Source organism: Pogona vitticeps, chromosome 1 (assembly GCF_051106095.1).
Source record: "Pogona vitticeps strain Pit_001003342236 chromosome 1, PviZW2.1, whole genome shotgun sequence".
Taxonomy (NCBI): domain Eukaryota; kingdom Metazoa; phylum Chordata; class Lepidosauria; order Squamata; family Agamidae; genus Pogona; species Pogona vitticeps.
The window spans coordinates 149,039,586-149,110,191 of record NC_135783.1 but is presented as its reverse complement, the minus strand read 5'-3'; the positions used below and the strand labels follow the sequence as shown (position 1 = coordinate 149,110,191).

At 42.5% G+C, this 70,606-nt stretch overlaps 3 protein-coding genes across 5 annotated transcripts in view; 1 reads left to right on the top strand and 2 right to left on the bottom strand.

The window, feature by feature from the left end:
• Positions 1–8,815, bottom strand: part of MCM8 (minichromosome maintenance 8 homologous recombination repair factor) — a 21,356-nt gene extending 12,541 nt beyond the window's left edge. Inside the window, exons 1-9 of one of the 2 annotated variants that reach the window (XM_020793665.3) lie at positions 8,677–8,815; positions 7,762–7,927; positions 7,004–7,078; positions 6,391–6,473; positions 5,425–5,574; positions 3,459–3,562; positions 2,420–2,618; positions 2,042–2,127; positions 418–569 (exon numbers count right to left, since the gene is read on the bottom strand). In XM_020793665.3, coding sequence (XP_020649324.3) covers positions 418–569; positions 2,042–2,127; positions 2,420–2,618; positions 3,459–3,562; positions 5,425–5,574; positions 6,391–6,473; positions 7,004–7,078; positions 7,762–7,906 — 994 coding nt within the window. In that variant the 5' untranslated portion in view covers positions 7,907–7,927; positions 8,677–8,815. Of the gene's footprint in view, positions 1–417; positions 570–2,041; positions 2,128–2,419; positions 2,619–3,458; positions 3,563–5,424; positions 5,575–6,390; positions 6,474–7,003; positions 7,079–7,761; positions 7,928–8,148; positions 8,346–8,676 lie in introns of those variants that run through there. The other variant, XM_078386611.1, reaches the window with a different exon arrangement.
• A 1,251-nt stretch (positions 8,816–10,066) lies between these two features.
• TRMT6 (tRNA methyltransferase 6 non-catalytic subunit) lies at positions 10,067–30,405 on the top strand. 2 transcript variants are annotated; one of them, XM_073003019.2, is made up of 11 exons: positions 10,067–10,274; positions 12,805–12,932; positions 13,755–13,864; positions 14,886–14,977; positions 15,063–15,146; positions 22,322–22,446; positions 23,738–24,058; positions 24,942–25,023; positions 26,814–26,916; positions 28,083–28,169; positions 29,549–30,405. In XM_073003019.2, exons 1-11 carry the CDS (start codon positions 10,156–10,158, stop codon positions 29,711–29,713), a joined length of 1,416 nt encoding a protein of 471 aa, XP_072859120.2. In that variant the 5' UTR covers positions 10,067–10,155; the 3' UTR covers positions 29,714–30,405. The 2 variants fall into 2 exon arrangements, with proteins under 2 accessions (XP_072859120.2, XP_072859115.2); XM_073003014.2 differs by having other exon boundaries at positions 10,071–10,274; positions 23,738–24,093; positions 24,938–25,023.
• Positions 30,406–34,406: 4,001 nt separating this feature from the next.
• On the bottom strand, positions 34,407–63,828 carry CHGB (chromogranin B). The gene is made up of 5 exons (XM_073002966.2): positions 63,686–63,828; positions 47,620–47,666; positions 44,112–44,205; positions 39,486–41,194; positions 34,407–34,822 (listed from the first exon to the last, which is right to left on the bottom strand). Exons 1-5 carry the CDS (start codon positions 63,735–63,737, stop codon positions 34,739–34,741), a joined length of 1,986 nt encoding a protein of 661 aa, XP_072859067.2. The 5' UTR covers positions 63,738–63,828; the 3' UTR covers positions 34,407–34,738.
• Positions 63,829–70,606: the final 6,778 nt, after the last annotated feature.

The window sequence follows — 70,606 nt, the reverse complement described above, 5'->3', positions numbered from 1 at the left end:
CCACTGAATCAATGGGGATTTGGTAAGTCAACTCTTCTGCAAGTTCCATTGATTTAAATGGGTCTACTCTAGCTGTGACATAGTAGCACAGAAAGTTGCAACTAGAGTAGGCCCATTTGATCAATGGAACGTACAGATGAGTTGACTCACCACATCTCCACTGATTCAGTAGCCCTACTCAAGTGCAACTTTCTTCAATCTAACTAACAGGATTTTAGCTACTGAATGACAATTACTGGATGCTTAAGATATAGCTTAGCAGCCCCACCAGTATTTCTCCAAAACCTGTTCTGGAGGACAGTATCTCCATGCAATGGCAAAGACTGTTGAGGGTTTGGGGAGGGAAGGAAATTCTTCAAGAAGACAAAGGCTTGCATAAATATGAACCCACAAAAACTCGAGATAGTCAATACATACCTTCCTCAGCATTTGACACCTTGATGATTCCGGCCACAGTAATCACATCTCCTGGAACACAGCTATCCACAAGGTCCTGAACCAGTTCACATTCAATTGTGCGAGGAATTCTACCAGCTTCTCGGTGATCATCTGACATGAGCTCTTGAATCCTAATATAATGGTATAATACTTCTGTATTCCACACACATACTAACTAAATGTAGTCAAAAACTATGTCCCCATCTTATCTCTTCCTCCCTTCCAAATCTTTTCCATGAGTCTCACGCCTTTTAGACTGAGCACTACTGAGGATTCCAATTAAAGAAGTGGTTTGGTTATCTCAGAGGGGGCCTTTTGCCTACTTCAGCACCACCAATGGGAAAAAAAGCACATTATGACTCACAAACATTTTTTTCAGTGGAAAATTTTGTAGCTTGCAATCCATTTCTCTGGACATGAATTTTCCTATTTGCTTTTTGTTTCCTTCATATTGTTGCTCGATGGATGATATGTGTATAGGATAAGCCATGGTGAGAGAAGGATAGTGAGAGCTATAGTCTAAAGTTATGTTTCTATTCTGTAAATCCTTGTGGGGGGATAAGAAGAGCATGAAAAATGACACCATGCAGAGGAAGAAGAGAAAGACAGAAAGGGGGGGGAGTAATGGATTTCTAACACCAGTTGAATTAGGACTAGGGTGGAGAAACCAATGTAACAGAAAGAATAGGGGGTCAGGGGGGAGGAACAGAAGGGAAGAGTGAAAGTTCTGGGGTGAGGAATGAAGGGCATGGGATTTTAATGCTAAACTGATATTTAAATTTGTAGTAAATAATACATTCTAAAGGTATTTCTACTACATGAAGAACATAGGCTGTTTAGCATACTGTAGGACTTTACTATGTAATTTAAAACTAGACTCCTGATCCATGTGTGCAAGAATCCATTTTGGTTCCTGGAGCACTGGCACAAGTTCTTGATAATTCATCTTCATTCCCTTTTGAAAAGCACACAATTGACTTTTCAAAGAACTGTTTACAATAATCTGTTCTTGTCACAAGGCTGAGTTGGATAATTTGCAATTCAAGGACCTGATAATAAAGCTTTCTTTATCAAAAGTAACATCATATTGCAAATACAAAGTTAGCTGAACAGCCAGACCTCCAGCTAAAGTCTCCACAATGGTAAATTGGACGATACAGTAGTATTTATCTTTGGATCAAGTTGACAAACAACGTACATGGAACTATAACATAGAACAGCATATTTACTATACAAATGGGGTTTCTTTCTTATTCATTGCATCTTGTGTTATTGTATTTTAAAAATTGCATTACAATTTAAGTCTGATATAGTAACAGGGTAGATATAAATCAATGATTTTTGAAAAATCAAATTATTTAAATCACAATTTAATAGCAATTAAAATTTTTAATTTGATTTTTTAATTTAAATCATGAATTTAATTTAAATCAAATCTATCCTGCATAGTATATTGTTAATCTTCCCAGCAAATTACATTCTGATTACAGTAAGGCTGTGATTATTTAAAGCTGAGCTTATTAAGACAAAAATCTCAATCAAGAAAAGGTTTCAATCAAAAATTAAATTCAATCAAAAAGGAACAGATATTAAAGCTGCTTACTTAATAGACTGCCAGTCCACTGTAACTGTATAAGGGGAACTTCTATCTGCAGTAAATGATCGTCCATGACATACAGGAAGTGGACACTAAAATACAGTGTGAAAAAGTTCAGTACAGAAAATAATCATAAAATTATTCCATTTGGGTTAACTGTCAGAAAATTTTGCATACATTCATTTTTCTTCCTTCTTGCATTAATAATACTAAGAAGTAATTATTACTTAGCATCATTTAACAAGCTCTGAAAAAATTCCAAAAAGTAAACAAGCCAAAAACAAGTTTTGCAAAGTTAACCTTTTTTTTTCCCAAATGTTCTATTTCCTCTTAAATCTGGTCACTATCTAATACTAAGGTGTGGTGATTTTTTTATAAAGTTACCTTTGTAGGGAGAGCATATTTTCCATCAGGTAGAGGAAAACTCTGAGTATTTCCACAGGCACTGCATATAAATGCCATCTTGGTGCAGATGGGTTTTATGTTACTGACACGCACAACTGTCCCACGTAAAGCAACAAATTTCCCATAGCAATTAGCTCGGATATTCTTAAGTTGAGTCAATGGATCATAGTTGTATACCCTATAAGTCATAATCATAAAGAAGAAAAATTAAATATTCTTGTATTAAACAGAGTAGCCCCCATTCAAAGACAGTTATGCTAAAGACCATAATACTGGCACACCAATTTATGTAACACTGAACACTGTGGGCTCTTTTTAAATCTGTAAAACCCAATTTTCTGAATTATGTGCATAGGACTGTGCTAGAACTATGGTTTATATACCACGGGTGAACAGCTGCTCCTTCATATGTTGCTAGACTACAGCCCTCTTGATGCCTCAGCCTTGTTATGCTAGCTATTGCTGACAGGAGCAAAGGCACACAGAAGGCAACATATTCTCCACTCCTGGTTCATACAAACCAGCTTCCTGTATGAAGACAAAATAAAAAGCTGTAGTTTGTTCCAAACCACAATTGAAAGCTTTACACATTCTCATCAGGCATATGAAAAATAGAGACATGTGTGAGCTTACAGCTCCCCATGTTGTTTTCTAACAAAATAATTTGGATTGCTGCTACGTCTGCGTGAGACCAGGGTGATCAAGATAGTGGCGACTATTACTGGTGTTGCTATCTCCATTCTCTATATATGCTAGGAATTTATTATCCTAATATTATCATTTTTTCATTGTTAAAATTGTACAAGTAAAGAAAAATCATCGTTGTAGACTTTTTAATACTCCTATATTCATGGATTAATAATATCTGCATATATTAGAGGGTTTTCTTGTATAGATAGATATTGTCCATCTCGAGTATCTACTAGTTTTTGGAAATCCAGGCAATTTATCTGGCCTTGAACATTAAAAACCACCACAACAACAAAAACATAGAGCAATTCTCAAAAACAATAGGCACCTTGCATTAATATATGGCACATTTATTATGGGCTCTTCATCAACAAGCAGTCCTTCTTGCATCTGCAGTTCCGCAGCATGTTTTTCAAGATCTTTGCTTAACACCTATAAGAGAAAAGAGGCAAAAATATGGCCATGAAACCAGGCATAGCATCAGTCTTCACCATTAAGACTTGGGTCCAAAGGAGGCTTTCGCCAAGCAACAGGTGCTTATGGAAGTGCAAGGGGCCTTTGGCTTGTTCTCCTTCTCCATGGTAGTCCTCCCTTACAACACCCTAGGGTGTTCCCAACCCCAGGGGCAGCTTTTTAGCAGGCAGTCTGTCTGAAGAACTCCTCTCAAGGTATTCAGGAACCAATTCATCCAGTATTTTAAAGAAGCACATCTGCGTATGTTTGAGACATAAAATCTATACAGCCCTTTGTATGCACTCAGATTTTCCCATATTGGAGTTTGCAATCGAGAGGGAGAAAAATCTTTATGCATATCATCCCAGTGGTTCTTAACCTTTGTTACTCAGGTGTTTTTGAACTGCAACTCCCAGAAACCCCAGCCAGCAGAGCTGATGGTGAAGGCTTCTGGGAGTTGCAGTCCAAAAACATCTGAGTAACAAAGGTTAAGAACCAGTGATCTAATCAAATCAGCCTACGGTTATATTCAGTTTTGAATACAATTTGACTCCAATTCATTTTTTAAAAGTTCCTCAGAATAAAAGAAACAGCACAAACAAGGTAATTACTTTGCTGCCCAGAGTAGACCATTGGTCTAGATGGGCGGGGTATAAATCTAAGAAAATAAAATAATTTTGATTCATACATTTTCTAATCCTTACGTTTTGCATTCTGCTAGCATGAACATTTACAGCTTTCTGAGAAGCTTTGGTCAAACCACATCAGATTATTCGCAAAGGCTTTCACAGCCGGGATCTAATGGTTGTTGTGGGTTTTTCGGGCTCTTTGGCCGTGTTCTGAAGTTGTTCTTCCTTACATTTTGCCAGTCTCTGTGGCTGGCATCTTCAGAGGACAGCACTCACCAGAGGACTCACCAGAGCACAGAGTGCTGTCCTCTGAAGATGCCGGCCACAGAGACTGGCGAAACGGTAGGAAGAACAACCTTTAGAACACGGCCAAAGAGCCGGAAAAACCCACAACAACCACATCGGATTAGTTGGGTTACTGGCTTTCACTGTCAAATTTGCATAAAATTCAAGTTACAGTACAAACGTTTATTTGAAGTCACAACAAGTTTTTCCTCATAATTTACTAATGTCCATATTTGGCTGATCCTGTGGCAAAGTTAGAAGCTTTTTAGCAACTCGTTTCTCTGAAAAAATACTCAGGCGTTCAAACCTGAGCCTCAGTTAATTCAGTAGGATTTACTTCTGAGTAGAGATACATAGGATGACATTTTCTACCAAGAAATGCATATACTTCTTCTACCTTATAGTTTTCCAGCTTTCAAAATTAAAGCAGCCATGCAAAGTCTCCGGTCAATTTTATTGCATCTCTGTGTGACTTCTTTTTTCTTTTCTAAGACATACGAAACTGTTTACATTGCAATCCTCTACAAATTACTTGGAAGAAAGTCCTGCTGAACTCAGCAGAACTTTTTTTTGAAGTGCTATTAGACTTTTAATAGTAGGAATAACATCTTCACCTCACATTTATATTTGTGAAAAGGCTGCTCACTTACAACAGGCTAAATCCAGTAGGGGACATACACTTGTGAGCTATTTTTATCAGCGGAACTTAAAGGTGGGGGATTTTCTCACAATACTGCAGTTTGTTGTATACCCCCCCCCCAAAAAAAAAACATGGTGCCAAAAGCTGCATCAGAATGGGAAGAGAAGAGGAACAAAATTCTGCTACTGGATTTAAACCTTTGTTCCTTCAGTATCAGCTAACACCCAACATGAAGTAACAGTTTTACTCTCAAAAGTCTACCATTCATTCTTGTTTAGCATATTTACCTGATGTATGGCCAGGCCCATACAGTCCAGTATCTTCTGTGGCATATCCCTCAATTCTGTAGCAATATCAGGTATTAACTCCAATAATTCTTTATCATGAACCAGCTCTTTATAATCCACGAGAATACTTCCTTGTCTTTCTATTTCATCCTGTAAAATGGAATGGCATGAAAGTGAATTTATATTGGTATTTTGGAAGATCACATCCAACTTTCCTATTATACTGGGCAGACACCTGTTCAGAAGAGCCTGCACCCTGTGTTTTTCCCTTCCTACAGGCAGCTCTTAGGAGATCCACTGCACGCTTGATTTTGTAACCAGCACACAACTGGTTGCATGACGCTGAGGCCACTGAAGGAGAGAATCCTTGTGGGATTACGCTTCCACACCCATGCAAACCAGTATGATTCTGGACATTATGTACCCATTTAAACATAACTGCATTCTATCTTAGTATCTGCAAGGATGAAGCAGGGTATTTAAATGTCTTAGTAAACAATAGTTACGTGTTTTAGGAATATTGCCAATATTGTCTCATAGCAAACTAACCCTTTATTAAACTGCCTCACTATTCCAAAATATAAATGGTCAGGCACACAGTTGAGCCAAATGAACAGGTTAAACTTGTAAACAGCCAAGAACTCGGACCTCAGCAAAATTATTTTGCCTTTTTGAGGTAGTATATTCAGGATGAGATCAGTTCAGCTGAATGAACACAAATACAAGCATGAAGGTACTGTACTCCCTTCTACTTCCAATCTTATAAAGGTTCCTAAAAGTCACTAAATGAGATTGTGTTGCTAGCCAGGCACAACCATGGGAAAGGCCCTGCTATTTGTCATCAATCTAGCCTCAGCAGGCAAAGGTATCCAAGGCAGAATGTCTGTTTTAAAAATGATAACTGGGGACAAGGTAACGAACACAGGAAATGGGGAGATAAGGTCACATACTGTAATAAAGTCTTACCTTGTCATAAAGTTCTATTCGTGACATAAAGAACTTTTCAAAGGCTTCAGTCTTCTGAACAAAAGGTGAGTTGCCATCATATGCTGAATTGGACAAGCATCCAAGAATTAATATTTATATTTATACCTTTTGGAAGTCCTGATCCTATATTCTGAAAGTGTACATATTATGGTAGAGTGCAATCCGGACTCAAGGAACATTTCTGCCAGTAGAAGAGAATTTTTGTGGCAAAGGAGTCTTGTATCTACCCTTGTAACTGGCACGTGATTAAGTTAGAGCCAAGGGCCAGCTTAAGCTGTGCTGAGTCCAAACCACTTCTAGCCTAGATATGTTGGAAATTGCTTAGGACTACCCTTGCCCTGTCACAAAATTACATAGGGCTACCTTCCCTCTAGCCTAACTTTATGCTGGCACAGTGGCTGTACCCATGGGCTGGAGGAGATACTTCCAACTACATTCATTACATAGTCATGTATTTCACAACATATTAAGTATTTGGCTTCATCATGTCTTGAGATAAAGATCAGAATTGTGTACAAGCCAAAAATGTTATTTGTTTCTTCATCCCTCAAATCAGTTCTTCAGCACTGGGTCTAACAGAAAAAAGATTTACCTTCAGAGAAGTACAGTTTCCAGCCTCTGTAAGGAGTAGCTTGATCTAGTGTTGTCTGAATGAGCCGAGGCTGAGCTGAAAAGTAGCCCCCCCCCAAATTAAATTAGAAGTTTTAAGAAAAAATACAGTAGGTGCATACTATTTATACTGAAAGCAACAATAAAAATAACTCTGACATGGGATTAAGTTTTACAAACATCACCTTTCCAAATTCTGATTGGCTAGATTCTCTTGTACAGTTCTGCCGGTACAATGAGAATGACATCGGCAGGAGTTCCTTTCCAATTTTGGGGTGTGTATGATGTAGTGGATAAGGTGACAGACTACGACTCCAGGAGAACAGGGTTCAAATCCCCACTCAGGCATGGAAACTGACTGGGGAGTGGAACTGGTAAAACTACTCCTTAAATATCTCACTTACATTGAAAGCCCTATTAGGGTCGCTATTAGTTGGTTCCAGCTTCACAGCACAAAAGAACACGGCTCTTGCACAATATAACAAAGTTACACACAGCCCAAAAATTGTAAAAGGAAGCCTTTAGTCAACAAGAATCAACCACTGCCAATTACATAATTTCTGTTACAGAGGTGTGCCTCACCTAGTAGGTGAGGATATATGTTTTATACTATTCCCTAGTAACCTTAGACTCCAGGCATTACATTGCACTATTACAGAACACATTTTCTTCTCACCAACCTTCCTAAGGGCTTCCTTATTAAGGAAACAAAAAGGAAGTCATACTGTAGAATGAGCGTACCCGACATGGACTTGCCGGCTGCATTTTTCCCGTCTTCTCTCTGCCCATGTCCTTTTCCTCTACCTTGCCATCTTCCTCTTCCCCTCCATCGGTGAAAGGCACTTCCTCTCCCACCAGCACTTTTCCCACCAGGTCCACTGCTCATCTTGGCAACACCTGAATTAGACTGAAGGACAACATTTTCAATCTCCACGCCTGACAAGGGAACACCATGTCAGTAACAACATTGATTAACATGAAACAAAATTGACGAGCTATAAAAATATATGCATAAAATGCCTGTGACTATCCTCTTTTTTAAGAGATGGGCAATAAATTCCAAATTGCTAGTTGAAGAAGAGCTTGAAACCGGCACACATGCTTCAGCTGTCCATCTAAGAAGCTTACCTGGCCTCTACACCATCAGCCATGCGGCTTTGGGACATTAAGTGACAGCACATCAGTTCGGAACTGGATCCACAAGAACTGGATCCACAGCCTTGAGGAAGGTGATTTTATCATCGAAAACTCGCTATTTGCTTCTTGCTCCTTGTTTTTTTCTTTTATATTCTTAATGGTCGATTAAACCAGTGGTTCTTAACCTTTGTTACTCGGATGCTTTTAAACTGCAACTCCCAGAAACCCAAGTCAGGACAGCTGGTGATGAAGGCTTCTGGGAGCTGCAGTCCAAAACTCCTGAGTAACCCAAGGTTAAGAACCAGTGGATTAAACAGTGGTTCTTAACCTTGGGTTACTCAGGTGTTTTTGGACTGCAACTCCCAGAAGCCTTCACCACCAGCTGTCCTGACTGGGGTTTCTGGGAGTTGCAGTTCAAAAACACCTGAGTAACAAAGGTTAAGAACCACTGGATTAAGATATGTATTGTCTCCACCACCATACGGCCTATTTCTCTGTATAAAAGGGGGTAGCGCTCACCTAGAAAAAAACGAGAGTTGAGCATTCGCCTCACCAAGGTCCGCTTCTGTCGCCCTTTTGGCGCGCTAGAATCCGGATTGCTTTCGCGGCCGGAGCGCGGAGCCAATAAGAAGTGCCGCGTCCTCCGTTGCCATGGTTTCGTGAGGGCGCCTCGCGTGACGCAATAAAAGCGAGCGAGGGGCCTGGAGATGACGTCACCGGTTTTCCCTCGGCTGTCTGCGCGCGCCGCTTTCTTTTTAACTTTCATTCGGCGGAAGGGAAGGCGGCGACTCTCTTCACCTGTTCCGTGTGTTTTTGATTTCTGGCCGAATAAATTTCGCCAAAAACGGAAAACAAAACCCGATAGCATAATACTTACCCCCCCCAAAAAAAAAATCTTGAAAGCAACTAGAATTATCGCGGGACGGATGCAAAACCCTTTCTAGTGTTTTGTGTTTTTTTTCGTTTTATACTTGGGATCGTACAAAGGCCTTTCACATCCCTGTACACGTCAGAATCATCGGGAAGGGTGTGGTTTAATGCCTGCTTGCTAAGAGTAATAAATAAGGTTTGCACTTGTTGTATTTTTATTCCTGTTTTACAAATCCCTGCCTCCCCAGCCAGACACACGAATTCTTGTATCTGTTTTGATCTATAGATGCTTTGTTCATCCAGAAGTATGTAGGTATTTTATAAAATGTATCTATACGTTGTAAAGTTATATAGCATAATTGTATATCATATTTCCATCGTGTATTACTGTGTGATAGGCTGCATGGACGCTTTTTTTAACTCGGCGGTTTGGTCTCTTCCTTGAAAGGGGTGGACTCCATGATCCATGGGCCCCTTCCAAGGAGCAGTAGATTTGCAACGATGCTGCCTGGGAAGTTATGGGATTTGTCGTCCAAAAACACAAATTTGGACATCTCCCCTTATTTATACATATTAAAAATCCGCCCGTTAATATTTATACATATTAAAAATCCGCCTTTGGAGAAGTAAGACTGCAATCCGAAAATGTTTCTACGAAATAAAACCTGCTGCTCCTTAGGTAGCCCGAAATCATCTAGGTTTTGCCACTTTCACTTTCTCTCCGCAGTTCACGCTCTCTTTTCCGACTTTAGGTTTCCGGACTCTGATGTTTGTGCTTGGGGGGGGGGGAGTCGCTCTACTCTTCCTTACTCTATGGTTAAGCGTCTCCTCTTTCTCCTCCCCCCCCCCCCCGATAAAGGAAGCGTTTCTCATCCCAACGCGAGCCGCGGTGTGGCTTCCGTTCCGACGGGGTCGGTGGGGGGGGGGGGAGGACCTGCTGCTCATCAGCGCCTCCTTCCGGGTGGGAGGGGGAAGAGGCGAGATGCGTGGGGGGGGGGGTCCGCCCGGCTGGCGCATGCGCCCCAGAGTCACTTCCTCCTCGAGAGTGGCCGGCTGCGGAGAGCGGTGTGAGCGGCCGGGGGAGTGGAGGCGGGGGGAGTGGGCTTGGCAGCGGGCTGTGCGAGCGGCATGGAAGGGAGTCCGAGCCCGGCGGCGGCGGCCGCTTCCTCCCATGTGATCCGCGAAGGGGACTGGGCTGTTCTGAAGCGGAACGAGGTCTTTAAGGCGGTCGCCGTGGTGAAACGAAGGTAGGTCCCCGTTCGGGGTGTATTCGCTGCCGGGGAATCGCATCTAGCACGTGCTCGGCCGCATCCTGACCCTCGCCCGTATCCTAAACTTTTCCCTCCCTCCGTCCCGCCCCCCCTCACCCCACCCCCGTTTCTTTCGGCCTCCCCTTGGAGAAGAAGAGGGAGGCGGGCAGGCTTGCTTTCTCCCCCCCCCCCCCGCCTGCTCGGGCTAGACGAGGCAGCCCCTCCCCTTCCCTCCTCTGGACCCGTTGCCGTCACGGACTAGAGCCTTGCCAAGCATCTTCCTGGGACTGACTGAGCGGCTCTCTTTTGAGACACCGATCTGTCATCCAACATCTCATCCTGTCCCCTTGCGTCCGACGAAGTGGGCGGTTGCACACAAGCTCGCGTTAAAATTGAATAGCTCCTCTTTAAGGTGCCTCTTGGTTTGGTCTGGTTTCCTTGGATTTTGCCTGATATGCTTGCTCTGAGTAAGCCACCTGAAGGCTTAAGTGCCTCCGGACGTCCAGATGCGTAGGATGCTGCTGCTGTGCAGGTCATCGTATCTGGCCAGCTGCCTCTGCTGGAATTGTGCAGGGCATTTGGACAGAAAGTGGATGAGGGCAGTAGTTTCTGCCCCCAGTAACTTACACTCTGCAGATTCAGCAAAGGCTATATAAACAAGGGGTAGAGGAAACTCAACTCTTCCTCCTGCCCCTTAAAAAAGATAACAACAGCATTCCAGTTGAAGAACGTGGGATATTCAAGATACAGTAGTCTTCTCTACAGGATACCCTCTTCTGCTTCTTTCCATTCACAAAGTGACATAAGGCAAGGGAAGGTCCCAGCACGTGATGCCTTTTTGCACCACTTAGCCACTTCTCACCCAAACATAAAACAATTGTCAGGATTGTTTTTCAGCAAGTGTGAATGGTAGCGAGCAGAAGAGGGTATCCTCTAGAGACCAGTGGTCCTCAACCTTGGGCCTCCAGATGTTCTTGGACTTCAACTCCCAGAAATCCTGGCCAGGATGAGGTGGTGGTGAAGGCTTCTGGGAGTTGTAGTCCAAGAACATCTGGGAGGCCCAAGGTTGGGGACCACTGCTCTACACCAGTGGTCCTTAACCTTTTTGACACCAGGGACCGGTTTAGTTGAAGACCATGCCCCCAAGGACCGGGGGGGGGAGAGTACATGTTATGCAATAGGTTGTTGGAGGATAGCTTTGAATCAAGATCATAAAGGAAATGGCGAGCAGGAGGTGAGCTGCAATTGAAGCTCCACTGCCTCTTGGATCAGCAGCGGCTTAGAACCTAGGAGGAGGGCTGGCTTCTCTTAGATTCCAGTGCTACAGGCACAGTTGATCGAGCAGCAGGAGGAAGGGAGCAGGGAGTGAAGCTCCGCCTCCTGTCAGATCAGTATTAGAACCTAAGAGGAGTGTGCTGACAGGAGGCAGAGTTTTGCTCATCCCTCACCTCCTGCTCGCCACTCATCTGTCCTGGTGGCCTGGTCCTTCCAAGGCTACAGACTGGGACGGGTCCACGGACCAGGCTTGGGGACCCCTTGCTGTAGACCATCTTGACTGCTGCCATTGTTGTTATTAACATTCAGGCTGCTCTTTGCTACATAAAGCTTTGGCAACTTTTTCCTGCTGGCTACGTGGCCATGATATTGTACATTTTTGTTGTTGTTGTTTAATCATTAAGTCGTGTCTGACTCTTCGTGACCTCATAGACCAGAGCACGCCAGGCCCTCCTGGCTTCCACTGCCTCCCGGAGTTTGGTCAAATTCATGTTGGTTGCTTCAATGACATTGTCCAACCATCTCGTCCTCTGTTGTCCCCTTCTCCTCTTGCCTTCACACTTTCCCAACATCAGGGTCTTTTCCAGGGAGTCTTCTCTTCTCATGAGATGGCCAAAGTATTGGAGCCTCAGCTTCAGCATCTGTCCTTCCAGTGAGCACTCAGGGTTGATTTCCTTCAGAATGGATAGGTTTGTTCTCCTTGCAGTCCACGGGACTCTCAAGAGCCTCCTCCAGCACCACAATTCAAAAGCGTCAATTCTTCAGTGGTCAGCCTTCTTTATGGTCCAGCTCTCACTTCCATACATTAATACTGGAAAAGCCATAGCTTTGACTATGTGGACCTTTGTCGGCCAGGTGATGTCTCTGCTTTTTAAGATGCTGTCTGTCATCGCTTTCCTCCCAATAAGCTGTACCCGTCTGCAGTGATCATGGAGCCCAAGAAAATAAAATCTGTCACTGTACATTTATGGAACATTAATAAAATAATTTTAAAAAATACATTTTTTCATTTTTTTAAAGCAGTCCAGTAAAGGTGTCACCTGTTCCTGCATTTGTATTGTTTTGGGGACCACACAGCCTTTTCCTGATTTTTATTGAAGATGAAAATACTTACATTTCAAGCTGGGTTTAAAAATGTTGAATCCCATTTCTTTTTCTGGTTTTTGTTTTTACTCTCATTTTTTTTGTCGGGGGGTGGATTGATCCTTTAAGGTTTGTATGGTATTACTTTTTAATTTATTTTTTCTTCTAGAAAAATTACCTTTGAAAAGCAATGGTTCTACTTAGATAATGCCATTGGACATATTTATGGAACAACCTTTGAAGTGACCAGCGGTGGGAGCTTACAGCCAAAAAAGAGAGGGGAAGAGATGGCGACCGGTAGGTGGAAACAGGCAAATCATTTTCTGAGCAAAGTACAGCGTGTTGTTTTTAAGGGGAAATCTCAGCCCAGCTAGAACTTTTTAAAAAATCTTGTTCATCTTTTATATGTGTTGTCCTGAATCAGCAGTGAATCAGCTTTGCTATTTGGGAAGAAAGAAGGTGGGCTTGCCAATCCAGTTATACTTCAGACAAGGAAAAGTCACAAAAACAACATTATTTAGTTGTCTAGTAAAGGATTCCTCCTTAAAGGGGTTGGGGTCGCTCCTCGATCCATGAAAGTTCATCTACCTCCATGCTATTGGGAAGAAAGGGAAGAATCCCCATGATCTGTGCTCAGTGATCAGAAATAGAAAGTGTGCTCGAGTAAAGGTACTGGAAAACAACCACTCCCCACCTAAACCATTCATCTCAATGGACACAGCCGTGCCCACAAATATCATCTAACATGGGGGCCATTCCAGATTGGTCCCCTGCCTTTTTATAAGAATGATGTCAAATTTGCTGATTATCAGCCCTGTTAATGGTCGCCCAACAGATCTTGAATCACAGACTTTCCCTAAAGACAACTTAATGGGCTGGTTTGGATTGCCATAGCTTGGTTTAGTAAACCAGGGCACCGAGCCCACCTTTGCCCCTCCCTCTGCAGTGCAGGCAAACTAAGAGGCCCTTTATTCACTAGCAATATATATGCCTGCCAGTTTTGGAACAAAGGGATTTCACGCTCCCGTTTTAGCATTCTAGGAATAATTTTTGCAAGACTGCATTTTTTTTTGTTTTTCTCCAGCAGTGTTTCATAAATCTCTGTGTGCTTTTTTTTAGAAACAAAAGAAGCAGGTACAGACAACCGTAATATAGTGGATGATGGAAAGTCTCAGAAACTGACTCATGATGATATAAAGGCTTTGAAAGATAAAGGCATTAAAGGACAGGTAACAACACCCAGTGTTTATTCTTATCTTGGTGGCAGCCTATCATAACCTCTCACTGTAAACTTCAAGGCTTCATAATTTGCACGATGCGATGACAGCTAGGCAGACTGCAGCCATACGTCGTTGTAATACAAGGCAGTTAGAAAACTGGGTGGACCATGAAATGATTTCATGCAAAACTCCTCTGAGGCTCGATTTACACATCACTCGCAAAGGTCATTGTTTTCCCCACTTATACATCACTGCCTTCTTTTTCTTAGACGCTTGCTTTGTGTTTTGAAAGCAACATGGTTAGTGGTAAGTGTCCAAATAGAAACTGCTCTGATGAAAACACATATACATCGATCTGAGTCCTTTCCCACTCATTAAGGTAGTTTCTGTTTCTGTGGTTCTTCACCTTCAGTCCTCCAAATGTTTTGGACTTCCAAATTTCAGAATTCCTGGCCACTGGCCATTCTGCCTTAAGCCCTCTGGGAACTGAACAGCTTGAAGACTAAAGGTCAACACGACTGACCTATTTTATTAGTGGCTGTCAAAGAGATTCAGACAGATGTAGACAGAAAGCAGCAAATGGTTGTCTGATAGAAAAGGGGGTCTTCCCACCTCCATCTGATTATTTAAATGGAGAAAAAAGGCATTGAACACAGGACATGTTGTGTACAAGGTATGTTTACCTATGGATCCATTTTCTGGCCTCCACTTCCTATCTGAATTTCATATTATTAGCGGAATAACTTAGAATGAAAGGCCTTTTCATGTAATGTAGAAGGTTCCAGGGGGTCTACGTTTTCTTAGGGCTGCATGCTGTGCTCAAGTAATCTGTCTGTTCAGTTACTGTGGATTATTTGTTCCCCCTACATCCCTGAATTAGTGTTGGCCAAGTGCATTTTCTTCTTGAAAAATAGTGTGTTAATAAAAAGAAGCAGATCAACAGCAGCAGTAACAAAACTCTCTTTACATTATTTCTTTTAAATACAATTGTACCATATTGGGGAAATGGTGACACTCTTTTCTCTTGAAGGAAATAGTTCAGCAGTTGATAGAAAATAGCACCACGTTTAGAGACAAGACAGAATTCTCTCAGGATAAGTACATCAAGAAAAAGAAAAAGAAGTAAGTTGAATATTAAGAAGGGGATGTATTTGGAAGCTCACAAATCACCTATGCCTTTTCCTCAGTTATTGTGTTGTGCTTACAGATATGAGGCAGTTATTACCATTATAAAACCCTCTACCCGTATTTTGTCAACGATGTACTATGCAAGAGAACCAGGAAAAATAAAGTAAGTTTTAATATATATGAATAACCTAGTTTGCAGAACTTAAATGTTTTTCGGGATGGGGGGGGTGGGAAAGGAATCTATCATCTATCATGCTGGACTAGATGAAAGATTGCATTCTTACTTGACTGTGGTCAGTTTGTTTGGTTTAACTGTTCACAACAGTAATTGTGGATTCTTCAAAATCATGGATAGACCTTACTGAAGTCAGTGCTGCACTGGTGAGCACAGAGTGCTGTCCTCTGAAGATGCCGGCTACAGAGACTGGCAAAACGTTAGGAAGAACTGTGACGAACACGGGTTCGAAAACACACGTGTACGCTTGGACAGAGAGCAATCAGGAGTTTGCACATGCTAAAATGAGCTGAAAGAGTCCAATTCAGCCAGCCATGCTACAACACTCCTTCTCACAAGTCTGCCCACACAAGAACACCCTGGTACTCTCAGATATTATTGTGAAAAGGTCAAGTGGGCTTTGTAGTCCTTAGACTTAACTTGCACCACTGACAGGACTCTAAGTAAGCTAGGCCGAGGCAGCACTCTCAGATGACCCTATGACAAGTGTACTGTTCAGGAAACCAAATGAGTTTTATAATCTTTATTTTATTAAAGAAAAAGCATGTTACTAGATATTCAAAGCCAAATTAAACCAAAACAAATAAACTAGCATTGTGCTGTTTAGTTACACAGATGTAGTGAGGCAAAGAAAACATGAAAAATAGAATAGTACTCAAAAACCTTATTAAAAATACAAAAAGACATTAAAAAAGAATCAAAACAGTTCCAGAACAAGAATTCATTAGTAAAAACCAAAATAATCCATGTAGGTTATGAAAAGGCTATAGTCCTCAGTGATCCTATAGAATAAAAACCCCTAAACAAAAGTAAAAATCCCTTATATGTCCCATAGTCCTTAGAAAAGAAAATCCAGTAAATATACCATAGTCCTTACAAAATTACTAGAGCATAATCCATATGGAGTATTCCAAGAAAAGAAGTCCATAAGGAATATTCCATAGAACAGTCCATAGAAAATAGTCCATGCACAGTCCTTTTAGGAAAAATCCCATAAGTCCAAAAGTAATCCAGCAAAGCATATAAACCAGTCCATGTAGGTAGGCCACCAAACTCTCTCTCAAGACATCAGGGTAAGTCCCATATGGCTGAAATGTAGGTCACGAATCACTGAAAGGTCGGTCTTGGAAAGACAAAGTCCATAGGTAAAAAGTTCCTTTTTCAAGAGTAACTGGCAAGGGCCTAATGCACCTTCCCACGATGTCATCCAATCAGAGTTCGTTACTAGGCAAACAGTCCTGTTACATCACATGAATTCTTTCTCATACACAGCAGATGTTATTTGGGTTACGGTGGTTTCTCAAAGAGTCACAACATTTCCATCTATCTAATCACACAGAGTCCTTCTCAGGCCTTCAGAATAACATGCTCTCTGCTCGCCTAGAAAACAACTTGTCAGCATAGCACAGATATTATATACAAAGAAACAAAATGGAACCTCTCTGGCTCACTTCATAATTACAAAACCCATATGCCTTTAAAAGATTTTAACTCAAAAACCCATCTCATCACAAGCCCCCTGAAGATTAACAAAATTCCTAAACAATTTAAGTTTTAATTTTGATAACTGAATAAGATGAGATGTCATAATGAAGCAGTAACAAAATAGAGAAAGATATTAACATGAGCATAAAGTAATACATTTCAAATATGATTCTAAAATAGCAAAACAATTGATACATAAGAACTATTATAATTACAGTATTTACCATACATGAGAGAAAATTGCGTTAGACACTTCTACTAGTCTGAAAAACAGAAGAATAAACATGTTAGTATACATAATCAAATACATCACTCTGCATATGCTCAGATAATACTCTAGTCATCAAACAGTAAAATAATGAAACAAGGGTTAACATCATAATGACTTGACAAATCAATATACTGATATGAAATAATAATAGTGAAAACACTCTATGTATGCTCAGGAACATAGTCATACAGAATAACAAGAAAATTAAACATCAGAGCTTTATCAATTCTAGCCATTTTCTCCCCTTGCATCTGCACTAAACATTCGAGATAAACAGTGGGGAATTAACAGTAGATGTTCAACATCAAAATCATATTTTTGCAATCTGAAATACCACTGCATTAATCTTGGGCTTGGATGTCTCTGCTTCTCTAAGAAAGCCAAAGCATTTTGGTCTGCTTGAATTGGATCAGGGCTGTAAATTACAAGGTTGCCTACATGGCCAATCACATAATATAAATCACCAAACAATTCATCAACCAATTTCTGAAAAGTAACATAGGTATTTTCCATTCCAGGTGCTAGTTTTCTGAGTTGGTAAATTCCCTGAGGGCAAGTAAATGATGTATCAGGGCGATGTTCCTCTTTAATTAAAATCTGGTAAAGCCTTTCAACAGTTCCAGACACTAAATTGCCCTTAGACCCTTCTAGATCTATAGGAACAGAAACAGCAGTAAATCCTTCATTGACTGTAATAAAAAGTTTCACCACATCAGTTTCTCCCGGTGAATTCGAGAAGACGTTTTGGGGTTTAGCTAACACAGGCTCCAATATCTGTCCTGGGCCAAATTGATCAATGCCTTCCACGCCTTGGTCCAGAAATGCCACACCCCTGGACACATGTATCACTGAATTAGCTGTGCTATCAGGTTTGGTCACAAGAGGCCGCTGTTGCAACAAAGTTCCCTCGGGAGTACTCTGCATAGCCTCAGAAACAGTATCAGTATTCTCACCACTTCCTTGGAAAATAGGCTGTTGAAAATAAGTATTGTCCCAAACCTCTGCTTTTCTTTCTAAAGATCTTTCTGAGAAGATTAACTGTGGTACTGGGCCAAAGGTTTCAGATATGATTTCCGTCTCTGGAGAAACATCAGTACTTTGTAATCCCAAAAAGTTAGCGCTTCCCCCTTCGTTGGTTGTGTTATAAACAGTCTCAAAACTTAGCTGCAAAACTGCTCCACTATCACCTCCTATGGCACTGGGCAAAGACTCTGAGAAAACCTTCACTCCTCCAGCTTCCTCAGCTGACTTTTCCGGTACCTTGAGTAGGCCACCCCCTTGGTATTTTTCTTTACTTCCGAACTGCCATGAATTACATGGGGTCTCTGCCAACCTAACAGGGTCTGCTTTCGCTGTTCCCTCTGGGCTAAGAGAAGGGGGGTTGTTTGAGATCTGACATGCATCAAGATCTGCTGACACAAGTCCTGGCAAAGAATTAAGCTGAGTCTCTATTCCACCATCCCGGTATTCCACTCCCTCATGAACTGCTGTTGCTTCTAAGCTCTCAGTCCCAGCAATTGCTTTATTACTTTGGAAAATCCCTTGCTCTCCTTCTTCTAGCAAACCCATAGTCTCATCCCGAATTATTTCAGAACTTCTCACCTGTCCTGTGCTCTGAGTAAGAGCTGAGGTTGGTGCTGAGCTGATTTCCAATGCACTGCAGTTTTCCCTTGCGCCGTCCGATGCTATTTCCCGGCAAACTTTCAGCTGCATTCCTCTCCCTTCGCGCGGCTCCAGGGCCTGTAAATCCTTTGTTTGGACGGACGATGAATCGCTGTCTTCTCTGGAATGCTCCTTAGCATTCCACTGGGCCTCGTTAACTCTTTCCACACAAACATCTTGCATCTCAGGGTTGCTCCCAATTGTTTGAAGCGTCTCGTTGCAGTAATCCCCAAAGGAACCCTGCTTAACTTGGAAAAACCGTTGTATCAAGCCAGGTTCTGTGCTAAGAAAACGTTTTAAAAGGATGTTTTCCTGATAAAGCTCACGTATCAGGAAATCTCTTTCCCTAATTTTCTGCTTGGCTTCCTCGAAAAATCCCGAAGCCACTTCTAAGAGTATATCCACGGACTGTTTTTTCTCCTCCATCTCTGCTGGCAAACTAGCCTTGGCTAGGTCAGCAATAACAAAACTCTAATAATAGAAAGGAAAATTCAAAAATCTCCTCTGCACTTCTGACCAACTGCTGTACCTTCTGCTATCCTAAGATAGGCGAGAGAACAAACAGCTGCCAAACCAAAATAAAATTAAAAATCTCTTCTGCACTTTCGACCAACTGCTGTCCCTGTGACCCTAAGGTCTGTGAGAGGCCAGACAGCTGCCAAAACCAAAATACTGAAAAAAATCCAAAAGGAAGAGAAAAGAAAAACTGTGATCACTCTGTGAACCCTAGAGTTACAGAGATGATCCTTGACTGAACTGGGTGCAGATAGATACCTCTAGGGCCAGGTCATCCCGACAGATGCTGAGATCATAGGGCATGACTCTAGGCCAAGCCAGATGCAACTAGGTACTCCTGACAGATCCTAAGATCGTAGCGGGGAGACCCAGAGCTAGTCTGGAACACGGCCAGGTGCTCCGGCAAATCCTAAGATTATAGGAGTACGCTTAGGCCAAAACAAAAAAGAAAAAACCTGGATGCAAGTTCCAGAACAATGCAGTCAGAGTCATTTATGCAATCCTAAGATTGTGAAATGACCTGCTCAACTTGGGTGCAAGCACTCCAAAAATAAAGGACATGCATCTTGGAATTTCTTCACTACAACGTTGTAACAACCTGCACATGCCTACTGCTTAAATTCAATTGTTTCCTAACAGTTTGCTTGTCCCACTGGGAATCTCTTTCTTAAAAGAGCACCCCAGATTCTAACACACATTACCACAGCCTGAAGATTTAACACCTCTCACCACAGCCTTTAGATCTAACTGCTGGCAAACAGCGTTGCCTAGGAAGCAACTGTTTACACCCAGGGAAGCACCTAGCTCCTTGAAGCCTCAGTGTCCCACTGCAATCAAAACTTAGCTTGTGGATCAGAGTTACTCAAGCTGTTAGATAGAACAAAAATTGGTCATCTTGAGGTACTACAAAACCCAGCACGTGGTCCATCCCGCAGCTGCCACCATGTGACGAACACGGGTTCGAAAACACACGTGTACGCTTGGACAGAGAGCAATCAGGAGTTTGCACATGCTAAAATGAGCTGAAAGAGTCCAATTCAGCCAGCCATGCTACAACACTCCTTCTCACAAGTCTGCCCACACAAGAACACCCTGGTACTCTCAGATATTATTGTGAAAAGGTCAAGTGGGCTTTGTAGTCCTTAGACTTAACTTGCACCACTGACAGGACTCTAAGTAAGCTAGGCCGAGGCAGCACTCTCAGATGACCCTATGACAAGTGTACTGTTCAGGAAACCAAATGAGTTTTATAATCTTTATTTTATTAAAGAAAAAGCATGTTACTAGATATTCAAAGCCAAATTAAACCAAAACAAATAAACTAGCATTGTGCTGTTTAGTTACACAGATGTAGTGAGGCAAAGAAAACATGAAAAATAGAATAGTACTCAAAAACCTTATTAAAAAATACAAAAAGACATTAAAAAAGAATCAAAACAGTTCCAGAACAAGAATTCATTAGTAAAAACCAAAATAATCCATGTAGGTTATGAAAAGGCTATAGTCCTCAGTGATCCTATAGAATAAAAACCCCTAAACAAAAGTAAAAATCCCTTATATGTCCCATAGTCCTTAGAAAAGAAAATCCAGTAAATATACCATAGTCCTTACAAAATTACTAGAGCATAATCCATATGGAGTATTCCAAGAAAAGAAGTCCATAAGGAATATTCCATAGAACAGTCCATAGAAAATAGTCCATGCACAGTCCTTTTAGGAAAAATCCCATAAGTCCAAAAGTAATCCAGCAAAGCATATAAACCAGTCCATGTAGGTAGGCCACCAAACTCTCTCTCAAGACATCAGGGTAAGTCCCATATGGCTGAAATGTAGGTCACGAATCACTGAAAGGTCGGTCTTGGAAAGACAAAGTCCATAGGTAAAAAGTTCCTTTTTCAAGAGTAACTGGCAAGGGCCTAATGCACCTTCCCACGATGTCATCCAATCAGAGTTCGTTACTAGGCAAACAGTCCTGTTACATCACATGAATTCTTTCTCATACACAGCAGATGTTATTTGGGTTACGGTGGTTTCTCAAAGAGTCACAACATTTCCATCTATCTAATCACACAGAGTCCTTCTCAGGCCTTCAGAATAACATGCTCTCTGCTCGCCTAGAAAACAACTTGTCAGCATAGCACAGATATTATATACAAAGAAACAAAATGGAACCTCTCTGGCTCACTTCATAATTACAAAACCCATATGCCTTTAAAAGATTTTAACTCAAAAACCCATCTCATCACAAGAACAACCTTCAGAACATGGCCAAAGAGCCCAAAAAAGCCACAACATCCAATATTATATTTGTTGTCTATGTTTCACAGTTCGATTTACCTCTTGGCAGAAGCATTTGGTCATACAAGACAATAAAAGGCAGGTAGACTGTGTGGCCCAAGGAGTTTGTTTTTTTGTTGCCAGGAATGATAAAAGGTAAAGGACAGAAAAGTACTCAAGTCCAGCTCTGTGCTTTAAGGCATAGCTGGTGATCCATTAGCTTTTTCACTGATCTAGGTGGCTGATTTCTAATCATTAGTAAAAGCCTTCAGATGACTAATGTCTTCCATTATGTAATTCATATTACCAAAATATTAGTATGTGATTAAACAGAAGCTTCTGTAGTATCTTGAAGCATAAACAAACTCCTTGGGCTACACAGTCTGTCTGCCTTTTGTATCACAACAATATCTTTTTAGAGAACTGAGCAGCTGTGAAAATAATAGCTTTTTGCTTAGCTCTCTTGGTGGTTATTTGAGATCAAGCCATTGAGCTCAGTGTAGGTATTGTTGAATGGCTAGCCTTGTTTTAACAGCAAGGAATTGGGCTAAATTGTGTTTTAGCCCTTTGAATTCTATGAATGGCTACAATTTCCAGTAGCTAAGATGTTGGCATTTACATTCCTTGTTGCACACCATTCATGAGACTTGGCACACACTGAGAAATACAAGCATGGACTCCTTAACTGGTGACAGTTTATTGCCGTTTAAGTTATCCAGAGTATGTAAGGGATGTAGGAGTCTAACCTATATCTTTGCAGCCTAAGGTTTTGTAAATATTTCCTTAATTAAAGCAGATGAAATAAAAAGTTAATAGAAAAATATTTGATTGTATTTCTTCAGATTTTAAATACTGTTCATGTCAGGAATGAAAGTAATCTTTGTTTTTGTAGCTATTTGAGATATGACACTCTAGCCCAGATGTTGACCTGTGGCAACGTGCGTGCTGGCAACAAGATGATTGTAATGGAAACCTGTGCTGGATTGGTCCTGGGTGCTGTTATGGAGAGAATGGGAGGTAAGAACAGCGAGTCTGCAGAATTTGGTTTGTCTTGGCTTACGTGTATTTAAGAATATAATTTTAATTCATAGTATTTCTATGATAGAATATGAATCTGGCCTTTTAGAAGTGTGATCTTTTATCATCTTATATTAAACGTGTTAATGGTGGAAGACATTTTCACAAATGAAACAGTCATAGCACAATACAAAGTCCCTCCCCCAAAGCAATATATAAAATGTATAGCTATTTGGGAACACTCAGTTTTATTTCCCCCAAAGACACTTTGAAGTGTACCTGGATTGAAATAGGCAATTAGGGGGCAACATTGCGAGTTCATTTTTTAAAAATACCAGTTGTAATTACTTACTGGCTGCTTGTGGGTGGTCACTGGTGATTATTTATTCAGTAATGCTGTACTAGCGTTCTTCAGATTGGGTTAGGTTCCAGAGAACTTCTTTAGACATGGCTCCCTGGACAGATCCAGTGCATTGAAAGACATAAATTATTTTGATTTATTGTGAACTGGTTTTGCCAGTCAAGTTCAGCTTCAGAACAGATTTGTCACCTGACATGGAATTAGGGGCAACTATTGACACCTGAATCCAAATCTCCTTCAGAATTGTGAGCAGATGAGTTGCACTGTTCTTTGGGTCTGGAGTCAAGATCAGCTGTGAGCAGCATACAGGCCATAACCCACACCACCATCACCATTTCTGAAGCCAGAATAGCAACCCTTTCAGGATTAATGTGTTTATGGCCAAAACAAAGGAGAACTCTGGTAGTTCTCATTTAAAGCAGGGCACAGGGTACCCACACACATAGTTTTACCCCTCAGGAGGGATTTTCTGAAACCAGAAGCAAACATCTGGCCAGTTCTGGTTTCATTCTTGGGAAATGGTATGAACTGAAGCAGATTCTAGAGTTGAAAATTAGCTCCTAGACCCCCAGAGCTTGCCTACTCGGACCTAGATTCCAGTCTGGATAGTGAAAACGTTCACAAGATCTTCACATATTTCCCATTGCCAGTTTTCATTTTACCTGGAATTGCTTGTGCTAACAAGCCTCATACCACTTGAATGTTCATGTTGTGATTAGCGCTTGGTGACTTGAAGCTGCGAATGTAAACTGCTTACCCCCTTTCAGAAGTGTTGGTTGATATCATGTGAAACCTCAACAAAATGTTTGCCTTTCTTGGCTCTTTCCCTCCTGCAAATTCTCTGATGTACATACAGGATTTATTTAGTCTGTCCTGATGCAATTCTCTTCATTCAGATGCTTATCAAGTTGACCTTGGTTATGCTTGCAGGTTACGGATCTATTGTTCATATGTATCCAGGAGGAGGACCTGTTAGAACAGCCGCAAACTGTTTCGGATTTCCCGAATCCTTTTTTCAGACTCTTTACGAGTTCCCTCTCAGCAAAGTGAACAGTGTTCTCTCTGGAACGTTTTCCTTAAATATACTGCCTTCTGAGCCTGAAGAGAACATGGCAGTGACAGAAGACAGCAATGGGTCACTGGACGACAAACAACACCCCATACAGGAAGCAGATATGGAATGCTGTGCTGAGTTAGCAATGGAGAGCGATCAACCAGAAGAACAAGAAATGGTGGACATTCCAACTGAGGGTGAAGCATTTGACAATAATAAAGCAAAGGGAACAGTAAGATTTTATTGACCAACTTTTGAGACACAGAAAGGAAATGTTGTTTAAGAATTAATCCAAGTGTTCCTGTTTTGTGTTAGTCTATTTGACATCCCATCTTCAGCTCTGAAGCCTCTATGGTATCTTAACATTACTAAAAACATGTCTCAGAGATAGCTTTTAGCCCCAGTTACCAGCTCAGTGCCTTATCTGTTACATCTTTTCACAATTAAAGTCACTTGTCATGGCCTTTTGCTAAGACTCAGAGTCCTGTAACACCATGTTGAGTTCATTCACACTTGCAGGTTTATTGTACCATACGTATACTGTAATGTATTCTGGCATGGTGTGGGTAGTCTCTTACTTTTACTGACCTAAAGCCAGCTGTAAATCAGTCAAGGCCCAAGCTTTCCTATGCAGGTACAATAAATGTTAGGATTTAAATGTAAGGAACTTGAAAGGTAGTCATACAGAGAAGGGGCAAGATCTGTCTCTCTGATCATTCCAGAGTGCAGGACTCATAATAATGGGCTCAAGCTACAAGAAGATAGGTTTAGGCTGAATATCAGGAAAACCTTCTTAACTGTTAGAGCAGTATGACAATGGAACCAATTACTTTGGGAGGTGGTGGGCACTCCAACACTGGAGGCATACGAGAGGAAAATGGACAACCATCTGTCGGATGTGCTTTGATTTGAATTCCTACATGGAGCAGGGGGTTGGACTCAGTGGCCTTATAGGCCCCTTCCAACTCAATTATTCTATGATTCTGACTTGTCTGCTGTATAATTATGCAAAGTTGGGTACAAAGATGTCCTTAGATGTTCATTTTTGCTGGTCAATATGTTTATGTGCTTGGCAGACAGATGACAAACAAAAGAAACAGGAGAAGAGGAGAAAAAAGTTAATAGAGACTGCTGCTTTGTTGAAAGATAAAGATGCGGATGGGTGAGTTTGATCTATGTCACGGTTTGCCTGAAGTGTCGTATCATTTAATCTAATTTGAAAATTGTGTGTTTCTATAGTGCATTGACTCTTGTATTTCTAACCATGTGTTCAAAGTGGTGACTTCACCTCTAGCATGCAGTATTGTTTCAACTTCTTTTTTGTTTCTTTTTTCACCAATGTTGCTGCCTTTCTACACTGTACCATTCTCCGTTCAAACCTCCTCCTTTTCCCATCCCGTTCTCCAGTACAACCCATTTAGTGATCTAGGATGTCGTAACAAGCCAGGTTTGAAAAAGATGGCTAAGGTTTTCTCTTGAGAAAAGCAAACAAAAATCCTTCTCCTTGCTCCTTCCTGTTTTTCCTACTTCCAAGAGAAATTTTTTTCAGTTCTCTTTTATTTTTTTTTAAAAAGTGATACAGTACATATGTGCTGTCCTAGTACACTTTTCTTTAAAACAAAAATTCACTTCCTTGACAGAGCCAAGGACCTAGTTAATTTGCCAGTATCCTGAATTTGCCAGTATCCTGAAGTGGCTCTCTTCCTGAGCCGTTTTCACAATACTGGCAAATTAACAGGGGAGGGCTTGCTTTTGGTTCATTCCCAACTATTTCATATGCTGGAAATGAACCAAAGCAGAGCAATCCTATCCACTCCAAAAAAGAGCCTCTGCCTAACAAGGACCAGAAGGATGTGGGTAGAACCACTCTGGGGGCGTACTGGCTGACTGCAGCAAAGATGTCGTTCAATTGCTGTCTTTAGGAGCAAACCAGCCCATCCCAGCAGCAGACCAAGCAGTGGACTAAATGCCCATGTAGTCATCCCTCAGATAGATCTTCTCAGAGAATCTCATCTACAGGAGGTAGACCAGAGTTAGGCAACTGGTATGGCCCTCCAAATGTATTCGCCTTGCATTTCCCATCAGATCTCATTATTGTATCCAGTGGTCAAGAGTGATGGGAGTTACAATCCAAAAAATATCTAGAAGGCCACAGTTGCCCATCCCTGGACATGATGGATCCTGTGACTGATTATTGGTAGAAGCAAAGGTGGCTTAGGAGTCATCAACAACCATCAGTTTTTTTAATCTAAAACAACTCTTCACACCCCTTACGGGTTTTTATGAATTTGAAGTTTACAAGAAGGAGCTGTTCACAGTCCCAAAAGCAATGTCTACAGAAGGAAGCCTATGTGGGATGTTTGTAGAATGGCGTGACAAACTTTTGACCCATGAGATATTGCGGATCTGCAATTCCCATTATACAGAACAGCATGGCCTATCCATAGTCTTATAGTTAAACTCGGCTAAAGACAGGTAGCAGAACAAATATTTCCCGTCCCCTTTCTCCATTCTGCACTCTTGAAAATCCTCTCCAGAGCAATATAGGACCAATGGGGGTTGAGGCACAGGGAGAGGCTGACTGCCCCCCTGTGCCTCAATCATATTCTTCAGGAGAACCCCCTGATCCTCTAGAGGAACGTCCTGGGACAGGCAGAGGACAAGAAGAGATTGGAAGTCTTCCATCCCTGAAGGTTTTTTTTTAAGCTTAACATAGCTTAAGATCCAAACGATATTTACATGGTTGCGTCTGAAACATATTTTTCCTTGCTTGGCATCAATGAAAAAAGGGATCATAGGTAGAACAATTTGTTTGTAAAACCCATTACCGGAGAGGAAATATGCTTTGTCTGAAATTGCCCTTCATTATTTCAGCTCCATTTGCACAAAAGATTAACAGACCTGTACTATTCTAGGAAAGAAAACTAACCAGTATAAAACTTTCTGTTGCAGTTTAATCATAGCCAGTCGATTTCATCCAGCACCTTTATTGCTGTCATTATTGGAATTTGTTGCTCCTTCAAGGCCTTTTGTTGTTTACTGCCAATATAAAGAGGTACATTTTCTTGTCTTATTATATTTCAAAGTTTTTCAAAAAGCATGGTTAATCAAAATGTCTTCTTATTTACTATCCACTTGTTCCCGAATTGCACACCCAAGGAATTAGCATTAAGATTGCTTATTGACAATCAGCGATTTGTTGCATATGCTGTAGTACTATTTGCATTGGCAGCCAAGAACCTGAGGTTTAATTTTCTCAAGGACCATAATGCCATTTAATTCAATGGTCCATAGTTGGAGCTGCTCAAAGAAGGGCACATTTTAAAACATGTACAGTGGTGCCTTGACTTACGACCATAATCTGTTCCAGAATATAGACATAACTCGAAATGGCCATAAGTTGAAGAACCATTTCCCATTGAAATGCATTGGAATGCGATTAATCCGTTCCGTCCCAACCCCACCCACCCCCCCAAAATAAAATAAACAATGCAGCAAGCCCCACCGGAAGGCACTGGGGCTTTTTTTTAAAAAAACAACCCAAACATAAAGCACATAGCAAGCTCCATTGCTGGGGCTTTAAAAAAAAAAACCAAAAATAAAGCACACAGCAAGCCCCATCAGAAGGCTGCTGGGGCTGAAAAAAATAAACACAAAAACACAAAAAAAATCAGCACAGAAACAACTCCGCCCCAGCCCAAACCCACCCTGCAAAACCCACCCAGAACAGGAAGTTTTTAAAAGGCAGAAAGCAGCACCTCACCTTACCAGGCAGTCCCAAGCCTCCCTGCCAACAAACACACTCTCACTCAGAAGCAGAAGCCAGGCACCAAGCCTCCTCTGGCACATACACACTCTAACCATTGGGGTGAAAGAACTACAAAGAAGCTCTTCGCCGACCAACGGTTAGCTGTCTAATTTGAATTCCCTGCCTTTTATCCCTGCCTCTTTTGATCGCAACTCAAAGCTCAGGCTGCAAGTCAAAGGAAAATTTTGCTGCCAGAGCTGGTCGCAACTCGAAATGGTTGTATGTCAGGACGGTCATAAGTCGAGGCACCACTGTAGTTCTAAAATGCATGTTTTTTAAACTTGGATTTTCTTTTTATATCATATATTGCATATTGTAAAGACCTATGACCATAAACAATAAAATTTTGACTCACTATTATATTTCAAAGGGTTTTTTGAAAAGTATGGTTAAATCAAAATGTCTTCTTTTAGCCATTATTGGAATGCTATACAAAACTGAGAGAGAAAGGTGGAGTCATTAATCTGAAACTTTCTGAAACATGGTTACGACACTACCAGGTAAGAACTGTTCCTGTGCATGTATCAAAAATGCAAGCTTGTCTGGTGTAGAATTGCATGTGTTCAGTACCCGATCCTCCCAGTTTTATAACTCTAACACAGATAAAATATCTGAATCAAGTATCCTGATCATCATGGTCAGCAACAAAACGTTATATTGCACCTGAGTAGAAAAAATGATGAATTTAACATACATGTCCATCCTCTTTAATTTTAGGGTAAAAGTACAAATAGTGCTATTTCATTCTAAGAGAGCAGAAATGTATAGCCATCTGCTAAGTAACTGGACTTTCAAAAGCTGCAAGAGTTTAAATGGTTGTTCATTGTGGACTTTGATTGTGAAATGCAACAGCTAGGGTTACTGTACATTGAAAGCTATCTGGGAAGAAACAGAGAAGGGCTGCAGGTTACTGTCAGAGCTCATACTTCCCATGCAAAAAGTTTTAGGTTCTTTCCCTAGTAGCTTTAGTGAAAATGCATCTCAAGTATGTTGAGACCTCAGATATTGGTCTAACAACATGGATGGACGGACCAATGTTCTGGGTATGTATGATAGCCATATGTTTTCATAATTGTACTTGCTAGATGGAAAACCTATTAGCATTGAGTGTACTTACCTTGCTTGTTGATACTTGGACAAATCTCTTAAATCATCTTTTTTTACAGTGCTTGTTTTCTGCGCTTGTGTGCATTACCCTATAACATCAATGGCGAACCTATGGCATGCGTGCCACAGCTGGCACACAGAACCCTTTCTGCCGGCACGCGAGCCATAAGTCGCCGGATCGCTACTCCCCCGCCCCCCAGGCAACCAATCCTCGACAGACAGTGGGCCAGGATCTGGAGTGGGGTCTCGATTCCCCCTTCCTCTGCCACTTCCAGTTCCGCTGCTGCGCCTACCGCCTGTTGGTTCTTTCTTTCTCTCTCTCTCTCTCTCTTTCTTTCTTTCTTTTTCTTTCTTTCTCTTTCTTTCTTTCTTTCTCTCTTTCTTTCTCTCTTTCTTTCTTTTTCTTTCTTTCTTTCTTTCTTTCTTTCTTTCTCTCTCTCTCTTTCTTTTTCTTTCTTTCTTTCTTTCTTTCTTTCTTTCTTTCTTTCTTTCTTTCTTTCTTTCTTTCTTTCTTTCTTTCTTTCTTTCTTTCTTTCTTTTTTTCTTTTTTTCTTTCTTTCTTTCTTTCTTTCTTTCTTTCCCCAGTTTGGGCACTTGGGTTCAAAAAGGTTTTCTGCCACTGCCCTGTACAGTAGAAGCCTACTTCAGAGTTTTCCTATAACACTAAGCGATCAGTCTTGTGAATGCGTATGCTGTTGTCACTTAACCGATTCAACGTAATTTGGAATTATTATTTAGTGATGACGTGTGTCATTTCTTCTTCTTTTTAAAGGTCTTGACTGATCGAAGTCATCCCAAATTGATGATGAGCGGTGGCGGTGGGTACCTACTGACAGGCATCACTGTTATAAATGAAGGTGTCAAAACTGGTGACCACGCACCACAGATGGCCGAAGAGCCAACATCTAAAAAACGTAAACTTCAAGAACATGTTTAATACCTGAAGAAGCTGTTTTTCTTAGGATGCAGCTGATCCTTCTGTTCTCTTGCTAACTATATTGAAGAGGACTTAAGAGTGCACTTTTCTTTCTGGCTCCTGTCAAGAGAAGTTTATTGTGAACAAGTCAGGCTCATATGAGAATTGTGTGCTCTTGTAAGCAATTCAAACTTGAATAGTGCCATAGCCTCAACCTGTGTTCTGATAGTCCCAGAATGAAAGCCTTCTAGGTCTAACTCTTAAGAACTGCTCTTCCTGAAGCTGTTGCAGAAATTGACTGAAATGCCAGCCCTACCCTGTTGCAGAGTTTTGCTTTGAATTTACATCCCGTGTTTGCAACACCCTTTCATTTATAATCTCACTGCAGCTTACTTTGATATAAAAAGTTGTAGCCCATGGCATGTCAAAATCCTGAGAACTGGATGTTTTAGCATATGAAGTGGACGCTGCAAAATTGTGTGATTTCATCATTTGTGGAGAAAACAGGACTGCTGATGCTAACTATATATTTTTACCCTTTCTGAACACAAGAACTAAGGGACACTATGTGTACATTTTAAAATTCATTGTCATTTACATTTTAAAAATAAAAGCTCATTTCCATTGTTCTTTTTGAATACAACAACTTTTTATTATGTAGAATTTGATCTGTAAATCTGGACTTCAATAAATTATGAGATTCTTTTTTCTAACATAGGAATTTTTTCTTCTGATAATGAAATGATTTTAGAGGAGACAAATTTTATCACTAGCAGGCATATTTGTGCGGAATGGAAAGATCAGTAGGTAATGAAGAACGAGAAACACAGAAATAGAAACTAGGAGTACCGTTGTACCCAGTGCATCAACACAGTGTGAATACTTTTCATGTGTATCATAACAGTATGCCTGGACCCAAATTTCTTCTTACGAAGCTGCTATTGCAACTTTTTTATACAGTGGTGCCTCGCTTAACGATTGCCTCGTTAAACAATGAAACCGCTATATGATGACTGTTTTGCAATCACAAAACGATGTTTTAATAGGCAAATTCCGCTTCCCGACAATAGGTTCTCTGCTTCGGGAACTGATTTTTCGCTAGACAATATTTTTAAAACAGCTGATGGGCGGCTTCAGAATGGCAGCCCACTGTGTAAAATGGCTCCTCACTGTGCTTTTGGATGGGTTCCTCGCTTTACAGACACCGAAAATGGCCGCCCCTATGGAAGATCTTCGCTGGACGGTGAGTTTTCAGCCCATTGGAACGCATTGAATGGGTTTTCAATGCATTTCAATGGGATTTTTTATTTCGCTTAATGAGGATTTCGCTCTACAGCGATTTCGCTGGAACGGATTATCCTCATTAAGCGAGGCACCACTGTATGTCTATCCAGCTTTCTAAGGCATCAGGGCAAGAACCAACTTCATGGGAATAAAAAACTCCTACCTTGATCTTGTTACCTGCCTGTTCAGATTAACCCATCCATATTGGCTTTCTGGAGGCTATATGGCTGAAGCAATTACATGAAGATGAATATAGTGCTATGCAAACAGCATTGTTCATGATATTAACAAGACTATGGCAATAGTTCCTCAATTGCTGCTTCTGTTTTCACTGTTGTATATGCAGTCATGAGGCTTGTTTTGAAAAGAAAGAAATCTAGCCCTGATAGTTCAACAGTTTCATGTGATTTTGCAGCTGACCACCTGATAAAAATGGTACTGAGCACTTGGGGAATTGGGAGAGTTGCCCAAAGAAGTGGGGGAGAAGCCTGCTTTCCCTCCCTGTGGCTCTTCCCATCATACATCTTGGAGATACCTTCTGTGTGTAGGCAGGAACAACTGGTATGCTAAGGTTAAAATGAAACCTAAATGTGAAGTTCAGTCTTGGAGGAAGACCAAGAAAGTCATGTCACCCTTCTGGGTGTTTCTTTCTGAGGCTTTTTCATCAATTACGCTGATGATTGCAGGTGTGGAAGGGGACACAGAGCAAGAAAATATGGGGCTTGGCAGTGGCATACGTAGCATGGAAGCAATGTGGTTTTCTGCAGCAAAATAAGAAAATGCAGGCTGCCTTTCCTGCTACATTTTATTTTCTTTGTGGACAATATTTTGGTTTTCCACACATCTAGTTCAAAAAACTATGATGATGATGATGGTGTGCTGTCAAGTCAGATTTGACTGATGGCGATCCCTTTCTGTCTGGGTTTTCCAGGTAGAGAACACTGAGAAATGGTTTGCCCTTCTATTCTTCTGGGGGTGCCCTGGGATTGTGCAGCTTGCCCAAGGCCACACAGGTGGGCCCTACTTGCAGGGGCCACAGAGGGGGAATCAAGTGCTCAACCTCTGGCTCTATAGCCAGATACCTAAACCACTCAACTATCCAGCCATTATGATGATAGAACTCTGTATATATAATGTTGAGCTATGAGAATCATTAGGCAACCTGCCACCCTGTTATTTCATTCACATTGAAAGATCTTAATAAAACTTAAACCAAGTGGGGAAGCTCCAGATGTCCCTTGTGATGCATTTAACTTGACCAAGAAACAGCAGGTTGGGTGTGCCTATACTCACAATAAGCAGTATTTCTAATGCACGGTAGGTGGCAGTCACAGAGTAGAGATGGTGGCCGCTCCAGGAAGATAAGACCTATGAAATATCTTACAAACTGAAAACAAACAGCGAACTTTCAAAGATAAATCATAATCTCCAAGGCTGTACTTCAAGTTCTTGTGGGTAGTTCCAAAGTTATGCACTGTTTTTAATGTCTGAGATTCACATGGCTGATGGTGTAGAGGCTGAGTAAGCTTCTTGGATGGAAATGGTTGCAGGATGCATGTTGGATTCAAGCTTTTCTTCAGCTAAGAATTTGGTACTTATGGCCCATCTTTCAAAACAGAAGATAGTCATAGGCAATCTGGGGCTAAGAAGATTAGCTGGCTTCTACTCCATCAGCCATGCAAATTTGGGACATTATAAACAGCACATAAGTTTGGAATTACCCACAAAAATCTGATGCACAGCCTTGAAGAAGATGATTTATCATTGTATACTCACTTTTTGTTTTTGTTATTTGTTTTATATTTTAATGGTCAATTAAAAGTATCATCTGCTCCTTCATTTGCATTGCTTCCATAACCATGCTGCCTTTTCCTGATTTATCCTACAAACTGTCACAAATGCTTAGATACAACTTCTATTCTATTTGGAGGTCCATATCAATGATTTAAATGACTTTGAAAAGGTGGAAATGTCACTGATGGAAATGTCATTGTTAAGTGACAGACATTAATATCTTGAGTTGGGTTTTGTGGCAAAAGAAATCGACATTCCCTCTGGATATGTTGTTTGGTGGAATGTAATCTTCATATTTGTTTTAGTTTTACTGCCTTCTGTCTATTTGAGCCAGTTGAAGACAACAATTTTCCTTTAATGAAACAGCCAGGGAAGTTAACATATTCAACCCAGAATTCTCTTCCCATTCCCTTTTATTATTTATTAGATTTTAATACCATTAAAGGTTTCTGAGTGGTTTCCAATGGTAAAATAAACATACAAAGAGGAGCCAAATCACCCAACTAAAAATATAAAATAAGATATATCTATATCACAAAAATATAAAATAAGATATATCTATATCCTCTTTAAAAATCAAGATGGCAGTAATGGACAAGATAAAGGATAGAGAGTATAATCCATAAAATTAAATGGCTAATGATTTATAAAGGCAGGATATCCTGAAATGCCTCCCCGAAAATCAAAGTTTTTGTGTGCTTCCTGGTTATTAGGAGGAAATAGACATGGCACACCTCCACAGATAAAACATTTCATAAAGAGGGGGCCACCACAGAGAAGGCCTGACACCTAGTCATATGTTCAGATCAGTGACTCCTTTATTACAGTGAGAATACAAATTGTCATATGGGGGAGAAAAACAAAAAAATCCCAGCAGTTTATCACTGGGCTTAACTTGGCTACTAAGAGTTCTTAATAACAAACGGATAGGGACTCGCGTACATCTGTGCTCTTTACTCATTTCTTTTGATACATACCTTGATGAGTCACAGGTTCTGCTGATAGGTTTTTCAGCCATCAAAGAACTGAAGGTGAAAAGTAATGGAAACCTTCAAAAGCACAGTGTGTTTCTGCTATTTATTTATTTGTTTGTTTGTTTGTTTGTTTGTTTGCTATAACACACTAGAAGTCCATCTTATGCATGTTTACACAGAATTAAGTTCCGCTTGATTTAATGAGGCCCAGTCATTTCTACTTTCTGCATGGGTTTAAATCCTCTGGGTTTTGTGACATTCAAAACATTCACATAACTATTTCATTTTATTTTGATGGTTTTGTACAGCTTTTCATTCCACAAACCCTAAACCTTTTTGTCGACCAGAGCCCACACCATCTGGTTGCCCACTTGGCCATAACTGGACCAAATATCAGGCAAATGTTCCTTATTAGTACTGTGAGCTGATTGTGCAAAGGTGCTGGGCATGCTCTGGTCCTATTTCCTCTCCTAAAGTCACCATTGGGTGAATATCATAATGCATTTTATGGATCAACAGGGGTCTTTAAAACACGGGAAGTAAAACAAAACAATGCTTCATATTAGACTTAGTTGTGTTAAATGTTGTTACTCTTTTAGCAACATCATACAGTAAGCCACCATTGGGCTTAACAGACTAATGGAGATGGCACGCATGTCATATTGTGGACAATGTGATTTTTATTGTGTCAAATGAAGACAATACATTTTGAAAGAGCACAAACACAATTATTTCTACACACATTTTAAAAATGTCTTTTTTTTACACAGGAATCTATATGCTAGAATTCATGCTGACTGATCTTCCTAGCAAATTTGGAACAGAAAAATGCTTGCACGTACATGTGTAAATCATACATTCACAGGGTAGTAGACGGCATTTCTGACACAGAAGGGTAGGGGAACACCATGCAGGGCAGTGGTGTCGCCAGTTAATAGAGGATACCGCAAATAAATCTCCACTTGGACACACCCATCGAAGCAACAGGCACGATTCATCCCCTCCGGTTGCTGTTGAATTTCTCTGCTATCTTCTGCAGTTCCAAATCCATAGCCGCCAGATTTTCCAGTTCTTTCTCCTGAGAAGAGTGGCAGAGCAAATTGGTGTGAATCGTGACATGAAAGGTTTAGATTAGTCCTGATTACGAATATTTGGGTTGCACGTGAATGTAACTTTTTGCATACTGCTGCTTCCCCCCCCCCCAAGGTGGAACTAAACTACATCTGGCCCTGTTTCATTTGCACATATTAACAGTCTCACAGCATGATCCTATTGATTTTCTTGAGCATCTTAGCAGCCATCAATACCATCAAATCCTCCTACCTCAACTGACCAGATTGAGTACTGGTGACACTCCAGACCATGATTCTGCCTGATATGGAGAGATTGTAAAAGATGGTTCATAGAGGCAGTGATTTTATTCCATGGGGTTAATCCTGCTCAGGTCTTGAAAACATTGGTTTTTTTCATCTACAATTCCCAGAATCCCCCACCGAGCATATAGTACAAAGAAAGAACTTTTTCAGCCTCTATATTATAAGGATCTCTCTTACTCCTTCTACCATTTAATGTGAAGCTTTGGGAGAAGGTATAAAGAAACTCAAATTGGGTGTCATCTGGCTAAGTAACACCAAAAACAAACAGACAAAAATCCATCTGAAAACATTTTCTTGGAAACTGTGGATTAGTGCTTATTTTGATCCTTTAAATTTTCCTGCTCCCCGCCACCATTGTGCTGTAGATTTTATGCCTTTGTTTTAAATTGCCATACTATGATATTTCACTGTTGTAAACAATTGCAGGAATTCTGAGAGAGTGTGTGTAAATCTATCAAATATAAGCATAAGAGATTTTAAAAAAATATTTGTTATGACTAACTGAGAATGATTACTTTCAAAAGAAATAGAAGGCAAAACTTCCCATAGGGAAATGTTTAGGATTATGCATTCTACACTTACAAACAAAGAAAAGTTAGGATGATTGTGTTGGCACAAAACAAATTCCAAAATCCATAATGAGGTGGCACATTTACAGGACAGACCAACTGCAGAGGCACAACAAAGTGTGCAACTTTTGTGGAATATTATCTCTTAATCAAGTGAGATATTAAAACTAAGCAGGGACCAGGGAAGAGAAGAGGAGGAGGAGGAAAGCCCTGATCATAAGTCCTTGTCCGCAAACTGTTTCAGGATGTGATGGAGAGACTGAGTCTCAGCTGCCTTAGTGCATTGGTGCTAGCACCAAACTTTTAAAAATGATTTGGAGATAAAGGGGTGCTTGTTTGAGGGGAAATGACACTCCCGTGAATGCCGCTTTACTTCCTCTTTCCCCACCTTAAACTAGGAAGCTGGGAGAGCCAGCTTTTCTGATCACCCATCAGTATGAGGGATCACACCATCTGAACTGATGCAAATGCATTTCATTCTAAAGAAAGGAGAAACTCCAGTGACAGAAGGGAAAACTGGGCTGATTCACATTAAATCATACCTCATGTAGTCAATGCAAAACAATGCAAATCAGACTGTCCCCATCCCAGAACATTTCCTCCATCATTTGTCAATATAGTTGCATGTTCAACTCATTTTTTTCTAATCCAATAAGCATATTTCATGGGTGACAAGGCTGGCAATGACTAATAGTCACAGAGGTAAGAGGCACATGGGAATGCTCCAGTACTGGAAGCGGTATGCCTCACAAGAAGAGTTGCTGGGGATGAGCTGGAAGGCATTTTTGTGCTCATGCCTTGCTTGTGTGCTTCCCATTCACATCTGGTTGGTTACCGTGTGAACAGAATGCTTGACTAGATAGGGCTTTGGTCTAATCCAACACAGCTGCTCTTACACTCCTCCGGTTCATTGATTATTTCTAGGCACAGAGGCCAACTTCTGTTCCATGACACCATGGGACTGTAACACAAGTCAGCACATCAGTTGCGTAAGATCACGTTGTGAATTTGTTCTGAAGCATTTCTTGGAACTCCATCAACATTCTGAGCATTTGGGGGAAGCTGCAGTTAAATCTAGAAATCGGGGTCCAGTTGCTAATTAAATTTTGCAAATTATCAAATTTCATCTTAATATTTCTTTAGGCTCACTTTGAAATCACCAACATTTCCATACAGCAGTGTGTTTAGTGCCTGGAATTCTTGGCACTGTGTAAAGAGCAAGGCAATGTAAAAGAGCTGATGCCCCCCCCCCCAGTAGCAATTTATAGTATGCTGGCTATGTTGTTACATCATAATTGCTTGTTCAGTGTTTTCAGAGAAACATACTGTACAAGCCTTGCGTGATATTTAAAGTCAGAATTTGTCGCTTGGGAGAAAGAGTTACAGCCTTATAGAAACCTTATCGGTTGTGTAACAGTAAATATCATAAGGGGGGAAGTGCTGTCCTAAAAGGAGGCTCACAGTTCTGGATTAATTATCCCAGTGGCCAGAGTTTATGAAGAAGTAGACTTCCACTTAAAGATCAAATTGGCCTTGTGAGGCTGAAAATGTTATCATGTTTGGGGGGGGTGTGTGCAATTTATGGCAGTAGGCATTTGCACTACAGAGTTATAGTTACAAGACTGTGATGGAACTTTAACTACAGAGTTACAAGACTATGATGGAACTTTAACTACAATGAATCCATCCTATGGAACCCTGAGATTTGTAGTTTGGTGAAGCATTGAGAATTGTCTGCTCATGAGGTTTAATGCACTCCCTGAACTGCAGTGGGGTATCCTGACTCCCTTACGAAACCACAAATCCCAGCATTCCTTAGGATGGACCTCCACCAGTCACAGTGGTAGCATGCCTTATCAAGCCACCGTAACTATAGAATTCAGGTGCACTCTACATGTCTTTAGCTAATCTAAATTAATCCCAGAGCTGTCAAAAGCCCCCAATGTTCTCTGCAGCCAAGGAGTGTAATAGATTGGCACTAATCCAAATGATGGAAGAGCCTCAATAGAAAGCAATAAAATGCATAGAGAGTCCTGGGAAAAATGCCTGAAAATGAAGGCAAAAATAAGGTTAAGGGACATTAAAGGCATTGGCCCACAAACGGTTAACTATGTGCACACAGTATTAAAACAGGATTAATTCAGGGTAAAGTAGGGAAAGTGGCTGTCTATACACTGGATGCAGCCTCTTCTGTCCCTCAGTGGCCCCACCACATTTTTGACAAAGCCATGATGTGGTTTAAAAACAGGTCTATTTTGATCCAAAAGAAAGGCAAAAGCTGGACTCCAAACTACCACTCACTTACACAGGCATTCCACCTCCGCTTTTGTGTTCCTCAAGCAGCACCCCACAAGAGCTAACCGAAAGATGAAGGGAGAGAGAAAAGTTATCGGCCTCTCTTCTCCCACCTCATGTGGGGAAGGTTTAAATGGGCATGGGCCTCTCTGGATTCTGGCCAATAAGAGAAAAGGATATGAGAAACAGTGAGGTGGAGGTCCTTCCGTACTGCCCTGTCCACCTCAGCTCGTGGCCCCGAGAAAACCCCTTGACAGTAAAAAAAGAAAAATGAAAAAAAGGAAGATTGTCTAGCCTTGTCTTTGACACACAGTAACCTGACTGAAATGAGCAGGGTACATGCCAGTATATACACTTCTCTGGCCCTTTTTTGTGCCTTAAGCAAATACTACTAATGCAAGAGAGAAATTAAAGATATTCAGTTTAATTTGAAATGTACTTTCCCATGGCCCAACAGGAGAAAAGGGCACCATACATGTTTACTTCAGAGCCTGGGCAGTTCATGAACTGAGATGGAGGGACACCACACTTCAGAATTAAGGGAGGCATCACTACCACATCCCAGTCAGAAGCTGTCCCTGTTTGGGAGATAAAGTTCCATTGACCTCAATGAGACATGTTCCCATTGGAAAAATTCTCCAGGCTCTTAAGTTTTAATAAGCAAAGCTTTTCCCTTAAAGATTCCAGTGTAGAATACATGTTTATTTCTGCAGAAGAAACATGGAGTGACTTCAGCAAAACTGTGCCATTCCATTAAGGCACACATGTAACTGATATCTGAGGGCAGCTAAGGACCACATGAAAGCCAGCCAAAGCCAGATTATGAAATGGAACACAGTGCTGGCTCTCTCTGCTATTTGGATGTCAAATGTGAACAGACAGGACTCTGTAAATGCCAATCATGCTTTCCAGATTGCCACTGTATGCTTTGAAAAGAGGGACAGTGGATTGCCTTGTATGTGACAGTGATAATTTCCACTGCTATACTGTTGGGATGAAAGTACAATTTTTAAAACCAAAACTAATTTCTATGATATTTTCTTACAATATCATAAACAGTTACTCTTATTTCTGCCATCTTGGCAGTTGTGTGGTTTCTTAGATAATTGGGTTTGGGGAGGGTGAGTTTTTTCATTTACTATCTATTGTGTATCTTTGTTTATTTCTTTTATAGGTCCTGAGAGTATAGACTTGCCACTAGTCAGGCGATAGATAGATAGATAGATAGATAGATAGATAGATAGATAGATAGATAGATAGATAGATAGATAGATAGATAGATAGATAGATAGATAGATAGATAGATAGATAGATAGATACTGTACACACACACACACACACACACACACACACACACACACACACACACACACACACACACACACACACATACATACATACATACATACATACATACATACATACATACATACATACATACATACATACATACATACATACATACATACATACATACATACATACATACATACATACATACCTCATCTTGGGTCAAAGGCCTCTGACTGAGTTTGGCCTCACTGTTTCTTATGATGTGCCCCCTTTTCACATCTTCCTTAGAACTGTACAATTCTGGAAATTCCACAGATTTCTTCCGGTTACTCAACAGATGGGCAAGTTCATCCATCTTGTTGTACTGTCTTTTCACATCAAATTTGTGGCTCCGTTCAAGAGGGCTGCTCTCATGATGCTTGTGATTCAGCCCTTCCATCAGTTGCTTCTTTGCCCACAAATCGTAGTCATTATATTCAGGAAAGAATTCCCGTTCACTCAAACGAGACCCAAGTTCTTCCTCGCTTTCCAAATATGGATTGCTGAGATCATCTTTCTTTTCAGCATGCCTATTCTTCCATCTGAGTTGTTGGTAGTATGGGAGATATGGGGCTACTGCTCGTTTCAGATTCTGTACCAGATAATGGCTTCTTGGATAGCCTTCTTCTATCAGAAGTGTCCTTTTGTTTGGAAGGTGCTTCTCCTGCTCGCTGTGATGTCTTGTTCCCAGTTCTTCCTCATCAGAATGTCTTTTTTCTTCACTGGGACCCTCTTCGAGGCTCTCAAGTGTCTGCTCCTCATTCTCTCTCTCAATATTCTGTGGCTTTGGCATATCCTCCAACTGTAGCTGATACCTCTTCTCATCTCTACTGCCATAATTGTGTGGCTTGCCTACAGTATCCTCCCTGAGCTTATTACGATGTCTTATCTCCCTTTCTGGTTCATCTGGGAATCTTTTTCTCTCATAGTGGTACTGTTTCTCTTCCTCTTCGTTGCTGTGGTGCCTCATATCATCTTCTTCGTTGTCCTCTCTGCTGTGCTGCCATCTGTCCCGATACTGTTTAGTTCCCTCCATTTCTTCAGAGTCACGAATCTCATTGGAGTTTCTTTTCTCCTCAGAATGACGGCCTGTCTCATAATAATGTTTAGGGTAGTGGCTCCTTTTGTCCCAGAATTCACGTTCTTCCTCACTCGACTCCTTAGGGGAGTCCTTCTTCTCATCATGATGATGTCTTCTGTATTCAGAGGAACTGCCCAGCCTTGGTTTCCTATGGTAATGCCTTGGCTTGCGGCCTTGTTTCTCTGGGTCAGCCTCTTCCCTCTCAGAGGAGTCCTCATATTCTCGATGAAAACTATGGTGGTATTTTTCACGGCTTTCCTCTTCTTCTTCCTCCTCCTCCTCCTCTTCAGCATCTTCCTCTTCCTTGCTTTCTTCATCTCTCTCTTCTTGGCTACGTACAATTTCTTCCAAGGACCTTTGGCCCCCAGAGTGCTTGTAATCACCCTCAACTCCTTTTTCTATTAAAGAAACGGGTTTTTCATCTGGACCCTCATGTCTCTCATCTTCACTGTGTTTCTTGTCCTTGCTTTCTTCTTTGTCATGGCCATTTCTCTTGCTGCTGCCATCCTCCTCAGTTCTTTTATCATCTCCCTTCTTTCTTTCTTTGTTATGGGCTTCATTCCAAGGATCCCCCTGAGCAATGTCTTGAAGGTGGCTGGTTCCCCCATGTGGTTTCCCTTCTGAGTGCCATGTCTCATCTCCTTCTGCCTGTCTCTTAAATCCTTCTTCCTTCAGACCTTGTTCTTCCCTCACAGTTCCTTCAGGAGAGTTCTTTTTTTCCTCTAGTTCTGGTACAGTTTTCATGTCATGTTCTAGGTCTTTGCCCCCATTTTCCTTTTCTTGCTTTTGCTGATTGTCTGAAAAACAAAAAGGAATGAAAATAATGCAGAGTCTTCATGAGGATGCCATGGTGTTTCCACCATTTGCTTCAGTTGTCTTCTTCTAGTTTCTCACTCTCAAGCCTTTCCTTCTCTTCATTGCCCATCTGGCAGGCTGTTGACCAGCAAAAGAGATCATGATCATGGATCATGTTCTCTTATGGTTTACATCTGTCTTATTATGACCATACAGTTACCTAATAATAGCGAGTTATGGCTCTGTCATATGGTTGCTGTCACTTTAATTGGTTATGAAGACAGAAGCAGGCTACCTATTACATCTGGGGAGAAGACTGTTTCATCAAACTCACCCACCCACTCACCTACTCACTCCTTCCACTATCCTCCTACCAGACTCATCCCATCCATGTGCAGCAGAGGGAAAGAGAGAAGGCAATCAGGGCCACTCCATCTGCTCAGCTGAGAAACTAAGGATCCAATTACACATTACACATCACTTGAAGACTGAATTCTTCAAGTGCTGATTATGTGTGGTTGTCTCAGCAGGAGCTTTTGTCACCTCCCATAACCTGTAAATTAGCTTGCTTTGTTTTGTGATTGGTCTTTATGATGCAAGCAAGTCCTTCCTTTGAGAGTATAATTTCTCTGACAGGAAAGAGGGTGTCAGTCATGTCTCCTGAATGCTGTTTCAACTTGAATGGTGAGTTATCTCTAGCTTATATTATGGCTCTAAGTAATTTTGGCTGCTCCTCTGCTTAGCTCTTCATGCTCCACTTAGTTTTTATCAGAAGTAGAAAACAAAGAATCAGTATTTTAAAAGGCTCCTCCACCCATCTCAATCCTTTTTCCCTTTGGTCATGTCATGTAGAGAATATAAAGGCCAAATACATCTTGTTGATCTTTGTAAGCTGCTCTGGGAGCCCCTTTCAGCCAAGGAGAGATATAAAAATGCTTCACATCGAAAAATACACAGCTTTCCTTATTCAGTGGGTGGATTTAAAATACTGTACTCTGTGAGTCTGAGTCCCTCATTGCGCTGTGTTGTTTCATGCATGATCTTAAAATAGACAAGCAACCTGCTGGAGAATGGTGTGTTGTTATTCCAATTTTTTAAACAAATTCCCAACACCAGGATCCAATGGAGTAATTCTCCGGAGACAGTCACTTCTATCAAAAGACCCTGGGAAGGGAGAGAGCTGCCCTAACCTCCTTGGAAAAAAGGAGGAATTTCTAGAGAAATAAATAAACTAAAGGTTAGTAAAGGTAAAAGGTAACGGTTCCCCTTGACATTTAGTCCAATGGTGTCTGACTCTAGGGGGCGGTGCTCATCCTTGTTTCCAAGCCATAGAGCCAGCGTTTGTCCGAAGACAATCTTCTGTGGTCACATGGCCAGCGCGACTAGACACGGAATGCCATTTACCTCCCCGTGGTGGTACCTATTTACCTACTCGCATTTTGTATTTTGCATGCTTTCGAACCGCTAGGTTGGTGGGAGCTGAGACAAGCGACGGGGGCTCATTCTGTTGTGTGGATTCGATCTTATGACTGCAGGTCTTCTGACCTTGCAGCACAGAGGCTTCTGCAGTTTAACCCACAGCACCACCATGTTATTTTATCACAAAGATGATAGGGAGAATGAAACCAACCATCACTGTACCACGACGAGTGTTGCAGCTGTGACAGGACGGTTAAAAGGCTTTTGGGGAGAGGTGTACAAAGTGACCTGGCTCTGGAGCTCCTTTAGTGCTGTCCTTACCCCCTAAGCTCTGGGTTCTCCCAGACTGGCCCTCCTCCCATCTTCACTGTAAATTCAGCCGATGTGATTAAGGCAACCCATAAGAGTGGTTCGTTGTGGGGCAATTGTTGTGACTGTTTCATAATTCCCATCAACTTTTATAAAATCATCTTTTATCTTAGTTTAGAATTGATTTTATAGTTGGTGTGGGGGGAGTGTTGTTGTTGCTGCTGTTGGTGGTGGTGGTGATGGTGGTGGTGGTGTGTGTGTGTGTGTTTATGTGTGTGTGTGTGTTTGCTTAATCTCTTAACTGATGCCATTACTGAATTTGAGTTTATGTTGATGTCCTGATTGTAAGATGCCCAGAGCAGTGGCCTAGCCACTAGACAGGCAGGGTAAAAACTGAAAAAAATCAATCAATCAATCAATCAATCAATCAATCAATCAATCAATCTCAATCTCTCTCTCTCTCTCTCTCTCTCTCTCTCTCTCTCTCACTCACTCACTCACTCACTCACTCACTCACTGATAAAATTATTCCCTTAGATACGTTGGAATATTTAATTTTACAACCCAGCAGGCATGTATGTGTATATGTGTGTATGGGAAAGACTGGAATGAGTTATTTGCATAGTGGAGCATTCTAATGGATCAGGTTCTGTCTGGCATTAGCCAATGGATGATGGGAAGGTTAATTACCAGACAGATAAAAACAAATGGCAGCTATGTTAGTCAGATAGTCTAGTGATAGTCTGAAGTTGTCTGTTACAGATGTCTGTTAGAAGTACAGTAGTGTATTAGATGTTGTCTATGAGTAGTTTGCTTGTCTGTTACTATGTCTGTTAAATTAAGGATAATATCCAAAGTTAAACCATTGTATGTCAAGCACAAGTCTATGTATCAGATCAAATGTTTCAAGCACTGTTAGTTTATTCTGCATGCATGTTTTACAGTAAATGTTCTTAAGAGTGTTTTTACCATGACCAAGTGAATATTATTTCAGCTGCAAGGGAGGATACCATTAATACTCTGTGGTTTCCTATGCTATGCTTAAACTGGTGTCTACAAACTCTCATACATTTCAACAAGGTAACGACAGGCAGAGACTTGGGAAAGCTCCTTTTCCAGGTGCTAGATTCCCACTCGTCCTGCTTCCATGAAAAGGAACTTCTCTGAGCTCAGAATAACAGTTATACTTACTTTTTCTCAGAAGCTCCTTGCACTGAGGATTGATGGGAGGAGCATTGGCTTTTGACAAACCATTCAAAAGGACTTCTACAATGCACCTGGTTACCTAGAGCAAAAACAGGAAAGAGGGATCAGGGTGTTTCCTTTTTTTTATTGGTAAAATAGCATTCTGCTTCCAATGGGACTTTCAAGGTGGCTGAATCAATAAAGCAATCTGGAAAAAAATGGATCAAGCTATGCAGCAGAGGGAGCAAAAGCAACAGCATGCTGGCCAAAATTAGAACATCTGGGGAAACTGCACCTTCAGCCAATTCCAAAGAATCCTCCAGAAACAAACACCCTGCTAAAGAATAGCATCTTGCTTGGTGGCAACCAAAGGAAAGAGGATATCTAAGTCACCCAGAGCAGGGAACTGCATTCCAAGCAACAGGGCTGGGAGAGGACGTGGAAAAGGAAGATTGCCAATTTGGATGAGTAAAATATGGCCATGACTTCATTGATTATTACAACTGCTAAGCCCTAGCACAGCACTGGGCATAGATCCCTGCGTCAGGCAACTAGCTTTCCATCTCATGAGCCTCCGTCTCAACCTTCTTGCTGGAGAGAAACTGGAATGAAAGGATATGGGTGCCAGGTGGGTGCTCGGCCTCTGTGGGACCCACTGTCCCCTGGAGGGTCAGGCCATAATTGCTGCCCCCCACGGAGGCAGGCTTACCCAAATGTCTTTGTCCCAAGATCTCTTAAGAGGATCCTTCACATAGGATGTAGCTGTGCAGTCCCCACCACCATCACCAAACTGTACCAGCACAATGCCAACCCTTAACCCCAAGAAAGGTGTGATTTGTTAATAAGGGAACAAATTATCCAGCTTAGTCCATCACTGCCCACACCTCAATGAACACCAGAAAATTCAAATTGAACCATAATTGCAGGATGGGCAGGTGGGTGAAGGATAAAGGCCAATGCTGGGCAACAGATGGGCCGCTTTAAATGGGGCAATGTTGATTCAGAGTGAACTCTGCAGTTTTCCAGTCCACATTTCCTAGCCCTGTCCCCACCTGAGCAAGCTTGCACCTGTTTGGCCAGCTGGGCTGTTTCCTGCCCAAGAGATGTCAGGGCTCCTGAGATTTCCCATAAGCCACTTAGAGTCCTCAGAAGATGGCATCTGGTTTCTTGTTCATTATTCCAGTGGCAGGATAGAAATTGGGCCCATGGTGAGTCGGGGGACCCACTGTTTCCTAAAGCATGGATGTCATCACAGACAGTCAGATCACATGTAAAGGCAAGTGTGTATTTCCTGTTCTCACAAGATTATCCCTCCTAAAACACAAATCATTCACTGCTAGGGTGCCTGAGACCTCAGACATGCAAACAAAGGCATGGAATCTCACAACTGATCAATTCCAAAACAACAGCAAACTAATTTGCCAAATGCAGATTGTGGCAAGCTGGGAGTTGGAAGATAAAGCTTTTTCTTGTTGAGGGTGCACTGTTTCTAGACATGGACTCATCTCTTGTGTAGTGAGTCCTCTTTTGCAGGCCTGTCCCTACATTCCAGCTTTGGGAGGGACACGACGCAAGGTTTCCCTTGAGGAGCACAATGTGTAGCCCAAGTACCAGAAAGTAGGCTTTCAAATATCCTGAACCATTTAGGGCAAGGATAGGCAAGATGTGATCTTCCAGGTATCAAGCGGCTTCAATTCCCATCAACCCCAGCTAATCCAGGTTGACTGGAGATGCCGTCCACACTGTCTGGAGGGCGACAAGGCAGCCATGTCTGTTTTAAATGAAAAGATGAAGGGGGCCAAACACTCTGAACCGGGTTGGACAACACAATGGTTGCCAGGGAAGTAAATGCAAGACAACTGTATTCTATAAATGGCCCACTGCACTAATCAGAATGCAAACATTCGTCCAAACATACGCCTAATGCCTGAATTTTTTTGTCTTCTAAAGAGGAGGGAAGGAAACAATTTGACAGCACACACCTGTGTGTGTGTGTGTTATCAGAAATGAAGTCCCATTGAGTTCAACACATCTTACCCCAACCAGTGAATGGGGCAAACGTAGAGGAGATTCTCACTGAAGTGTGTTCTGATTTGTATTCTGCTCAGGGTGCATTAGAACTGCGTAGTACTACCAATGTGGATTATTTAGCCTGGCACCATTAGAGTGACCTGCTTGGCAAAGCACAGAGGAACATCTCAACAGAAGCCTTTTACTAATTCAACATGGCTGACTGCCCAGATTGTGGTGGGCCAGAGGTATATCCAGGACTAAAGGAAACACAAATGTGTCCCATTACATCAACATTTTTCAGTCATTTGGCTTTAATGCTCTTTGAGGATCTGGAAGCTGATGGACACCATGGATTTAGACTATGTTTTAAAAAGCCTCTGTCAGAGAAGAAAAGGCAGTTTCAGCCAAGGCTACCAGAGAGGAACAACCCAAGATAGGTTGGTGCCTGAGATGGAACGGCAAAAAGGCACTCTGCACACTCAAATCAAAGTGTACAGAACTCAAAGTCAATCAAGTTGCCTTGTCATCTGAAACAGAAACTCCACAATGATTTGTCCCCATTTTGGGGGTTAGGGTTGAATAATGTGATGAGCAACTAACCATTTGCTCCTTTCATGATTTCCAGAATCTGAAGCAGGAGTTTTATTCACCCCAATGGAAGGGCAAGTCCTTCTTTCAGATCTCTCTCAACCAGTGCAGAAAGAACAGGCAAAGATTCTTCAGCCTAACCCACACAAATGCTGTCCAGAGAGGGAGAAACTGAGGGAAGTAGGGTCAAAACTGGCTGATGCAAGTTATTCCATCCTCCATTTAATTACTCCCAGCACCGCCTTCCATTACGAACACCTACTCTTGCGTACAGAACACTCCTCAAGGAACTTGGGCCATAAGGAGAGACTCACTGGGTGCCCAGGGGGTCGGGAATGTGGAGAGGGAGAAAGGAAGTAGCCTTTCCCTTGATTAGTGTTGTTGCTCCAACCAGTGGCAGCTGGTCGTGACTCCATTTTCAGGAGTGCAATGAATTCACTTTGGGTTTTTGCCTGCACTTTACAGGAATGATCAGAGGTGCTGAACCCTATTCCCCAGAAACATTCAGCCCCCTAGATAACTCTTGTAAAGGGCAAACTAAAACCAGGAGTGGACTCACTTCACCCCTGAAATGGCTTTTTCCATAGACACTCTGTGCAGTAAGGAAATTTTTGATCAAGCATGTGGTTTTTTTATTGGAGAATCTTTAAGTGCAATCTTGGAAGCAATGGAGGCTGGTAACTACTGTTTTCATGAACTCTGCACAGACCACACCTTACCCTTCTGCTGCTCACAACAGTTGCCTCTTCACTCAGTAGAGACTTGGACAAGTTCGAAAGGTGACCATTGCCCCCCCCGGGGGGGGGGAGGAGCAGCAGGTATGTGGTGGAGCATATGAGGAGCTCTGATAATCTGTGAAGGGCAATTTAATTTATTTCACCTAAATTCTAGTATAAAAAGGTTTTCTACTCACAATTTCTTCGGCATGATCTTCTTTTTCCACTGGTGCTAACTGAACACCTTTGAAGGGAAAAAAAGTTTCAGAGGTCAGATCAGGGCTATGGAAAACATAAGCAGAGAGTTAGTTTTATGGCCTGGGAACAAGTCAGATAAATGGTAGCAGAAATCTGGTTTGTTTTTGACAAACATATCCTGTCTTCCAAAGTATCTAGTTTCAGGGCAGATAATGTGCTTTGAAACCTTTAGCTCAGGAGAATGAAACGACCTTTCCTTGAGCCTAGCCAAGCTTGTGAAGATACACCACATGGTCCTTGGTCTAAACCACTGGTTCTTAACCTTGGGTTACTCAGGAGTTTTGGACTGCAACTCCCAAAAGCCTTCACCACCAACTGTGCTGTCTGGGGTTTTTGGGAGTTGCAGTTCAAAAGCATCTGAGTAACAAAGGTTAAGAACCACTGGTCTAAACCCACCCTTTCTTCCACCCTAAGTCCTTGTGCAGTGACCACTCTTGCCCCTAGGGGCAACAGTCTCTGCCATCATTGGGCCCACAGAGGGCCCGCATTTCGCAAGACGATGTTAATTCGTTCTGCGAAAATTGCTGTCTTGCAAAAACATCATCTTGCGAAATGCGGTTCCTCATTGGAATGCATTGAAATCTATTTAATGCGTTCCAATGGGGGGGGGGGGAATGTCATCTTGCGAAAATCGTCCATAGAAAACATCGTCTTGAGAAACACGGTTCCCCATTGGAAAGAACTGAAATCTATTTAATGCGTACCAATGGGGGGGGAACCATCTTGCGAAGCATCGGTCTTTTAAAAAACCGTCTTGCGAAATGCAGTTCCCCATTGGAATGAATTGAAATCTATTTAATGTGTTCCAATGGGGAGAAAAAAGTCTTGCGAAGCATCAGTCTTAAAAAAAAAAAACCCATCTTGCAAAGCATAGACCCAAACATCGCATTGCTAAAATCGTCCATAGGAAAAACCGTCTTGTGAAGCGCAACAGCGATCACAAAAACCCATCGTCTTGCAGATTAATCGTCCCGTGAGGCAATCATCTTGCGAGGCACCACTGTACAAGAAGAAGGAATCTGCCCCCAATCACTTGCTGTCTCTTGCTTAGACAGTTGTTCCCACAGTGTTTCTGTTATAATACTTCTTAATAGAAGAGTGGCCTGAACCCAGACTGTTCATTGCACCAGTGGAATGGAAAGCAAGAAGTCAAACTGTTGTTGTTGTTTTTTAAATGCTAAAACAAAAATACTTCTGGTACTACATCCAGTTTTGAACCCCATTCCCCCCCCCATCATGGTGTAAGTAAGGGATGGAACGCCTTGTTTTAGAAAATAGTACCCCTCTAGAAATGCTATTCTCCCTGTCGATATATATTTATACTGTCCTGGGGTCTTCCCAGGCAGTAGAAATGGCCTTGGGGGCTGCATGATTCACACCCATTTGCAACACAGCCAAGAGACAGGGAAAGAACGCTCTCAAAAGAAGGGCCAGGGGAACTACTGTTCCAGACCAGTGTTTTGGAATGAAGACCTTACAGCCTGAACAAATCCTTGCTTGGTGTTTTTGGTGTCACAACTGTTGACCTCCATGCCTGAAAACATAGATGCTTGACTGCAACTCAGAGCTGTCTCTTGCAATAAACAGTAAGCTTGGTGTGGTGAAATCAACAGCCCATTTCTGGTTGGCAGAATTTAAACCAGCAGCAGACCTCTGACTTGACTGCCATCTGGAGCAGGTGGGAAGGACAGAGCAAAGAAGACTAAGCTATAACCTCAGATTAATATAAACCTCCCGCAGAGGAGTTTTACGTGTATGTGTTTCATTCTGTTTGGGTCCAGCAAATTTCTCTCTCTCTATCTTTCTTACACACACATACACACCCCTTCATTTGCTTCATTCATTTGTTTATTATTATTTATTATAGTCCATGAAAACAAAACGGTATAGGTTTGCCCACCATAACTGTTTCTTTTCTGGGGCAGATTTATATTCAACATGAAATGCATATTTAATACTAAGATCTTCCATCACTGATCCAAAATGTTACTTGTTTTTTCTCTGGAGTATTTATTGCTTTCTTGAAATACCCCTCCCTCCCCTTTTTAAAAAGTAAGCACTTCTACCAAGACTCCTCCAATTCCATTAAGGGTCTTGGAAACTGATAGAACAGTCACCAAGTATCATTCCTTTTGTGGGGGAGGGGCCATTCACATAATATGTGAATTATGGATATAATTTTTAAAATGTGAGCATCTATCTGGCAATGGGAAAGATTTTCCTCCTTTCCATGGGCCAGGGGGCAGCTGTATCACTTCCCTAGCCCCTGTGAAAATGCCCCTTCCTATATTTTCCCTCACTTCCACAGCTGTGCCTTCTGAATCACTCTACAACAGCCAGTCAGAAATCAGAAGAGCAGATGCCGTGTGCAATACCACAGTAAGCAAACTCCTTTGCAGACGCAGTTTGTCAATAATAAATGAAGGACTCAAAACAGGAACAGTACATCTCACACAGCCCTCGTTTGCTGTGCCAGTAAACTGCCAATCAACAAAGAAGTCTAGAACAGGGGAGTGTGTTCAGGGAGCAAGTGGCTTCCTTATTATCAAGGGCAAAAGTCGTTAGAGGAGAGAGGTTGACCCACCAGCCCAGTAGAGCAGGGAAGTAGATGGGCAAAGACCAAGATAGAGAAGGCAGCAAATGCCAGACCAATATACCAGGCATAAGTTCCAGGCTACCCAGGAGCTTGGAAGGAGGCAGGAAAAGGCCTTCTGCAACCGTGAAAATAGCAGGATTGCTCATGTCCTAAGGGAAATGATAACCCTAGATGACCGGCCATCCTCTCTGGTAGAAAACACCAGATTTCTGTAGTTTGTGGCAGAATTGTTACCCCATGAACAATTGCCATCCCAAATGGCCCTTAGCTGCAGGGTGGCACTAGATTTATACTGGGGTGTCAGGCAAGTGGTACAGGGCATAGGTGGTACATTTGGCAAGTGATATCTGGAGCAGCCCGAGTGCAAAACATGCCTATCTCTGCCTGACAGGACACTGGTGAGAGGTGGAGGCATCAGGCACAGGGCAACACACAAGGGCAGGGTAGAGGTGGCTCCTGTTGAAGGGAGGTGGTTGTGATGGAGGGCAGCCACACAGCTCACAACATCCAAGAGGCTCTGAGGGACAGGGTGCAGCAGGGAAGTCTAGTTACAGAAAAGGGAGGCCTGTTGGTCAGCCAGTGGGGCAAATCGGGTGGCAGCACTGCAGGCTGGGAAGATGAAAAGGAGTGCACTGTACGGCCCACACTCTCAAGCTAGCATTTTGGGGTTCCTTGCAGAGTAGGGAAGACACATGCATACCTAACAGAATGGACTGGGCCAGAAAGGTAGCAGGACATTTTCACGACAATGTCCAGAATAATGAACTGTTGGAGTAGAGGCAAGAAAAATTGGGATTGCCACTGCACCGCCTAATCCGGGACTTGGCAACTCGATTGCATTCCACTTTCTACCTGTTTGAAAGAGTGCTGGAGTAGCAAAGTGTACTCTGTGATTGAGCTCTAGAGACTTCCATTGGTATGGCTGTCCTCTGGGCAGAGAAGAGTGGGACATGATGGGTCAAGTGGTCTGTCTCTTCTGAAGCTCTGAGATTGCAACATAGGTGTTTAGTGGAGAGGTAGCCATCCTTAGCCAAGTAATTCCGATATTCCCGGGCTTGGTTGGCATGATGGAAGAGATAATGGGGGGGGGGATAGTCTATGTGGAGGGGGGATTCCATCAGGGGAGAACAGCATTTTTTTTCTGGCCTGACGTAATGGTCCTGGCCAGCAAGCTAAAGGACCTGCTTGGCACAATCACTGAGAAAGTGTCACTCCTTTAAACATGTTTTGCCCGTCTGAATGTTTGATTTTTAGTGGTCTAGATAAAGGTATCAGTTCTTCTACATTTGGATTGTGTAAAGGGCCACACAGTTATCTCTGTTGGTGTTTTTCTTTTTTTCTTTTTGCCTGTTTCTTTGTTTTTAAGGGTGAAAATAACAATTATATAGTATTTATGTCGACTGTAATATAATTCTGAATATCTAGAAATTCCAAATTTTTAGAATTCCTAATTCCAAAAGGGCTGTAATTCTGAATTCTAAATCCAATGCCCAAATCTGAATTTTAGTGCTAGGGCACATTCCCTAGCTTAGAATTCCCCAGCCAGCACACTGAGTGGGGAAATGCTGGGAGATGTCGTTCAAAAAAAGGGGCAATCTTTCCAAATGCTGAAAAACCATCAGCACAGCAATGTAGGCACTCATCAAATTCTGGGGACTTTGATTGCAAAAGGCTTCTCCAAGATTGATTTTCCATTCCACAAGCCTAAAACAGCCTTTCAAATCAAACATGGACATCGAGTTTGCAACCCATGTGCATCATTTTAAAGTGCCAGCCTTCCAAAAAGTTTACTGTTTACTATTGTTTGCGTGATGAAGACACATAACACTCAACATTTAATGAAGGAGGTAGCAGCAGTATCGGAGCAGAGTGGAAGCACACTGAATAAAACATCAGACCAATCCTTTTAGGTTTTAAGCATGCATTCAATTCCTGTGGCACATACTCTGGGGTAAATTAGCTTTACTCCAAGACAGCAGTCATCCATCATCCTATTATGCTACTGGTTGGAGACAGCAAAATCCCGAGCCCAGGAATTCTTGCTTACTTCCGATAATTATGTCTACCAGCGGCTTACAGCAGACGTGGGGAGAATTACAGAGATGGTTCAGGGGAATGTTGCGTTGTGAACTCACAAGTTTCTGTCAAAGAAAGCATGCTTCTACACAGGCATGCCTTCTTTTACCCACAGTTATTGGTATCCTCCCCATCACTACCTTCAGCCAAGACTGGGGTTTCCCAGAACTCTGTAGCACTTCTCTGCAGCAATGGGATCAGAGCAGAACACATGTGGGGGAAGGATAAACATATCAGAATGGTGGAGAAAGACAAGAGGCCAAGGAGGAACACAAAGGAGCGAAAGTGGTGCAAAGTTCTGTTCACTATTTCCCCCCTCTCATCCAGGAAAATGGGGCATCTTAGGCCTCCAGGAGTCATAGGCTGTTGCAGAAGTCACACAGCACCAGACCTACAATGTAGGGGTTTTGTGTCACGTTGCATGAAGCCTTGGAGAGAATATCTCCAGGTAGAGATGGGCATGAACTGCTGGTTTGGTGGTTGTTTCTCAGCCAGACAAGTCAAAGATCTGCCTCCTCTAGGGGGTTCTCACTTGGAGGCAGTGGCTTGGTTTTCCTGCCCTGCCTACTCTGGGCACTGCCTCTAAGTGGGAGGAGGAGGGTCTGGGAAGCACCGAAGATTTGTTCAACCAAAAAAATGAACCAACACAAACCACTGAACCGGCGACTCGTACCCGTCTCTGTCTCCGAGTTTCAGCCACTTCCCATGTACACTTGCTTCAAGACGTGAAAAACAGTTGAGACAAAAAATTGCCCCAGCAAATTTATGGCGTATTTTTAAATGAGAAAGAATGGTGCGGTTTTTAAGACACAATATTTATGTCAGCAGCACTTTCCTCAAAAAAGGATGCCTGTTTGCTATTCGGAACAAATGCTCCAATGCCTTTTTCCAGGTATTTCATGGCTTTGGGTGCTTGGGGGTTACATGATGTGCTTGTTTCTCTACCTTCAAACGTTCCTGTGGACATAGGACAGCTTCATGCACTGCAGCACATCAAAATCCCCATTGAGGGAGAAAATACTTCAGGGGCCATTCAACAAAAGTTTGTTTTAATCCATCTGGAAGGGGGAGGCAGTTTAATGTAACTGTATATTCTTCCCTTTGCACTGCGGTCATAAGAGATGGAAGAGCTTTGCTGTCTCTGATTGAATGGAATGCCCACGGCTTCCTCAAGGTAGGTGCAGCATTTACTGTTGATAAACTAAAATAGGAATAGACGTGCAGCTGTGGATAACAAAGATCTCCAGCGTTATCTTTAATCAATTGTCAAACAGGCCTAACAATAGTTCTTTGCAACCTTGGTGAGCAAGGCTAGTTCTAAGCAGCTTCAATCATAGGAGGATAAATTCCAACTCAGCACTAGGAGAAAAGCACCTGATGATAAGAGTACTTCGTCAATAGGACTAAAAAGGCTGGTGGGCTCTCCCTTGCTGAGTATCTTCCAGCAGAGGTGGGGCACCCGTCTGTTTGGAATGCTAATGGATCTGCATTTCCTTCATCCATGTACGGATTGGATTAGTTGGCCTATAAGCTCTTCCCTCCCCGTCCTGTGATCCCACACAAATCAGAAGCACAAAAAAGGGACAAGATAACAGCACAATCAAAATTTTCACAGGTGGTGAAAAATGGCCATTATCTCAGGGCATAACTAGATGTCACAGAAATCGTAGAAATGGAAGGGACCTTAAAGGTCCTTGAGTCCAACCTGCTGTGGGAGCAAGAAACCCATAGCTAAACCATCCCCAACAGGTAGCAATCAAAACGCTTGTTTAAAACCTCCACTGGATGAGAGTCCTCCGCCTTACAAGGCACTTTATTCCACTGCCAAACAGATGTCAGGAAGTTCTTCCTAACATTTAACCAGAATGACCTTTCTTGTCATTTGAATCCATTGGTCTGTGGCAGCCAACAATAAGCTTGCCTGGTCTTTAACATGACAGCCCTTCAAATATTTGAAGATGGCTATTGCATCACCTTTGTGTACTTAAAACTAACTACACCCAAGTTCCATTCCTCATAGGACTTGCTTTCTGTATCTTTTACCGTACCCTCCCTGACACATTCTGCCCTGTTCATCTCCTTTTAACCAGAGACAGTATTCCAAGTGAGGTCTAACCAAAGCAGAATGGAATGATTATATTATTTCCTTTGATCTACATGTTGATGCAGCCTAGAATTTCATGAGTTTCTTCCTCCCCATCCCCCACCCCCCGCTAAACATCATGCTAGTGCCTGATGCTTACACTGTGGTCTACAAAGACCCGTAGAATCTTTCCAGATGTATTGCTGTTTTTCTTTTCTAAACAGCCTGAACATTTTAAAGCTACTTGCTGCTCAGCTTGGGACTATGGAACTGGGGAGACCTAACTATTTCCTGCAATGTGCCACTTCTTCAATAAAAATATCCTCCCACAAAGCTACTGAGAATACACGACCCTTCCCCTCCATACCCACACCCATCCTCTTCTGCTTTTCATCTTTGGGAAAGAGGATGGGAAAGTCATTCATCAATCTCCCATGTCTTGTTTAGTTTAGCTTTTAAAAGGGGATTGGACAAATCCATGGGGGAGAAGAGGTCTATCAATGGCTGATCACTAAATGGAAGATTTTTCTGGGTTCAGACCATGTGCTTCTGAATCAGAGCTTGGAACAATTCCTTTTTTGGACTACAACTCCAAAAAAATCCCAGCCAGATGGCTGGTGGCCATAGTGTCTGGGTGATTCTAGGAGCTCTTATTCAAGAAGTAATGTTTCTAAGCTCCGGGCTGAACACCAGTCAACAGAAAGGCCCTGTCAGGGCACGGGGAAGGGGGGGATAGCAATTGGCTCCAGGGCTTCTAGGCACTGTGGCCAACTAAAGACTGAGACACGTTTGGTCTCATCATCTTTAATACCTCACTGTGCTTAGTTGCAACATAAGCGGAAGTGAATAAAATGCAGCACGTTGTAGCCTATGTCTGTACTTACTTGAACTATTCTTCGTGTCTAAAGAGGTAAGGAGATCAGAAAGCTAATTAAAGCACTGTTAGGTTCACTCCATTTTACTGAGTTCTTCCTCAGCATCAGTTTAAGCATTTGGTAAAAAAAAAAAAACAAGCTGCCATCAGCCAGCTGGCAAAGGATCACACAGAGCGAGCCATCTGCTTGCACAGTATTCCTGGAGCCAAACTCATTCTTGCCATACATCTTTCCTCATGTGAATTCTGTATAACACCCTCTGTAGAGAGAGTTGCATAACTGCCATCATTGTCTGTTGGTTCTGTTTCTGGATGATGCCTTCTGCCCCTGTCAAATCTCTTGAGAAGCTAAGCAGGACTGAGTTCATGGGGGGATGGGGTGGGGGGAGACGGTGGCCCTCCAGAAGCTTGAAGACTGCAGCTCCTGGAATTCCTCATCATTAGCTGGGACTAATGGGAGACAAGGCAGCATTTTACAGAACTATGTGCAGTGCGAAAATAACAAATGGAGAGACTTTATTCACACAAGCACACTCTGTGAGTACATGGGGCTACCTGTTCACCACAGATCACAAGTTGTAGCTTAACATACAAAGTGAGGTAATAGATACCATTTTAGATATCTTTCTATAAGAAAAAAAACAAATCCAAAGATAGGCAATATCTTTATTGAGGACAGTCAAAAGGTGAGAAAAGTGTGGAAACTTTCTGAGTTCTTTAGAGCTCTTTGTTACTCAGTTTCATGGGGACTAGATCTACCAAGTCTTGACAGCTAAACAAAATCTCCATATACTTCAGTGTGCTGGATACACAAGATGTGCACTTGACAAATAGAGATGAGCCCTCTGTGTCTACAAGAGATCTCAAACATGAAGTATCATTGTGAAAACTTATGCATCTATGTCCCTTGCCATGGATGCGTAGAAAAATCTATATATAAGACATCTATATGCGTTATAAACTTAGACATAATTAGTCCAGAGAGTGAATACATGCTAGATGGATGATGCATGGAGAACTGTGTTTGTTTTCTTATGTAGAACTTCACAGTGATAAGCATTTGAAAGGCATGAGAGAAATACTCCTTTGTATGGAGATTTGGCTTAGGGTGAGGTCACTGTAAGACATTTAGAACCCAGAAGGTGGACTTTTCATAAAAGGAGACCACATAAGCCATGTTTACTTTGACAAAACAGGGACGTGGTGGCGCTGTGGGCTAAACCGCAGAAGCCTGTGCTGCAGGGTCAGAAGACCAAGCAGTCGTAAGATCGAATCCGCGCGACGGAGTGAGCTCCCATTGCTTGTCCCAGCTCCTGCCACCCTAGCGGTTCGAAAGCATGCAAATGCGAGTAGATAAATAGGTACCATCTTGGTGGGAAGGTAAACAGCGTTCCGTGTGTAAATCACACTGGCCATGTGACCACGGAAAGATTGTCTTCGGACAAAACACTGGCTCTATGGCTTGAAGAGCGGGATGAGCGCTGCCCCCTAGAGTCGGACACGACTGGACAAAAATTGTCAAGGGGAACCTTTACCTTTTACTTTGACAAAGCTATGCAGGTTTTGATCTGATCAATGCACAGATGAGAAACCACCTGAATATCCTAGGTGACACTACTCTGACCTCCTGAGAGGAACAGCCTTGTAGGAATGTAATAAATATGGTAAGCCTAAACCAATATCTAACAAGAAGGAACCCCTCCCTTTACTCACCTGTTTACAAATGCCTACTACCCATTTAATTCAATGTTTAGGTTAAGCAACATTTTTATCAATTGTTCAACTGGAGATTTATATAGCACCAGATGGGAGGATATGCGATGGGTCCAAACCATGTTATTTTAATGTGTGAAGATGTTTATGTAATACAAAAGCCAAGTCTCTTCTCTGGGGCACTGCATATATTTTTCTTACTTTATCAGCTGTTCTGTTATCCCATAGTCCTTTATACTAATGCAGTAGTTCAAAGTTTGAGGTGGGCAACTTTTGGCTCTCTGGATGTTTTTGGATTGTAGCTTCCATCGTCCTTTAACATTGACTCTACTGAGTAATTATGATTGACAGGAGTTGCAATCCAGTAAAGTCTAGACAGACAAAAACTGCTCACTGTTATTCATGGAACATAGTTCCGTTAATAAAATTAGACCAGTAAGCAAGGAATACATAAGCAGTTTCCAGATCTCTAACTGCTGGAACTCTTCCTTGTAGGCATTCTTCAGTCTCGAGAAACTATGGTCTCTTGGAACAGCATCTACTGTGGCTGAGGAAGTCAATTTGAGAGTGACAATCCCTTCCACACTGAAGACAAATACAATCTGTCCCGTCCAGCACCCTGATTTTGCTGGTTTCGGAACCAGCTCTTTGCCTTAGCCTGGTGGACAAGGGTCTCTTCAAAATGGGAGAGGCCATGATGCACTGCCTGCCTCCAGGCTGAATGCTCAGATATCACCGTTTCCCATCTGTTGAGGTCCATTCCTAAGGCCTTCAGATCTCGCTTGCAGATGTCCTTGTATCGCAGCTGTGGTCTCCCTCTGAGGTGCTTTCCCTGCACTAGTTCTCCATACAGGAGATCCTTTGGAATCCAACCATCAGCCATTCTCATGACATGCCCAAGCCAACGTAGACATTGCTGTTTCAGTAATGTATACATGCTAAAAATTCCAGCTCAAAGACAGGCTGAAAGACAGGCAGGTGAAACATCCAAATATATGTCAGTCATTATCCTTCATAACAGTAGCTGGCTGCCAATGCCCAGCAAAACATACAAAGTGAGATAAGCCATCCCTCTGATCCAGTTTGGCACAGACAGTGATCTCATGTAGAATCCCCATTTTGAATGCACACAGAAGAAGGGTTGTCACTCTTTAGATAGGGCACAAGATTGAATGCAGAAGATCCTGCCTCTGTTTGGTAGCCCATCCAGTTAAAAAAATACTTCACAACTCAAGCTTTGTGGTTTCCAAAAGACATGAGATTTGGAGCCAGTGAAATTGATAGCTCTAGGCTTGGAGATTTCATAAAAGGCAGCTTCCCATTGTCCAAAACAAAAAAATTGTGACTCAGGGCTCTTTCAGACAGACATTTGTTTTGCTGTCTGGTGCATTGCAGGGGTGTGTAGGTTTACTCTTTTCCCCTAGAGACCACATAACAAGTGGACCAATTTGTCTCAGTTTGACCCTTGAGCATCCCAACCCACACCTTTTTGAACCTCTGCCAGTGGCTTCTACTTTTTTCGTGTACTCTGGTACACTCCACTTTAGTCCATCCCCAGTGTGTGCAAATCATGGGAAATGGATTAAAATCAAACCTTGTAGCTGCCAAAGCTCCCAAACCACATTTCAGCTTGAATTTCCAGTATTGGGAAGTGGCTTAATAAATGAGCTACTTCCGGATATCAGCAAATTAAACACTTCCCTTGCTCCTCTGTGGAGGGGCAGGGCAAATGACACATTTTTTTGCATCTTCTAGACAGATTGAATTACTTAGATTAAATATTTTAAATATATATTATATGCCTTGTGTGTAGTGCCAAGGGAAGTGTTCACTGGCAATGGAAAGAGCTGGAGGGTCACTTGAGGACAACATGCCATTTGGACAGAAGGATCACACCAATGGCATATCACTCCTCCTTCTGAGCCCAACCAACCCTACTTAGACCACACCAGCCTATATCAAAAGGGTCAGTGTAGATGTGCACTCGCTCATATGTTTAATACTGCAGATGCAAAATTTTTATTGGTATCAAATGCCCTCCTTATTCAGATTTAAATTTTCTGTCAATAATTGTGAAGGAAACACTCCTGAGAAAATAAAGTCCCAAAGTAAAAATTCAAAGCAATGGCAACCACTTTCCTATTTTGAAGTACTGTTTGACTGTAGCAAATGTTCATACATTGATCAAATTAAGCAAACACTATTGAATACATTTCATGCTGTATGTTGTGACAATATGATATTAAAACCACATTTTGTTAAAATGTAGGGATCAGATTGGCAAGAAGGGAGCTGTAGTTTTACAGCACACTTTGGCTATACAAGGATAATACACAGAGACAGAGATAACCCACCTGCCTGTTGCAGCACAGAACCGTTTTGGATTGCGTAAAATTCACTGGATCACTGCTAGGCAAAACAATATCTAGTGAGGCAGATTTTTCAGTGCTATTGATATGGATGGACTGAACAACCTCAGTGTGCAAAGGATATGTTTTCCAGAAAAACCATGTAATCACTATATTTAGGAAAATGAAGAATTTATGCGTCCCCCTACAACCAAACAGCAGATGGTCTGTCCTCGTTTTATTTGTTTATATGTCAAAATCTGATTTTACATAAATTAACATTCCCAATTTGTTTCATTTTAAAATAATGTCTTTCTACATCTCAGCTGTAATGGAACACCCCTGGAAAGCTGGGCACAGACATCACATGCTTGCAAGTCCAAGCCCATGAGATATGGTGTCGTTATAATTGGATTGGAACTGACATCCAACAGGAAGGAACAAATATGGGCTATGTGACTCACACAGGGCTAGCCTTCTCCTTTGTCTGTGCATGCGTAGGGGTGTCGTGTTCAAAGCGAGGATGAACAGAGGAGTTTCAGCTTCCTATCTGGTCCTGGGCAGATCAATGTGTCTATGCCTACCCTTCTGTCCCAGGTAATTGAGGACAAAAGGGATCAAAACTGCAAACATGAATGCAATACATTGCCCATGGAACAATGGGGATGAAGTAGGGAGGGAGGGAGGGAGGGAGAGAGAGAGAGAATTCCGTTCTCTGCACCTTATCAGTCATGCTTATAACCATTTGATTATGCTGGAGCTATAGTGGTGAAGAATCTATGCCTTCAGATCCCTCACCCTGCATTACAAGACCACCACCATGTGTGAATCAAAGGAGGCATTCACCTTGGAAGGCAGTGTGGGATTGTTGAATTCACAACACTTTCCTTCACCCCCTCCAGGAATATGTGAGTGGTATTGCTTCAACTCTCTGCCTCATCAGCCTTCAGCAACACACAAGGAGTGCCTCTCCTGCTGCCTACAAGAGCTCTAGAAAGTGATTCTGCTATTGCGTTGATTTGAGTGGGTGGAAAGCAGCCTTCCTTGCCATTGAATTAGCAGCGATGCTGTGCTCAGTGATTCTTAGTTAAGAGTCTCAGTTAGACAGCACCGCTGAGGGCAGCCACACTGGTGGGAGAGATGCTCGCCAATGCCTCTTGCCATGTTGTAATCAAGGATCTCCAAGTGAGTGAAAGGGAAGAGAGGGGTAGAGGACCGGCAAGCAGTTGTATCATGGACTCGAAGACAAGGAGCTATCCCCATGAATCTCTCTATCTGTCAGGACCTGGGTGGTGGCAGGGCTTCCTCTGTACCACTACCCTGGCAGCTGCAGGATCTGGGCCAGCTTGGTCCTAGAAAGAGCCCAGCGTTTGCAGGATCAAGCCCTTCCAGGGCAGCAGTAGTAGCAGCTGGGGCTCTCATGAGGCCCACTTGGGAGTCCCAAGGGAAGATCTACTTAAGGAATGACTCTCCCTCCCAGAAGCTGCCTCGGCAATACAGGTCTTTGGCTGTGCTCCTGAGCCCCAGTGCTCCAGCAACGGTTTCCGTTCCAGCTCTGAACTCGGATATTCCTGCTCCCTGCTCCAGCTCAGTGCTCCCACCCCTGTGGCCCAGTCCCAGTCCTCCGGTTTCCACTTCTGTGCTCCTATCCTGGCTAGTTGGGGCCATGTCTGAGTTTGGGCTTGGCCGGCTGTGCTGTTGGCTGGGTCCTGGTGCCCTTGCTCCTGCTGCTGAAAGCAACTGTGCACAACCTGGATCCTGACACTATCAAACTGACAAGCCTACAACATCAATGCCACATAGATGGAGTGTCAAAGAAGAACTTTGTCCTGTTGATATTGCAAAGGTCTCAAGAGAGCCCTAAGAAGTAACAGCTGGGGGGCTACTGACAGCTCATGTTAAGAGTAGAGGGGGCAGGAAAGTAGAGGCACCTTTCTAGCAGCAAGAAATTGTGGCACATGCTAACTGTCCCATGTAGGAAGAGTTTGCATCAGGTACACAATGTTGATGACCAAGAGGATGAACGCTCTGTGGTGGTGCTGCATCCTCCTTGTGCTAATCTATATTTATTTCTTTTTCTTACATTCATATTCTTCCTGTCCTCCAAATGGGCTCTAGGGGGCCTACATGTCTTTCTTCCCTCTCCTTGTACCTTCAGAATAACCCTGCCAGGTGGACCAGGCTAAGAGATTGTGACTGGCCCCACAGTTACCCAGTGAGCTTCATGACCAAATAGGGACATAAACAAATATTTCTAATCCTAGTGAAGCACTGACCACTATATAACACTGGTTCTCTATAGAATTGGCATGTGTAATTTCAGATGGTTGGGCCCAAGCTACTCCGTAAAGCTAAACCCCAGTTAACAACCTATTGGCAACTTGCCTTTGTTTCTACAATTCTGTATCATGGTGGAATGTCAGAAAGGGTCTATATTATTAAAGCCCTTGACGTCTCTATTGTTAAAGGACTGGCAATGCAGTTATGTATCTGCCTCTTTGGAAGAAAGTCCAACAGAGCTAAAATAACATAAATTCTGAGTCAATTCTATACTCAGATACTGTAAATGGGTATAGAATTCCAGCTTGACAGTACAAATCTATGCGTGTCTACACCTATGTAAACTCCCTTGAATTCAATGGGACTTGTTGTTGTGTTACTTGCCAAATTATAGTGACCCTAACAGAGCTTTCAAACTAAGTAATACCTGAAGACTGATGTTGCCAGTTCCAGTCCCTGCAATAAGTTTCTGTGATTGAGCAGTTATTCCAACCCAGTTTGAATCCTGAGTTCTAGTCTGTCACTCCACCCACTAACACCACATTGGGGCTGAATGATCACCAATAAGTATACAAAGGAGTGCAACTTTGTGGATTTGCATTTCCCTTTATAGCAACATGTAGTATTTACTTCTCATTTTCACTTATTCAGCCCATTTCACTGTGGTTCTCTTTTAAGCTTTAAAGTTTCTCCTCATGTACAGCATTTCAGAGAACAATACCCTAACAGAAAACACAACATTTTGCTTTTGACAGCAAGAAAACTTTCAAGAATAAATTGTTTTTTTTCAACATTCCTACAGTTCTGAAACTTGAAAAGCACAAACCCATAAACCATCAGGAAGAGATTTGTAACAAGAAAAGGCAATAGGTGCTTTTGATCCAGAAGCAACAGGGATACAAGGAAACCCCCGATTGTTTCTGTAGCAGGTGTTAACGTCCAAGATGGAATTATTCTCTTTTAAAAGGCAGGGAATTTTCAAGACCACATATGTTAATAAAGCACATTATCATTAACCTAAAATAATAATGTCTTAAACGTGCAATATATTCTAACCAGTGAAATTAATAAAACATTTTAAATGATAATGGTTTATTGATTTTGCCAGAGGTCAGTAAGCAGAGCAGCTAATTGATATGTGTCTAAAATTTCTGGCTGTCATTTCCCTCTGGATTTTATTTTTGTACTTACACTGAGATCTTAGAAAATCATCTTATCTTCAATATGTTCATAGGCTGGATTAAAGTTGTCTCTTCGTTAAATGCTGAATAGTTAAAAATGGAGCTGGGCTGCAAGGGGGCCAACATTCCCCACATATAGGACTGTTTGCCCCTCTACAATTCCTCTTGATTTTTATAGGCACATACTGAACATGTATATGTTCATCTCCTTCCCTCCCTCCCCAGAGAGATGTGCAAGAGGAAACACACATACACAAATAGGTTGGACTCACACCACACCTTTTCCTATTTTTATGAGCTTTCCCCATTCCTTCTGTGCATTGGTTGGGTTGATCCTCCTGGCACTCTGAGATCTTGTCTTTGCCTCTTGGAGAAAAACGAGTCACCTGGATCCCACCTCTTAAGCACTTGGAAGGAATGCCCGGGAGCTACGGACTCTAGAGCTGGTATAGTAGGTAGACACAGAGACACACCAGAGCACTCTGTGTGTGTGTAACTAAATAGGGGGTGAGGTGGCGATGTGGCCGCTTGGTTGGATGGAAGGACCCTCGCAGCAGCTTTAACAATATGGGAGAAATAGGATCTCGAGACACACAAGTGAGCCCTTCCCTGTGAGGCCGGGCGCCCAGGGTTGGCTGTGGCTCAACGGTGCTGGCTCCAGTGTGTGTCCAAATCCGTCTCATAGGGGCTCTTGCCAAAGCTTGTGAGGGACTGATTGAATAAACCTCGTCCCCCCCCCCCTCCCCCAGCCCGGCCACGCTTCCCTCCCGCCCCGGTGCTTTCCCTCCTCTGCTTGACGGCGGCGCGCTGTCCAAGGTGCTGATCCGCCCCGCGCCCTCCGCTGCCGGACTCACCTGCCAGAGCGGCGGCTCCGAGGAGGCTGAGGAACGCCACGGAAGGCACCATGGCCGGCCGGTGTGACGGGCGGGCGGGCAGGCAAAGGATGAAGCTGCTTCCCGCAGCTCCACGCTTTTTAAGGGAGGGCCGGGAGGGGGGAGGGGGAAGGGGAGGGGGGAGGAAAGAGGCGCCGTCAGAGCCAGGCGGAGGCAGAAAGGAAGGCTTGTGCGTCAGAGGTGGACCCCAAGGGATCCAGGCGGAGAGTCCCTGGGATAGTCAGAGAGAAGACGGTCGGCCAGCAGCCCTTTCTCTCCCCCCACCTCGCCCCACTGCCCAAGCTTCCCTCCCAGGACAGAGCCCTCTGCCATTGCCCTTCACTTGTGCCTCTGGCACCCCTTCATTTCCACCTCTGCCCGAAAATGTCTCCAGCAAAAAGAGACAGCCCCCCCCCCAGCAAGTGTCCGGCTCAGCTTCTGACACTCGAGGGATGCTTTTCTGTCTCCCGCCCTGCTCCGCAGTCCCCAACACCCTCACTCCCATCCCTGGATCGAACCCCAGCCTCGCCCCAACGGAGAGACCAAGGTGGAAGTAGCATTCCATCTCTCCAGCCTGATCCCTCCCTCCCTCTCACCCAGAAAAGCCAAAAGCCTCTGCCACAGGGACTCCCTCCCCACCATGGATCCCCACAGACAGAACAGGATCTCCCAAACAGCATCCCCATCCCCCGTCCCCCAATGCTGGTTCAAGTGGGTGGATCTTGAATATGGACGAATTTCATTCAACTTGTGCAAGGAAGGAGATTCTGTTTTCAAGGGAGGGCCTGGATGCTTAGCAAACGGTGGCTACTTTGCATAACATATTTATATTCAGTCACCAGAAGAGACCTCAGACACCCACACACAATCTCTCTCTCTCTCTCTCTCTCTCTCTCTCTCTCTCTCTCTCCCCCCGCAGATACATTCCTTTCAAATGAAGCTGTCAAACAAACTCCATTTGCAGATGTCAAGTTATCCACCTTGCCTCATTGCACCACTAGTTATCTGAGCAGCCAATTAAAGTAAACAAGGCCCGATATGCCTCCAGTGGTGCCACAGACCCATCTTTCTAGGCAAGACCCTGCTTATTAAGGCATTTGCAAGGTTTTGAGGAAAGGGATCCTTGAACAAAGCATATATCTCAGTGCAGAGGACCTTTTCTCCAAGTTGTGAGACACACACACCCCTCGGTTCCCCTCAGAACTGACAAAAGACTAAGCATGTCTTCCTTAGATCAGTGGTGCCTCCTTCAGGCATCTCTCCTGTGGCGTGACTTCTTGCCCATTGTGGCTGGTGCAGCACAAGACACAGCAAGCAATGGTAGGCATAGCCGGGTAGAAAGTGGAGGGATATGCAGGCACACATGTGCAAACACAGAGATAGAGTAGTCTCACAAACAAAGAGAGGAAAGCAAGCACTGGCACATACCAACATTCAACAGCTATTCTCTTATACACACACACTGACACCAAGAAATAGGCAGGCAAGCAAGTTCTCTCTCTCTCTCTCTCTCTCTTACACACACAAACACACACACACACACACACACACACACACACACACACACACACACACACACACAGAGGATCATCTGAGCCTGACATATGGCAGCACCCCACTTTCCCTAATGGATGAGCCACCACTGAGTTTGAGGGGAATGATTTTCCCACACAATCCTCCCCTTTGTATTTTTTCCACTTCCCCTCCCCCCCCCCCCCGGTCTGTTTTAGACTGTATGATCCTTGAGAGCAGGGATTTACTTAGGATGTTTCCAGGTCAACTCTATAAGGCTGCCTTCCTCAAATGCCTTTCTAGGCAGGGTGTGAAGGTTGTTTCAGGCAGCAGATGCTGAAGGTGATGGAACGGCAGTGAGATATTCAGATAACAGATCTATATGTTCACCCTAAATCCTGCCCTGTTGCCCCTCAGCCCACCTAAAGTGCACCATAGATAGCTGCCAATAAACTAAAACTCAATTGCTATTCTGGTGAGCTCCTGTATTTGGAATGGAGGGACAGGGTGCCATTTTGTCCTTTGTCTCATGCAGCAAAAACTCTAGTTCCAGCCCAGAACCTTCCCAATGGGTTGGATTTAAAAACCCATAATCTTCCATCACCATGACTGACGAAAGGATCATGGGAACTGAGATCAAACACATTTGAAAGGCAAGCAGTTGGGGAGAGCTAATATTAAGTCCTCACACACTGCTATCTTGTGTTACTTATCAGTCTTCTTGTTAAAAATTCTGTGATCTGTTGTGGGATCTAGAAAACTATACAGTATCTGTAATAGTAGGGGATGCTAATTAACTGTTGCAAGATAAGGAAATTCACAGCCCTAGAAACACGTGAGCTGTAAGATTTGGAGTTCCATTTCTCACTGTGCAGCCTGAGAACAGAGCCAGGCTGTGGGGCCTTGGGCAAGTTGTGCAGTCCCAGGGCATCCCCCCCCCCAGAAGAAGAGAATGGCAAACGACTTCTGAGATTCTCTGCAATTTATTTATTTAAAATACTTTATCCTGCATTTCTCCTCGGAAAGGACCCAAGGCAGCGTACATCATTATAGACAATATGTAAACGCTAAAAACAATAAGTATATAAACATTTTAAAAGAATCAGACAAATACCGCACAAAATCAACACCAAAAACACATTCAAAGCAACAAGGCACAACATTGTATTTTTTTTAAAAAAAAAAAACCGTCTTAGACAGTCAATCACAAAGGGAAAGCCTGTCACAAGGGGAAAGTCTTTCATCGGCTTGTGGAAGGACAGCAAAGATGGGGCCAGCCTGGCCTCCTGTGGGAGGGAGTTCCAGAGTCCAGGTGCAGTGACAAAGAAGGCTAAATAAAAGATAAAGGGAAAGGAAGGAGGAAACACACGAGTGTGGCCCCCTGTACAATTTTCAGGGCAGAAAAGCTGCAGAAAGCACACGCTGCCTCCTCTCAACTCAAGATCCAGACAGGAGGAAGAAGCCTCAATTTGCTAAGCAGCCAAGAGGAAAGGCCAAAGTATAGCGACAGGAATGCAGCCTCCTCCAGCCAGAGTCCATAAAAGTCTAGAAAGCAGGAAATGCTTGCTGAAGACGGCTCCTGCCCTTTAATTTTTTGAAGCATCTGTTTGAGTCTCTGTACAATATTATGGGACGAGGATGGCCATGGCTACTATCACTGGAGAAATGGAAATTTCATATGCCTGTTTCTCATTCAGTACACTTCAGCAACTCTCTCAGTGGAGCACCATTATTGTACTCCTCTGAGCAGCATAAATGAGAGAGTCATGAAAATGCCTCTGTTAATTATTTTTTTATGGACTGCAAATAACCTCCATCTATTAGTAGTCATTTATTGTAAGCAGAGAAGCAAAGTCGAGTAATACTTAACAAGAAAGAAACACACACAGGCACATTTTTAAAATGAATTAGAACAACATGGAAAGATTATTATTTCTCAGTACAATAATTACACTGAAAGTTCCTTTATTAAAAAAAATGTGCCCCAAAGTGGAAAATAATTCAGCCAACCTGCCAGTCTTTCCTTTGGGTCATGAGCAAAGTCAGCAGACAAACGGCGCCCCCCTGACATGGCTAGGGCTGGGCAAGTTCTCATCCTCCAGATGTTGTTGAACTACAATTCCCAGAATCCTTAAACATTGGCTATTATGGATTGCATGGCTTTTCCACCGAAAAAATCCCCCCAATGATTCTAATGCCACAGTAGAAATTGGTGGCCTAGGTCTAAGATGCCCAGTCTATTTGATACAGATGATCAAATAAGATGCATAAGGCAGAGGATGTGGATTGCAACATGGCAGCAGAACCAATGATCCAGCTTTCTTTAACTGCAACTGGCACACTCTTTCCCTTAAAAGCCCAGTCTTAAACTGGAGATCTCTGGCTGAGTGGATGTAAAACTCAGCAAATCCTGGAGATTTGTTCTCACCCATCCCCAACCAGTAGTCCTGAAGGATAAGCATTGCTTAACCGAAGCCACATCTCAGTCCTCTTCCAAGAGGAAAGAAAACCTCTTGTGGACACAGCGTTGCTGCTGCTGTGGTGATAGGCCGAAAGGATTGGAAATATTACTGTTTGGACTGCATTTCCCAGAATCCCTCATTCAGCATGGCCTCTGGGTATTGTAGTCAAAAAAGGAATTTTTGTATACTATGCATTAAAGCAAAGTGGGTTGCTTATATACCACCCCATAACACTTAAAGCACTCTCTGAGTGGTTTATAAGCTAATTATGCAGGCTGCACATCACCCCACCGCCCAGTGAACTGGGGACTCATTTCACCAACCTTGGAAGGCTGAGTAAACCATGAGCTGGCTACCTAGGATTGAACCTGGATTGTGAGCAGAGTTTGGCTGCAGTACTGCAGTTTAATCACTATACCACGAGGCTCCTGTAATTAGTGAAGATTAGTGATAATGGGGTCAGTGGTGCCTCAGCATTACCTCTCTCTCATCCACCTCTGGCTGCTTTCTCCTTAGACCAGTGGTGTCGAACTGTGGCCCTCCAGATGTTCTTGGACTTCAACTCCCAGAAGCCTTCACCACCACCTCTGCTGGCCAGGATTTCTGGGAGTTGAAGGCCAAGAACATCTGGAGGGCCACAGTTCGACACCACTGCCTTAGACTGTCTCCACTCAATTCCACTGTTACTTCTAGAGAAGGGGGTCTTATTACCTCTAGGGCAAGGGTGGACAACATATGGCTTGTGGAAAAATTTCTTCACCACCACCCCCAGCCTATGGCCCTCCACATCCCATTGATTTAAAATCTTTATTTTGAAGAAAATGAAATTTCAGAAAGCCTTTCCTGCCCTCTAGGTTGCACAGGGTGCATTTTTCTACTCTGCACTCCCTAATTTTTTTTATTTAATCCCCCCCCCCAAAAAAATATAGCCATATTTTAGCATGCAGCCCTATAGTAGCCAATCTTTTTTAAAAAAATGGCTACTGCAGGGAATGAAGCAGCTCTTCCACTTGAACCTCCACCTTATTTACTTAAACCCATTTTTTCCCTATTAACCAACTTCCATGTTGTTGAACTAAAGGATGGGGAAGAGAGCAGGCCTCGTTTGTTGGGAACAGGGAGGCGAACAGTCGCTTCCTGTTGTGAAAATACTGAAGAGCTTTATAGCTCTCGTGGGCAGGAGGAAGGCGTGGGCAGCCGCCCATCTGAAGTTGGCATGTGACCCAGAAGGGCAATTCTGCCCAGGGTGGTCCTTCCCGGGACTGTGGAGAACCAGGAAAATGAATAGAGGAAAAGATGACGCTCACTGGATACAAGCTGTTTTCTCCAGCAGGAAAAGAAAGGAGGAGCTCCTGAGAAGCTCAGGTGGGAAGACAGCAGCACAGAACTTCCAGGTCAAAAAGGCCCCCTCAGCACTCTTGATTTTATAAACAGTGGCTACTGAGCAGGCCTGCCCCTTCAGTGACGCAGAAGGAGGCAAGTGAGGGGCAAAGATTTACATGCCGCCACTGTCAGGATAGCCCTAACCCTGACCCACAAATGGCTTAGCAGGTTCCGAAAAGGGTTTTCTTGCCATGGAAAAGATTCTGCTCACAATGCCTTGATCTGAGGAAAGACGGCTGAGGCAGAGTAGTAGTGGTAGTATGTCTTCTTGCCTCAGACAGCACAATATCTTGTGCTTCCCTTGGTCATGAGAAAGCAAGCAAAACATCTAACACGACAACCTCTTTAGCACTGTACCGGATTTCTTGCTTGCTTGCTCTTGCTGCCTGGTTTTATGGATTATTTCCCTGGGGGGAGGCAAAGTATTTTGCTTAAGGTTGGGATCTGAAGTAGCCATCATGCAAGCTTACACTGGATACAAAAGCCCCTCTGGAAGACATGGCTGATCAGTCCTGTGTGTAACAGGTTTGCTCGGACAAGCACTTTTCATAGTGAAAGCCTGGTTCTATTCAACAGGGATGCTTTGTTGACCATGTGAGTTCCTTTTCCTGTTTTTTATTAGCTGATTAGTCTGGTTTGCTTCATCAGCTCCTAACAGCTCTGGATAGAGCTTACGACAGCCACACCAGTTTCACATCCCCAAACATTATGGATTAACACTGCAAACAAATGGAGCACTTTAGAATGAGGGATATCAGCATCTCTAATATATATATTATTATTATAATATTATATATTATTAAGACTTTTTCTTTACTGCTTTTTCCCCCTTTGGTTAATTTATATATATACACTTATATATATATAAAACCCTCTGAAAATAAGCCCTAATGTGTTTTTGGAGCAAAAATTAATATACAAGGAGATCAAACCTATCCGTTCTGAAGGAAATCAACCCTGAGTGCTCACTGGAAGGACAGATCCTGAAGCTGAGGCTCCAATACTTTGGCCACCTCATGAGAAGAGAAGACTCCCTGGAAAAGACCCTGATGCTGGGAAAGTGTGAAGGCAAGAGGAGAAGGGGACGACAGAGGATGAGATGGCTGGACAGTGTCACATGAATTTGACCCAACTCCGAGAGGCAGTGGAAGACAGGAGGGCCTGGCATGCTCTTGTCCATGGGGTCACAAAGAGTCAGACACGACTTAACGACTAAACAACAAATGAATAAGATTAACCAGGATCCCAATATTGCTAATATTTGTTCTTTATTACCCATCTTTTCCAACCAATCTTTTAATCTAATAACTTGTTCCTTACTCGATAAACTCTCAAAAACTTTTAAATTTCCTGGAAAATTCTGCAATTATGTAACTGGATATAATGGGGAAATTTATGGGATAAATATTTTTCTGTAATTCCAAAATAATAACATACCAGCATCTCTTCTAGTCATGTCATCTGAGAATCTGAGCTAGATGCCAGTCTGTCCTGGTCCTCCCACTAACCCGTTGTATTGGATGACTCCAGATTCTAATGATATGGA

Coding starts and splice junctions, on each gene's coding strand:
- TRMT6 (XM_073003014.2), top strand. CDS start 10,156: ATGGAAGGGAGTCCGAGCCCGGCGGCGGCGGCCGCTTCCTCCCATGTG. Junction 14,978..15,062: donor ATCAAGAAAAAGAAAAAGAA/GTAAGTTGAATA, acceptor TTGTGCTTACAG/ATATGAGGCAGTTATTACCA. Junction 25,024..26,813: donor AAAGATAAAGATGCGGATGG/GTGAGTTTGATC, acceptor TTTCTGTTGCAG/TTTAATCATAGCCAGTCGAT.
- CHGB (XM_073002966.2), bottom strand. CDS start 63,737: ATGGTGCCTTCCGTGGCGTTCCTCAGCCTCCTCGGAGCCGCCGCTCTG. Junction 44,206..47,619: donor AAGATCATGCCGAAGAAATT/GTGAGTAGAAAA, acceptor TTTTTGCTCTAG/GTAACCAGGTGCATTGTAGA. Junction 41,195..44,111: donor CAAGGAGCTTCTGAGAAAAA/GTAAGTATAACT, acceptor TTTGTTTTTCAG/ACAATCAGCAAAAGCAAGAA.